At 43.5% G+C, this 72,089-nt stretch overlaps 2 protein-coding genes across 7 annotated transcripts in view; both read left to right on the forward strand.

The window, feature by feature from the left end:
- Positions 1-26,606: 26,606 nt before the first annotated feature.
- Positions 26,607-52,540, forward strand: zmynd19 (zinc finger, MYND-type containing 19). Its single transcript, XM_041194216.1, has 6 exons — positions 26,607-26,722; positions 29,890-29,949; positions 33,788-33,894; positions 45,566-45,706; positions 46,004-46,184; positions 49,197-52,540. Exons 1-6 carry the CDS (start codon positions 26,672-26,674, stop codon positions 49,338-49,340), a joined length of 684 nt encoding a protein of 227 aa, XP_041050150.1. The 5' UTR covers positions 26,607-26,671; the 3' UTR covers positions 49,341-52,540.
- Positions 52,541-57,126: 4,586 nt separating this feature from the next.
- dph7 (diphthamide biosynthesis 7) overlaps positions 57,127-72,089 on the forward strand; it is a 45,686-nt gene continuing 30,723 nt past the window's right edge. For 2 of the 6 annotated variants that reach the window (XM_041193038.1, XM_041193031.1), the window contains exon 1: positions 57,129-57,300. The gene's annotated coding sequence lies outside the window, so the exon portion shown is untranslated. Of the gene's footprint in view, positions 57,467-69,353; positions 69,371-72,089 lie in introns of those variants that run through there. The other 4 variants (XM_041193036.1, XM_041193033.1, XM_041193037.1 and 1 more) reach the window with 4 other exon arrangements.

Here is a 72,089-nt window from a genome sequence, read left to right on the forward strand (position 1 = left end):
CTCTCTCCTCACCATCCAAGGACCCAAACACTCCTTTCAAGTGAAGCAGCATTTCACTTGCATTTCCCCCAACTTAGTCTACTTATTCGTTGCTCCCAATGTGGTCTCCTCTACATTGGAGAGACCAAACATAAACTGGGCGACCGCTTTGCAGAACACCTGCGGTCTGTCCGCAAGAATGACCCAAACCTCCCTGTCGCTTGCCATTTTAACACTCCACCCTGCTCTCTTGCCCACATGTCTGTCCTTGGCTTGCTGCATTGTTCCAGTGAAGCCCAACGCAAACTGGAGGAACAACACCTCATCTTCCGACTAGGGACTTTACAGCCTTCCGGACTGAATATTGAATTCAACAACTTTAGGTCGTGAGCTCCCTCCCCCATCCCCACCCCCTTTCTGTTTCCCCCTTCCCTTTTTTTTTCCAATAAATTATAAAGATTTTCCTTTTCCCACCTATTTCCATTGTATAATAAAAAAAAACCCACTAGAGCTATACCTTGAGTGCCCTACCATCCATTCTTAATTAGCACATTCGTTTAGATAATATCACCAACTTTAACTCTAACACCTATGTGTTCTATTGTACTATTGTCATTGACATCTTTTGATGATCTGCTTCTATCACTGCTTGTTTGTCCTTACAACCACACACCCCACTCCACCTCTCTGTCTCTCTATCTCTCCGCCCCCCACACACACACCTTAAACCAGCTTATATTTCAACTCTTTCTTGGACTCGAACTCAAGTTCTGTCGAAGGGTCATGAGGACTCGAAACGTCAACTCTTTTCTTCTCCGCCGATGCTGCCAGACCTGCTGAGTTTTTCCAGGTAATTCTGTTTTTGTTTTGGATTTCCAGCATCCGCAGTTTTTTTGTTTTTATATCTTGTGGTTGTAGCTTGAGGTAAAAAAAAACTGCTGAAGAGGACTAGTCACCCATTCACACACATACCTATACTAATCTACATATCTTTCTCTCTCGCTCTCTCTCTCTCCTCTCTCTCTCTCTCTTTCTCTCTTCCTATCTGTTTATCTCTCTATCTACCGCTCTATCTATCTTTCTATCTACACATCCATGCAAAGCAGCAAGTCGGTGATAGCTAACAGGCAATCAGCTGTAAGTGGGCCCTCGACTCAGTATTAAATATTGTTGTTATAAGGGTGACCCTGAAAGTATATATTAGAGGGATAGTTGCAAAAACAAATGGTGAGATTTGGGTGAATCGGTTAAATGGAGTGGTTTGCTAAACAGAGTGACAAATAAGAAACATGTTGACATAAATGGCGTGAAAAGGGGCAGCAGCAGGGCAAAAAGATTAGGGTCTCTTGCCCAACTAAAAGTTTTATAAACTAACACAAAATACAAAAAATAAAAATGCCTGGAAAAACTCAGCAGGTCTGACAGCATCTGTGGAGAGGAACACAGTTAACATTTCGAGTCTGTATGACTCTTCAACAGAACTAAGGAAAAATAGAAAAGAGCTGGATAGAGGGCCAGTGATAGATGGAGATAACCAAAAGATGTCACAGACAAAAGGACAAAAAGGTGTTGAAGCTGGTGTCCTTTTGTCTATGACATCTTTTGGTTATCTCCACCTATCACTGGCCCTCTATCCAGCTCTACTTGTCCCACCCCCCCTTAAAGCAGCTTATATTTCACCTCTTTTCTATTTTTCCTTAGTTCTGTTGAAGAGTCATACAGACTCGAAACATTAACAGTGTTCCTCTCCGCAGCTGCTTTCAGACCTGCTGAGTTTTTCCAGGTATTTTTGTTTTTGTTTTGGATTTCCAGCATCCGCAGTTTTTGCTTTTATCTTAGAGTACAAAAAATAATTGAGTGAAATTGAGACTCCTGTACAGGTGAATGGATATGATATGGTGGCCATTACTGAGATATGACTGAAAGCTGATCGTGCTTGGGAATTAAACATTCCAGATTTTTAGAGAGGAGAGGGAAACTGGAAGAGGAGGAGTTGTTTTATTGATTAAAGATGCTATTGCAATATTATTGAGAGGAAATAGGTAAATGAAAGAAATCAACTCTTTTGTAATGAGGAAAACAGTAATGGAAATAGTCTACAGGCTTGTTGAGAGCAGCACTCAGATGACAGGATGAATGCATAGATTAGAAAGGCTTATTGAAAAAAAAAGTGTTGTTTCAATGGGAGACTTTAATTTTCAGATAAATTGAGAGGGGCAGAGTTGCTCAAATCAGAAAGGTAGTGAAGTTATTGAGCGTCATCAAGAAAGTTTCTGAAGCAATATGCTCAAGAGGACAGACCATACTAAATTCAGCGACAAGTAGAATTATAGAACCATAGAAAAGTTACAGCACAGATGGAGGCCATTTGGCCCATAGTAATGGGCAAGTAATCAGCCAGATTTAATTAAAAACCTTACAGTAAAGCAACATTTATCTAATAGCGATCTTAATATAATCAAATTCAATGTTAGGTTTGGAAAGGAGAAACATAACACAGTTACTAAGATTCTAGATTTTAACAGAATGATATAGAGACTAGCAACAGCAAACTGGTGAAAATCATTATTGAGTAAAACAATAGAGGAAGTGTTCAAAAAAGAGTTTAGCTTAATATAGGACCGTATATACCCCTATGGGTAAAGAGCTCCAATTATCAAATAAAACAGCAATGGTCGACAAAAGAAACAGAACAGAAGAAGAGTGTACAAAAAGGGACTGGGAGAGATATAAAGAAAAGCAAATGAAGACAAAAAAGGTACAAGAGTTGCAAAAGGGGAATATGAAAAGATCCTCATGAGGAGTATCAAGATTAACACAAAAAGCTTTTACCACTTGCCAAGGAGTAAAATATTAATCAATGGGCCCCTTAGAAACAGATGGGAGTAACATTGCAAATCAAACTATGGAAATGGCAGACACAAAAACACAAAACTCTGACAGCATCTGTGGAGAGAGAAACAGAGTTGACGTTTTGAGTCCATATGATTCTTTCAGAACGTCAATGTCAATTCTGTTTCTCTCTCCATAGATGCTGTCAGACCTGTGAGATTTTGCAGCATTTTTTTTGTTTCAAACTTCCAGCATCCGCAGTATTTTGCTTTTATGGAAATGGCAGACTTGTTGAATAATTACTTTGGATCTCCTGCCTCCATTCCTGACATCGGCAGTATTCACGAGGATGAGGTGAAGGCGGGCCAATGACCTTGCCCACATCAATCAACAGGCCAATTACAATGGTTAAGGAGTTTATTAGGAGCTTGTCTCCTGCGCTGTTGCAATTTTCATGGTGTTAGGCAGCCTCCAGCAACTGTCTGCTGCAGTACAGTTCAATGGAAGCATGGACAAGGTCAGCTTCGAGCTAATGTGAGTTCAAAGTGGCACTGAAGAGGCTGAACTTGGCTGAAAGGTCCTCCCCTATTATATAAAAATTCAATAATTTAAAAGAAGACGTAAACAGCCCTCCACTGCCCTCCGAAATGTGGGACATTTTAACTTTGCCAACTTTTGTCTAAGAACATTGTGCAAATGGCAACCATGGCAATGGCTGCCAACACAAGATACAATGTGGCCTGATTTTTTACTGATCCACTTAGACCATGTCTAACAACCTAATTAAATTATTGCAGAAGTAACTGAAGTTGTTGATAGTGGAATGTCTATGGATGTAGTTTATATGATAATCCAGAAGGCTTTTGATAAGATTCCACATAGGAAACTTCTAGCTAAATTTAAAGCTTATGGAATTGAAGGCAAATTAATGACCTAGATAATGGGTATATACATAATTGGAAGGATTTGAATAGTGATGTCCCACATGTATCTGTTCTGGGGCATCAACTATTCACTATATTTATTAATGATTTAGATAACACACTAGAAAGCCATATATCCAGCTTTGCTGATGGTGGCATTGTTTGTGTAAATGGGAGCATAAAATTACAAAGAGACATTGAGAGATTAAGTTAGTGAGCAAAATTGTGGCAGATGGATTTCAATACAGATAACCAGTAGGTCATCTATTTTAGACTCAAGAAGGGTAGATCCGTGCATTTTGTAAAGCTAGGAGCAGTGGAGGTCTAAAGAGATTTAGGAGTCTGTGTACACAGATCACTAAAATGAAATAGATGCAAAAAATAGACAAAAAGGCTCATGGAGTGTTAACCTTTAAACTAGAGGGCTGAATATAAAGGGAAGGAGTTTTGCTGCAGCTATACAAAGCCATAGTTAGATTAGATCATATCTGGAGTACTGTGCACGGTATGGGGCACAACAATTGCAGCACAGATTGACCAAAGTGTTACCAAAACTCAGAAGGTTAGATCATGAAGACAGATTGTATAAACCAACCTTATATTCCCTGGAATATAGAAGGTTTATGGTTGATTTTATTGGGTTTTTTGGGATTTTGAATGGAATTGCTAGTGTAGAGCAGCTTTTGTGCTGGTTGGAGTGTCTAGGACAAGGGGATGTAACCTTAAAATCAGAGCCAGGCCATTCAGGAGGAAACACTTCCCCATGCAAATGAGTGTGTGAAACTCTCTTTCTAAAAGTAGTAGATGCTAGCTCAATTAACAATTTTGAATCTGACACAGATAGATTTTTATTAAAGCAAAATACTGTGGATGTGGAAATCTGAAACAAAAACAAAAATTGCTGGAAAAACTCAGCAGGTCTGACAGCATCTGTGGAGAGGAAGACAGAGTTAATGTTTCAAGTCTGTATGACTCTTCATCAGAACTAAAGAGAAATAGAAATGTGGTGAAATATAAGCTGTTTAAGGGGGTTGGGATAGGTGAAGCTGGATAGAGGGCCAGTAATAGGTGGAGGCAAAGGAGAGATTGCCAAAGATGTCATAAACAAAAGGGTGTTGACAGTGGTAAAGGTAGCTAAAGGATGTGCTAATGGTCACATTAAGAGTAGAAAGCAGGATGAGCAAGTGACAGATGACCCTAGTGGGGTTGGGGTGGGGGGAAGGGATCGAAATAGGCTAAAAGATGGAGATAAAACAATGGGTGGGAATAAATTTTTAAAATAATAATAGAAATAGGCGGGAAAAGAAAAAAGTATATAAAATATATATAATAATTATTCGAAAAAAGGGGATCAAAAAGGAGAGAGTTCATGATCTGAAGTTGTTGAACTCAATGTTAAGTCCGGAAGGCTGTAAAGTGCCTAATTGGAAGATGAGGTGCTGTTCCTCTAGTTTGCGTTGAGCTTCACTGGAACTTTGCAGCAGGCCAAGGACGGACATGTGGGCATGAGAGCAGGGTGGTGTGTTGAAATGGCAAGCGACAGGGAGTTTTGCGGGCAGGTCGAAGATGTTCTGCAAAGCAGTCACCCAGTCTGCATTTGGTCTCTCCAATGTAGAGAAGACCGCATTGGGAGTAACGAATGCAGTAGTCCAAATTGAGGGAAGTGCAAGTGAAGTGCTGCTTCACCTAAAAGGAGTGTTTGGGCCCTTGGACGGTGAGGGGGGGGGGGGTGGAAATAAAGGGGCAGGTGTTGCACTTTCTGCGGTTGCAAAGGAAGGTGCCGAGGGAGGGGGTTGAGGTGTAGGGGGTGATGGAGGAGTGGACCAGGGTGTCCCAGAGGGAATGGTCCTTACGGAATGCCGACAGTAGTGGGTGAAAGGAAGATGTGTTTGGTGGTGGCATCATGCTGGAGTTGGCGGAAATGGCGGAGGATGATCCTTTGAATGCGGAGGCTGGTGGGGTGATAAGTGAGGACAAGGGGGCCCTATCGTGGTTCTGGGAGGAAGAGGAAGATGTGAGGGTGGATGCGCGGGAGATGGGCCAGGCATGGTTGAGGGCCCTGACAACCACTGTGGGTGGAAAACCTCGGTTAAGGAAGAAGGAAGATATGTCAGAAGAACTGTTTTGAAAAGTGGCATCATCAGAACAGATGCGACAGAGGCAAAGGAACTGAGAAAATGGAATGGAGTCCTTACAGGGAAGCAGGGTGTAAGGAGCTGTAGTCGAGGTAGCTGTGGGAGTCGGTGGGCTTGTAATGAATATTGGTGGATAGTCTATCACCAGAAATTGAGACAGAGAGGTCAAGGAAGAGAAGGGAAGTGTCAGTGAAAGACCATGTGAAACTGGTGGAGATGTGGAAATTGGAAGCAAAATTAATAAATTTTTCCAGGTCCAGATGAGAGCATGAAGCAGCACCAAAGCAGTCATCAATGTACTGGAGAAAGAGTTGTGGGAGGGGGCCTGAATAGAACTGGAACAAGGAATGTTCCACATACCCCAAGAAGAGACAGGCATAACTGGGGTCCATGCAGGTACCCATGGCAACACCTTTTATTTGGAGGAAGTGAGACGAGTTTAAGGAGAAATTGTTCAGTGAGAGAACAAGTTCAGCCAGACAGAGGAGAGTGGTGGTGGATGGGGATTGTTCAGGCCTTTGTTCAAGGAAGAAGTGGAGATCCCTCAGACCATCCCGGTGGAGGATGGAGGTGTATAGGGATTGGACATCCATGGTGAAGAGGAGGTGGTTGAGGCCAAGGAACTGGAAATTGTTGGTATGATATTGGACATCAAAGGAATTGTGGATGTAGGTGGGAAGAGACTGGACAAGGGGAAAGAGAATGGAGTCAAGATAGCAAGAAATGAGTTCCATGGGGCAGGAAAAGGCTGACACGATAGGTCTGCCGGGACCGTCCTGTTTGTGGATTTTGGGTAGGAGGTAGAAGCATTGTAACAGATAAATTTTTCCGAGCTAAGGATATTAAGAGCTATGTCTGGGTGGATATTGGATACAGAGCAGTTATGATTTAATCGAATGGCAAAACAAGCTCAAGAAGCTGAATAGCTTACTCTTGTTCTTATGCGGATATAAACACATACACATCAGACTTTCAGATAAACACAGGGTGACAGAAAGACTTACACAAATGGTTGCACAAAGGCAGACAGTCAGTCTTGCAAAGGTACAAACTTTCACACCTGTACATAGGTGTACACAGATAAATACAGGTCTGTCTGTGAGACAGCCCCATGTCACAAAAGGGTGGGGGAGGGGTGACAGTTTACTGACCATCGCCTTCATCACTAAATGTAAAGGACAATAATGATTCTGGAGTCCTGAAGCAAAAAAAACGTTTTATTCAAAAAATCAGAGTTAAGTATCTTCCTGATGCCATCAGCCTATCCCTCAGCACAGATATTATGGCAGCTCTGGAAGCTATAGTGCTAAGCTTTACTGAGCCACTTATATCTAGCTGCAGCCAATGTTGGGAAGGAATCATTAGTACAATCATGGGCACCATGTGACTCAAACATGACAAGCTGACAAGAGCTGTGTGTACAATAATTTCATGCTTCAATATGAGATACATGGGTGATCATTATGAACTGCAAACAGTGATCTGCTCTGGATGGGAATCACTGGATAATCTGAACAACATGCTTGCCTGGGGCCTGGCTTTGAATCCAAACTCAGACCGATGTGATGAAAGTAGCTTCTGTCTATCAGGGCCTGAGTTTGGGTCCATATTCCCCAGCTGGCTACAGTTCACTGCATTGATACTGAGGAGAAGATTTTCTGCCTTAGCTCCCCTGACCCACAGCAGGAGCTCAGGTTGGCAGTGTGCCAACAACATATATTCTTGGTGTGTAATGTGAATGTTGAAGTGAAAATTTCCCCCTTTGTAAAATACCTTTCACAACATTCCTAAGTGCCTTCCAACCAATTAAATACTTTTGAAATGTAATCATTGTTGTAACATAAGAAACATGGCAGCCAATTTATGCACAGCAAGATCCCACAAATAGCGATGTGATGATGGCCAGAATTGTGTTTATCTTTAGTGATGTTGAAGGATAAACATTGGCCTAGGCAATGGGGAGATGTCCCCTGTTTACCTTCAGATTGTGCTATGGGAGATTTTATATTCACCTGGGAGAGGGCAGAATGGGCCTAACTTTTATGTTTCATCTGAAAGACAGTTTGTTTCATTAACTGACTCTGGTGACTCTGTTCAGCAGCACCTCTCCACGTATCTAAACAAACAAATAAAAGTTAGGATCTATCAAGTTGGGTTCCATTCTGGGATCAGGCTTGTCCAGGGATAATCTCAGCAGGAGATCATAACCAGACCTGCTGAGTTTTTCCAGTACTTTCTGTTTTTTATTGTTTTCTATACATATAAAGGGAGTACATGATGGGCAGAGTAGAGGAAGCTTTATCCAACATTGTAATTTGTGCTGTACAAGTCCTGGAAATGTTTGACGGGACAAGAAAGAATAAATCATTTTCAATATTCTGGACTGATCCTACTGCTAATTCCAATTTTTAAAAGGACTAGTGTTACTAATCAGGTCAATTGTTTAACTAAACTTGGTGAGGATGTCACTGATATTGAAGACAAATGGCAAAAGTTTACTTATTAAATCACACGGAAATCAGATAAATTCAAGAGCAGGCTCATATAGCAAGATCATGTCAAATTGGCTGACCAGTCATGTACAAAAGGAAATTAGATTTAAACAAAAATGTTTTCATGATTAAAAGAGCATTATTTTCCAGAAAACAAAGATAATATTTAATGCAGAATTAAAGAAAATAAAAGATGCTTAACATCTATCTGCTTCCAGAAAGCCGATAGTGGGTTCCTCATAATTAGTCATTTTATAAAATTGAATCTTGTGGAATTGATGGGAAACTGCTACAGTGGATAAGGAATTGACAGGAGGTTGTTATCAATGTCTGTGGATCTACTTGGATAATTGTTACCAGCGATGTCCAGCAGAGGATTAGGACTCTTTACTCTCCATATTAATGAAGGAATTAGGGGAATGATATTCAAGTTTGTGACTGATATGAAGATTTGTGTGAGTGTTAGGATTGTGTAGGAGATGAGATGACTGCAAGCAAACCTTGATGAGTTGGAATTGTGGGCTGTGTTTTGCTCATGGTGCATAACTTAGAGAAGTACAGAGTTATGTAGTTTGGGCAAGACCAATGCTAGCATAAACTTAAAAGCTACACGAAAAGATTAAAGGTGGCACTGAAACATTTATAATGCTGTAATAGTTTACAACAAATGCAGTGAAGCTATAGCGGAAGCAAGAAGGCACTGGTCCACAGTCACAGAACTCTCCATGATAAAATGAAACATATCATTTTGTCCTTGTACAAGATCTTGGTTAGGCCTGTTAGAGTGTACAAGATGTTTGTCATTTATTAGCAAAGGTAACCTGGGACAGCAGTAGCATAGCATGACAGCAGTAGTAGTTTTAGCCATAAAAAGATATCAGCAAGAAGCCTGTAAAGCAAAGGCTGCTGGGGTGACAAGACATATGTTAGCCTAGACAAAGGACACAGCAAAAACTAGCCCAGACTAGCCTGAAGCATGTGTGAACCCAGCGATTATAGAAAGATAAAGGCAAAATACTGTGGATGCTGGAAATCTGAAACAAAAACAAAAATTGCTGGAAAAACTCAACAGGTCTGACAGCACCTGTGGAGAGGAAGACGGAGTTCACATTTCGAGTCTGTATGACTCTTCATCAGAACTAAAGAGAAATAGAAATATGGTGAAATGTAAGCTGTTTAAGGGGGGTGGGACAGGTGGAGCTGGATAGAGAGCCAGTGATAGGTGGAGGCAAAAGAGAGATTGCCAAAGATGTCATAAACAAAAGGTCAAAGGGGTGTTGACGGTGGAGATATTAGCTAAAGGATTATAGATAGATGTCAGTCACTAGAATGCTAAGCAAAACAAGACAGTTGGTCTACTTTGCACCTATTGTGATAGATTGTGAGCCTATGTGACCAAAAACACATCCTCAGTCACGAAAGGGCAGGGACTAAATGTATAAAAGACAATGTAACAACTTAGGGGGCAGAGTACTAACTTGGATTGGATTGACTAAAACAGGCTCTCCCTGCATCCACTTGAATAAACAATTGAAACCATACCTGAGTCTCTGAGGTGTTTGTCAATTTAGCCACAAAGTCTCATGTGCTCCATTTTCATCCTTTCACATGCTGGGTGATATTGAAGCTTTGGATAAGTTCAGAGAGGGCCATGAGGATTATTCCAAGTTTAAAAACCTTAGTTACCTGGATAGGCTTAGAGGACCAGATCTTTGTACTTTAGAGAATTGAAGACCCAGGGGCAATTTGATTGAGTTCTTTAAAATAATGAAAGGATGAAATAAAAGCAAAAATACTGTGGATGCTGGAAATCTGAAATAAGAACAGAAAATGCTGGGAAAAACTCAGCAGGTCTGGCAGTATCTATGGAGAGAGAAACAGAGTTAATGTTCCGAGTCTGTTTGACTCTTTAGACCTGAAGAGATGTCGAAATGTGATGGATTTTACACTTTTTAAGAGGAGATGGAGCAAAATAGAAGGTCAGGGATAGGTGAGAGCTCAGGAGAGATTTGACAAATATGTCATGGACACTAGACAAAGGGAGTGTCAATGGTAGTGTTAAAGACTAAAGAAGGTGATGATAGTGGCATAAAGGCAAGATAGCAGAATATGTTAATAGCAGAACAGGGTCAGTACTCTATGAAAGCAAACATAAGAACAAGTGACAGATGGCCTGTTGTGGGAGGGCTTGGTTTGGGGAACAAATATTGCATTTAAAAAGGGGTAAAGATGGAGGGGAGAGTTCATTGTCTGAAGTTGTTGAACTCAATATTAAGTCTGGAAGGCTGTAAAGTGCCTAATCTGAAGATGAGATGCTGTTCCTCCAGTTTGCATTGGCTTTCACTGGAATATTGCATCAAGCCAAGGACAGACATGTGGGCATGAGAGCATAATGATGTGTTAAAATGGCAAGCGGCAGGAAGGTCTGGGTCATGCTTGCGGATTGAGTGAAGCTGTTCCTCAAAGCGGCCACCTAGTCTGCGTTTAGTTCCTCTAATATGGAGGAGACTGGAGCAGTGAAAACAGTAGACCAAATTGAAGGAGGTACAGCTACTTCACTGAAAGGAGTGTTTGAGGCCTTGGACAGTGAGGAGGGAGGAGGTAAAGGGGCAGGTATTGCACCTTCTGCGATTGCATAGGAAGGTGCCATGGGAGGGGAATGAAGAGTTGGGGGTGATGGAGGAGTGGACCAAGGTGTCCTAGAGGGAATGGTCCCTACGGAATGCTGACAGTGCGGCAGGAAGATGTGTTTGGTGGTGGAATCATTTTGGAGTTAGCTGAAATGGTGGAGAATGATCCTTCGAATGCAGAGGCTGGTGGGGTGAAATGTGAGGACCGTACCATGGTTCTGAGATGGAGGGAAAGGGTGAGAGAAGAGGTGTGGAAGATGGTTTGGACATTGTTGCGGGCCCTGTCAACCACAGTCAGTGGGGGTGGAAGCCCTTGGTTCAGGAAAAAGGGAGACATGTCAAAAGCGCCATTTTGGAAGGTAACATCATCGGCTGTGACGGAGGTGGAGGAAAGGATTAGATTGTGTGCTTGCTGATAAATACTTGCAATTTGATGGTTTGGGGCAGGCCTGGAGTCATGTTTATTGATTATGCAAGGGCAGAAATAGCTTAGATATTAGGCAGTACTCCTTTACACAGAGAATAACAGACGTATAAAACAAATTTAATTTTGAATAATAATAATAAAAAATAAATTTGACTAACATGGGAGTGAAAGGGTCTCGGGGGTTGGCAGGAAAGTGGAGTTGAGACCAGAGTCAGATCAGCCATGATCTTATTGAATGGTGGGTTAGGCTTGAGGGGCCGAAGGGCCTAATCCTGCTCCTAACTTGTATGTTTGTAAGTGGCCAGTTTTTGCAATGAGTAGTGATTTGCTGCAAATCTTTCAAAGAGAGCTGGATCAGTTCCTATGTGGAGCAGTCATCTCATGCAAGAGGTAGGCATCAAACAACAAGTCATGCTCAATGTGCTCTCTTGAATTCATTTTGACTGGGAGGAATTTTCTAAATTTTTACATCCTATTTGCCCTTGCCTCTCCCACAGCACTACAGGGCAAGGAGTTTCCTGGCATGATGTATAGCTTCAAAGCAGTTTATTACTTTAATTTTAAAAATTCCCATAAACAGGTGAGTTTCCTTCCCTCCAATTCTATTACAGGGCACTCACTTGAATGTGACATTCTCCTGAATATTTTACAAGCCCATTCCAGTTCCTCAGTGTTATTTAACCATGCAAGGAATTTATATTCTTGCAACATGGTGGAAGACTTAAATAACCCCAACTGACAGCATTTCCATGATTACAAGAATCAAACCAATAAGCAATTATTATAAGCAGAAAATTCTGTAAAAACTCAGCAAGACAAGCGGTATTATATTGGCACTTGCTCACTGGGTGAGCCCTAGTTGAATACAGTGGCAGCAGGTCTCCCATCTCCCTTCCCCTCCCACCAAATGTAAATATGAGACACTAACAATAACCACTGTTAATTTATAAAAAGCAGACTGATTGCCATTTTGTAATGCCTTTCCTTCTCCACCTTGTGTTTGTCTCTGTTTCTCTCCAAGTGCTAGAAAGATTATTTCAAGGACCCCCAGAAAGGCTCTACGGTCCCTCAGTGCCCACAGACCCTAGTTTGAGAGCCACTGTATTATACTATTGGAGTCAGGCGCCAGAAATATCATCTGCATGGGAAAAAATCCATTCCCAACTGGTGAAATCGCCCCAGATTCGCACTAAGTGAGGTAGCGGGCGGGTAAAACTATGGTTTACCCACTGGCTGCAATGGCGGCTTTTCATGCCATTTCATCCCAAACTCACCGCATTAATTATGCATTCCTGGGAAACACACCGTTCCATGGCAGGCGGGTTCTCATTGCCCACCTTGGCATCACCTTACCGCTTCATCATGCCAGGCGCCATATTTAAATTGCAGCCGTGCACACATTTCTCACTGTTTCCAGTCCATGACTGCTGCAAAGAAGACATGGCCCTGAAAGGCAAGAAAACTGCAGCCCCCAGGTTCAATAAAGCATGCCTCAAGCAGCTTTTGCATGCAGTAAGGGGTCACCGTGATGTCTTCTACACCCACCTGGCTGTAGGATGGGCAGCGACTGCACTAACCCGCATTGGAAGGCAGTGACAGTGGTGGTCAGCGCCAGTGACCTGCAAAAGACAACAGCCACCCAGTGCCACAAGAGGATGAATGATCTCCTCCGTTCCGCCAGGGTAAATCACTCTTCTCACACTCTCAACTCACACACTCACAAACTCATCACACGTCCACAGGGATCTCACACACTGCCAGTTCAAGGGACATCACCATTCACTCTCTCAATCTCACCTTCATTGTCCTCATCCCGTCCATGGGACCACTCACCAACCACACATGTCAGGCATACTTATCATCTGGCCTGGCAGGCATCCTGCTTACACTCTCCATCTCTATTTATGCAGGACAAGATGGCACACAACAACAGGGGGAAGTCGCTTACCAGTGGAGGAATGCCTGAAATCAAGGTCCTTAAGGACTTTGCAAACAGAGCCATCCAGCTGGTTGGTGAGGATCTGGACTGTTCCTGTGCTGACGGTGAGGTCAGCAGTGCTCTATATAGTGGGGATCCAGCAGTGCAACATTCATCAGACAACCATGCTGTGAATGATGTGTCCTGTTTTACAGGCTACTGTCATGCACTAATTATCTCTCCTTGCTTTCACAGGCACATCTGGGAAACAGCCAGTGGAGTCCATGACCCAGGGTCTCCATTCAAGCCTCGAGGAAACCTCTGAAGAGGAACCTGAAGTCACCTTCCTTGAAGACCTATCGCAGCGCTCACCTATACCCTCTACCTACGCAGAGACACATGCCTCAGTGGGACCTAGCCCTAGAGTAGCCTCAGGATCACAATCTGGTGAGCATATAACACCGTCTGATCCACTGCAGGCAGCGGCAGGGACTTCCCAGGTTTCCGGCACTCGGAGGACTGCTGGAGGCCAGAAATTTGCTGAGTCCGCGTCAGATGGCGAGCCTTTGGACTCGATCATGTCACAGTTGCTGGAGCTGTAAAGGCAAGCTCAGGAACATCAGGCAGGGATGTCCGCTGCACTCCTCAGATTGCAAGGCACGACAGAGGAGTCCATCGGCCTTCAGGCTGAGGTGATAGCGCAGGCATGCCAATGCACCAAGGTCAACACTAGTAGGATGGTGGCCCTCATTGAGACCTTAGTCCGGGACATCGGTCCTGCACTGCTGTGTGGGCTGAACTCCATCGCTGATGCCATACTTGGCCTCCAACAATGTGTATGTGAGAGGGGTGGACGGCAGCTTGATCTCACTCCATCTACCCCTTCTCCCCGAGGAGTCAGCCAGGGGCCCTTGGACACCCATAGGGAGGAGGATCAGCAGATGTTCCCCCGGAGCCATCCATCCAGGTGACTCCAGGACTGTCCGGCCTATCCGAATCCACTCTTCCTGTTACCTCAGCAGCTCCAACTCCACAGGCTGAGGAGGGTGCCACAGCCACACAGCAGGATCCTGAAAGCAGGCCGGGGCGCTCCAGGTGTCGACCCTCCAGAGGACGCCCACCAAGGTCAGCACAGACAGGTTGTAGCAGTCAGCAGGCTGCCTCCCCCTCCGCTGTGGATGTCTGGGGAGTACCAAGACATAGTGGCAGGATTAGGAAAGTTAAGAAGATGTAGTTGCACAGCCTGGACACCGGTGTTAAACACTTGTACATAATGTTCACTATTGTAAATAAACTCCCAAGAATATCTCCCTGTCTATGGCTCCCTGTTTTGATGAACAGTGTTCGTGTCATTGAGATGTGAAACCTTTCTGCACAAGATAAAGCAGGTGTCTTAGTTCAGGGCCTCTTCCCTGTGTAGTGTGTAATCTTCAGGCCAAAGTGATGATCCGGTCTCACTCTCCCTGGACACATTGGTGATGCCTGCACCACGATGGTGCTTGTCATTGCTGCCAGAATGTTGTGGGCAGGTGTCACAGAGTTCCATCATTCTCTGTGGGACCTCAGCACCTTTAAGGTGGGGCTGGCCCCCATCTCTTCAGCATCTGTGACCAGTGACACTGTGCTCCTGAAGGGGTCAGGTACTGAAGGCAGACAAAGGATCAAATACATTTAGTTTCATGGCTGCATCTCTATGATATGACCCTGATCACAGAGCACAAGTGAGCTGCCCTCAGCCATCCAGGAGTCAGACATTCTCAGAGGCTATGTGAAGATCTATGGAGTGTCCGCACTCACTCATCTTCACAACTGAGCAACTATTAGGGCCTCCACTCCATCTCCATGACAGGAGCATTATCACAGACTGCAGCAGAAAGAAGGTATATCGAGGCTCATGCAGCAGCTTGCAACATGTTGGAGCAGACCATCGGGATGCTGAAAATGAGGTTCCAGTGCCTGGACCGGTCTGGTGGAACCCTGCAACATAGTCCACAGAGCCATAGTCCACATAAGCCAGACTGAAGTCAAATGTTTGCAGATGCAATGTGAGGATCTGTGGTGTCTCCTCACTGCATGTCGTCATCATCCTCCACAAATCTAGCATCTATGAAGGCCTCCTGAGTGTGTCTGCTGCATCTGGCCAATGCAAGAGCCTCATCATCATCATTGTCACCTTCAAGGACCTCCTCATCCTCATCACAAATGGAGGAGACCTTCAGCTGCTTCATATCCTCCTCAGCCAGCTCCTCTCTCTATTGCAGTGCCAGGTTGTAAAAGGTACAGCAGACGACAACAATGCGTGACACCCTCTGTGGACTATGTTGCAGGGTTCCACCAGACCGGTCCAGGCACTGGAACCTCATTTTCAGCATCCCGATGGTCTGCTCCAACATGTTGCAAGCTGCTGCATGAGCCTCGTTATACCTTCTCTCTGCTGCAGTCTGAGGCCACCACACGGGTGTGATCAGCCACGTCCTCTGCAGGTAGCCATTGTCCCCCAGGAGCCAACCCTGCAGCCTCTGTGGATCCTGGAATACATCAGGGACCTGTGACTGACTGAGAATGTAGGAGTCATGCACACTCCCTGGAAACCGTGGGCAGATCTGCAGGATGTGTTTGTGGTGGTCGCACACCAGCTGCACATTCAGTGAATGGAATCCCTTATGGTTGGCATAGTTGACCACATTGCGTGATGGAGATCTAAGCGCTTCGTAAGTGCAGTCAATGGAACCCTGCACCTGTCGGAAACCTGAGATCTGGGCATATCTAATCACTTTTGCATCCTGGCTGTCTGGTCCTGGGTGAAATGCTCAAAGTTGTGTGCCCTCGTGATGATGGCATCCATGACCTCATGGATGCATTTGTGGGCAGAGGCTTGTGATATCCCATCAAGGTCATGTGTGGAGCCCTGAAAGCAGACACAGGCGTAGAAATTGAGCGCTGTTATCACTTTCATGGCCACTGGCAGTGGATGCCCTCTATATCCCCATGTGCCAAACCCTGCAGCAGCTGGCAGATGTGACTGTCCAGTTTCCTCAACTTGTGCAGTCTTCAACGACACTGGTTCTCAGTCATCTGAAGGAATGACAGGTGGCATCTGTAAACGCTGGTCTAGCTCGGCACTGACCAGTGATGGCTCTTCAGCAGCATGTGCGGGTGCCCCAGCTGCCCCTTCTTTCAGAGAGTGTTGCTCCTCCTTCTGCACAGCCAGACGCCTCAGTCACTGTCTTCTCGTCATCTTCGCTCTCTGTAAGCCACAAGGCATACAGCTAGGTCATCAGGCTTCATGATCCTGATGTACTCCTCCTGCAGGATGAAAGAGAGACATGTGGGTTAGTATGGGTGTACTAAGAACCTGTCCTGGTTAAGTCTGAAGGCCTCTTAACACATCCCGAAGAATGCTGGCCACCACTTGGATGGCCAGAGATTAGTGCGCTGCATGGCTGCCCAAAACCCCACCCACCATCCACCCCACTCCACCCGACTGATTAATGGCAGCTTTGCCCACTGAACTGCATTTGGTGCTCTCAGCTCAGGCGCAGGCATTCTCCTCACCCGCACTGCAAGGCTGCACTGTTAGCTTGAACCATGGGGCAGAATGGTCCGAACTGGGATGATGACATTGCAAGAAGCTGTGAGCACCTCCACCAGTGACTTCTCCATAGCCAGCTTTAACATGGAGATTGCACAATATGCCCAGCTGTTCTGCAGACCACTAATATGTTCATTAGTTTGCAGTCTGTGCTCGAGGGGTGAAAGGCTCTGGATCACCTAGTGGCACTTTTATGCCTCTGCGTTACTTGAGTGGCTATGCCTGAACTGTGTCAGCTGCAGAGGAATAGTCACTTTATACAAGGTGCCCCTAAGGCATGGTCGCTTCCCTCACCCACTCCCCCCACCCAGCCCATGCTTGTGCACTACCTTCAACTGCAGGGCAGCTTTTTGCCCCTCACAATGCACCTCAACCTTGAAGTCCAACAGGCATCCCTCATGAGCGCTCCACAATGTTACTGTGCACTCACCTCCGAGTTCCCCTTTGTCATGAAGCTACTAATGTATATAATATTATTGGAAAATATTTTTCTTTTAAAATAGAGGTTTAATCTGTGGGTGTGTCTTAATTGGATTAAAGCCAGCTAGTCTGGGTGCTTTGATATGTACTATGCATTTTTTGAATAGAGCATTCAAGAAGACGAGTGAAATCTGGCACCTAGCTAGCAGAGACCAAGCAATATGTTTTTTTACTAATAAAATTGGTACGATGAAAGGGGTTTTATTGTTAGAAGAGGCTGGTAATACAATGAGAATTTACAATCAATGAGCTGTGCTAGGTATAAATTCAGCAGCTTTGTGTATACAGAGCAGAGGCAATGTAAGCCTACAACGGTTTCCACAGCAACCAAAGTGAAAAGAACCTCATTTTGAGTTTGTAAGATGAAAATGCTTTGCCTAGTGAATGGTTAAATATCTATGGGTTGCTGTTGCCTTAATGGAGATTAGTTTGGGAATTTGTTAAAAGTTATGATAATAGTAATTTGTAGCAATATGTATATATTTAACTTGTGTAAGTTAATACAATGTTTCATTTAGTTTAATATAAAACCTCTGGTGCTATGATTCCTGGATTTAGAGTTGCATCTGAAACATACCACTTAAAAATATAGGTTATGACAGTTGTTTAAAGTTTCCTGCTGGGATTTTTAAATAACTCAGCTTTACTGAAAGGCTGGGTCATATCACCCTCAAAGTGCAGCCTGCCAAGTGTACGCCTTTTATATTCTGTTGTGAAACGGATGGGCAGACAATCCAGTGTGGGGGTGAATGAGTCTAGTGGGCTCGCCTTATAATGATTGCTGATGAATTACACTGAGGTTCCCGACATCCAATGGCAGGCAGCGTGGCCCGCCATCAACAGGCTGAGCGGACAATTGAAAACTAGTTTCACAATGTTGTGAAACCGATTTTTGACCTTCTCGCCATATTGTCCATTCACGCCACCGAACATGCCCGACACCAGATGATTCCACCCACCGCTTCTGCAGCCAATCCAGGGAAATCAAAACATGTAAGCCACATTTATTTAACAAATAGTTGTTTGGTAGTACAGAACTTGAATATTGCTGCAGAAAGAGACATGTCTAAGCTTTTCATTTGCACCCATTTGGACACTCGCAAGAACACCGTTATAAAGGAGAAAACAACAATTTATACTATATATGAATTGCCATGGAGAATGCACCTCTGATGGTGACTGACAGTCAAGGCTTTCGAAGGCGAGATTCTAGTGTAAACATGTCCCCACAAAGGAAAAGGGCAGTACTTCCAAATCTAGAGCTCCCTGGTTATCCAAAAGTATACAGTCCAAGATAAATCAGAAAAAGGAAGCTTATGACAGTCACAAAGGACTTAATACCGGAGAAAGCCTAGAGGATATAAAAAGTGCAGGGGTGAGGCAAAAATGGAAATTAGGAAAGCAAAGAGAGGATACGAAAAAATATTGGCAGGTAAAATCAAAGAAAATCCTAAATTAAGAGCTAGAGAATAACTAAGGAGAAGGTAGGACCCATCAGAGATTTAAATGGTAACTTGTGGGTTGATGCAGAAGATGTGGCAGGGTTCTCAATGAGTACTTTGTCTCTGTCTTCATTAAGGAGAGGGATGATGCAGACATTCTAGTTAAAGAGGAAGTATGCAAAATATTAGATACAATAAGCACAGTGAGAAAGTACTGGAGGGACTGGCGTCCTTGAAGTGGATAAACACCCAGGGCCAGATGGATTGTATCCCAGGCTGTTGAAGAAAGCCAGGGATCTCATGGGATACAGGGGAAGGTGGCAGGTTGGATCCAAAATTGGCTCAGTGAGAGGAAACAAAGGCTTATGGTTGATGGATGTTTTTGTGAATGGGAAACGGTTTCCAGTGGTGTTCCACAGGGCTCAGTGTTGGGGTCCTTGCTATTTGTTGTATATATTAATGATTTAGACTTTAATGTGGGAGGCATGATTGGGAAATTTGCAGATGATACAAAAATTGGCTGTTTAGTTGATAGAGAAGAGGTCAGCTGTCGACTCCAGAATTATATCAATGCTTTAGCTGAGTGGGTGGAGAAGTAACAAATGGAATTTATTCCGGAAAAGTGTGAGGTTAAGCACTGGGGAGGGCAAAGGGAATACTCAATAAACGGGAAGTTATTGAGAGAGGTTGAGGAAGTGAGAGACCTTGGAGTGCATGTCTGCAGGTCTTTGAAGGTGGCAGGGCAAGTGGACAAGGTGGTCAGGAAAGCATATGGAATGTTTTCCTTTATTGGGTGAGGCATTATAATGATGGAACCGTATAAAACGCTGGTTAGGCCACAGCTGGAATTTTGTGTACATTTCTGGTCACCGCATTACAGGAAGGACATAATTGTTCTGGGGAGAGTACAGAGGAGATTTATAAGAATGTTGCCAGGATTTGAAAATTGCAGCTGTAAGGAGAGATTGGATAGGCTAGAGTCGTTTTTCTTAGAACGGAGGAGGCTAAGATGTACAATTGAGGTGTACAAATTATGAGAGGCCTAGGTAGGGTAGACAGGAAAGACTTGTTTCCCCTAGCTGAGGGGTCAATTACCAGGGGGCATAGATTTAAGGTGATTGGTAGAAGGATTAGAGAGGACATGAGGAAAATCTTTTTCACCCAGAGGGTGGTGCGTGTCTGGAATTCACTACCTAAATCAGTGGCTAAGGCTGAAACACTCGACTCATTTAAAGGTTCCTGGATCTGCATCTGAAGTGCTGTAACCTGTAAGGCAATGGAGCAGGTGCTGGAAAGTGAGATCAAAATGAGTGGCTATTTTCTTTTTTCTCTTTTTGGCTGGCACAGACACGATGGGCTGAATGGCCTCTTTCTGCACTGTAACGTTTCTATGGTTCTAACTACTAAGCATCAGTGGTGCATTTTCCATGGAAATGCCACTTGCCAAGTAATCAGCATCTCTTCACACACAGTATAAATTTTTGTTTCCCCTCTTATATTATTATTCTTGCAAGTGTCCTGATGAATGCAAGACGAAAAACTTAGACATGTCTCTTTTTTCAGCAATTTATTTAACAGCTGAATTCCTCCTTTCACCCCCTCCCCTGAGACTAGTACAGTGTCATTGTATTGGTTTGCACTCCAGTACTCCACTGACATTTGAGTATGAATTTCAGTAGTGAGTGACAGTAAGCTATTTGACAGTGTGGGGGCTTCACAGCTGAATCTGATTCTGTTGTCACCTGATGCTCAGATTCCTGCACTTGCTGCAGGAGTCATTGCAAAGTGATCAAGAGCAGGAACCCTGGCTGATATTCTTCTTCTTATACCTTGGCTGCATTGTGGCCCCAAGTGTTACTGCAGTTGTGATTCAGCAGACACAGGATAGAACTTGGATCCTTTCCTGACCTATATAAGATGTTGTCCTGATTACATGTTACTCTGACTTTAAAGAGTAATACCAAGCTACCCTCTTCTCTTGGTTTGCAAATGGACATCAAGAGGTTTTACCATACAGCTGCAGAATTGTCAATGTCTGATATGAACTGAATTTGCTGATCTAAAGATGGAGAAGCCAAAGCCAGGGCTCACTGGATAATAAGGGAGATAGAGAATGTGAAGAAAAAAAAGACAGTGTATGATACATGTTGGGTGAATTGTTCAAGCCAGAACAAGGTCAAATACAATAAGTTGAGAGGGGAAGTGAAGAGGAAAATAAAATTGGTAAAAAGAAATATGAGAAAAAAATGGCTGTTAACATAAGAAAGCATTTACTGGCACATAAATAGTAAGCCGGGAGTGTTACAGACTGTGATGGGAGGAGTGCACAGTTAACTTTAACCCCACTTCTCCATAGGTCATAACAATGGTTTAGATGTTTAATTTACTCACCAAAATGGCCAATTGTTTCCCCTTGATAATGCTATACCCAGCATAAAAAGACTTTAATCAGGCTTCTTTCAATAAACACAAAAGAATTGGTTTATTATAAAACAAAATTCTTTTTAAAAACAAGTTGCAAAACTGGCTAACATACAATTTTAATTTGGAAGGATAATGCTATTCCCCTTTTTTAAAACATATATCCCAACATCCATATACTCACGCACAAACACAAGACAGGGCAAAGCAAATATGGTCTCTGCAGAGGCTGGAGTACAGGAACATTTAAAAAAAAATAAAGTACATTTTTTAAACAAAGAACGGGTGAGCGTGGACTTCATTTAAAACAGAGAGTGGGTGAGTGTGTGGACTTTATTTAAAACAGTGCATGAGCATGTGGACTTCATTTAAAAAGAGCATGGAGAGCAGTTGATCGGTGAGTATTTCTAGTCTTTAGATTAAAATTAAGGTCTTTAGTTAGTGTTTAGATCTGTAGTCTTTATTTTCTCTTTCATAAAAATAGCTTGTTAAGTATAAATAAATATTTCAATAAAATGTAAAAAGCAGGGATACTAAAGTAATTAATTAATAAATTAAATAATATAGCAATAGCAGGACGGGTGATGTTTTGCTGCTGCAGCATGTGGGACTCCTGGACACCAAGGTTTTCCGGAGTAAACACATCTGTAGTAAGTGTTTGCAGCTCGAGGAACTTTGGGTCTGAGTTAAGGAGCTGGACTCTGAGCTGCAGACATTACGCCACATCCAGGAGGGGGAAGTTACCTGGACACTTTGCTCCAGGAGGCGGTCACACCCTACAGGTTATTCAGATATGGTCTGTGTTCAGGGACAGGAAGGTGTGACTGCAGGTGAGGCAGGATTGGTACTCAGGGGGTAGTGTTCAAGGAGCCTCAGCCCCTTCAATTATTCTACAGTCATTAGGTTCTTGCAAGCTGTGAAGATGAGAGTGGGGACAGTAGGGAGGATGAGCGAACTGACCACGGCATTATGGTAGAGAGAGCCATTCAAGTGGGGGGAGGAACTAGGATCATAGTGGTAGGGGAAAGTATAATTAGGGGGATAGATACTGTTCTCTGGAGCCGTATGAGTCCCGAAGATTGTATTATCTGCCCAGTGCCAGGGTTAAGGACATCTCCACAGGGCTGGAGGGGAACTTGGAGTGGGAGGGAAGGGATCCAGTTGTCATCGTCCACGTTGGTGCCAATGACATTGAAAAGATTAGAAAGGAGGTTCTGCTGAAAGAATTTGAACAGTTAGTATCTAACTTAAAAAGCAGAAGCTCCAAGGTAATAGTCTCGTGGTTACTACCTGAACCACGGGCAAACTGGCAAAGGGCAAATAAAGTTAAGGGGTTAAATGCGTGGCTCACAGATTGGTGTGGGAGGAATGGGTTTCAGTTCATGGGGCACTGGCATCAGTACAGAGGTAGAAGGGAGCTGTTCCGGTGGGATGGTCTTCACTTGAACTGTACTGGGACCAGTGTCCTGGCGAATCAAATAACTAGGGTTGTAGAGAGAGCTCTAAACTAAATAGAGGTGGGGAGGGTTCTGCAGAGGGGATACATAGGCTTACAAAGCAAAAGGGTATGGCAGCCTTGCAGGGAAGCTACTTAGGTAATGATACCTAGAGTGTGACAAGAAGGGACAGAGTGTACAAACATAAAAAAAGCAGCAAATAGGGACAAAGGGGGAAAATGGTAAAAAGGCAGAATAGCTCTTTACTTAAATGCATGTAGTATTCAGAACAAAAAGAAATGAATAGACGGCACAAATAGAGGTTAATGGGTATGATCTTATAGCCATTACGGAGACATAGTTACAAGGAGATCAAAGCTGGGAACTAAATATTCAGGGGTATATGACTTTTCAAAAGAGCAGGTAGGAAGGAAACGGCGGTGGAGTAGCTTTGTTAGTATGAGATGGAATAAGTACAATAGCAAGAAATGATCTTGGATAGGAAGATGTAGAATCCATGTGGGTGGAAGTAAGAAATAACAAGGGGAAGACGACACTGGTGGGAGTAGTCTATAGGCCCCCTAACAGTAGCTATACTGTAGGACAGAGAATAAATCAGGAGATAATGAGGGCATTTATAAAAGGCAGTATATTAATCATGGGTGACATTAATCTTCATGTAGATTGGGAAAATCAAATTGGCAGAGGTAGCCATGAGGAAGAATTCATAAAATGTATTCAGGACTGTTTCATAGAACAATGTGTTGTGGATCCAACCAGGGATCAGGCTATTTTGGATCTGGTAATGTGTAATGAGGCAGGTTTAATAAATGATCTGAGAGTAAAAGATTCCCTAGGAAACAATGACTATAACATGGTGGAATTTAGCATTCAGTTTGAGAGTGAGAAACTTAGTTTGGAAACAACTATGCTAAACTTAAATAAGGGTAATTACAAAGGAATGAGGGCAGGGTTGGCTGCAGTGGACTGGGAAAGGAGTTTAGCAGAAAAGACAGTTGATGAACAATGGCAGAAGTTTAAGAAAATAGTTCATGACTCACAACAAAGATATATCCCAGTGAGGAAGAAGGATTGTAGGAAAGGGATAAACTAACCATGGTTAACCAAGGAAGTTAATGGTTGTATCAAATTGAAAGATAAAAACATTCAATGTGGCAAAGATTAGTGGCAAGCCAGAGGATTGGGAAAGGTTTAAAAACCAACAAAAGATGACCAAAAAAATAATAAAGAGGGAGCAAATAAACTTTGAGGATAAACTAGCAAGTAATGTAAAATAAGAGCTTTGTTAAATATATTAAAAGGAAGAGAGAGGCCAAAGTCAATATGAGCCCCTTAGAGAATGAGGCTAGGGAAATAATAATGGGGAATCAGGAAATGGCAGAAGAGTTGAATAAATACTTTGCATCAGTCACATAAAAGGTTGGTTAACAAAATTGGGACTCAAAGAATAGGAGGGAATAGGACAGCTTGGATAAAAAAATTGGCTTAAGGACAGAAAACAGTGTATCATGGCAAATGGTTATTTTTCGGACTGGAGGATGATAGACCGTGGGTCCGTGCTAGGACCACTGCTTTTTTTTTGTTATAAACAATATGACTTGGATATTGAAATATAGAGAAAAAGTTCAAAATTTGCCAATGATACCAAACTTGGAGATATGGCAAATTGTGAGGATGCTACAAATTGACTGGAACAGGACATAGATAAGCTAGCAGAATGGGAAGTCAAGTGACAGATGAGATTTAATATGGAGAAGTGTGAGGTGATGCATTTTGGCAGAAAGGATAGGGAGAGGCAATATAGACTGAATAACACAGTCCTGAAGAGAGTGCAGGGACAATTGAGACCTGGTGTTGCATGTGCACAGATATTTGAAGGTGGCAGGACGTATTGAGAGAGTGATTAGCAAAGCATATGGGATCTTGGGCTTCATAAATAGAGGCATTGATTACAAAAGCAGGGAGGTTCTGCTGAACCTTTATAAAGTTCTGGTTAGGCCACAACTAGAGCATTGTGTCCAGTTCTGGTCATCACACATTAGGAAGGATGTGAGGGTCCTTGAGAGGTGGCAGAGAGGATCCACCAGAATAGTTCCAGACATTGGCGGTGGGGGTTGGGGGGGTGGTTTAGTGGCAAGATTAGGTTGGGGTTGTTCTCCTTGGTGCAAAAGAGATTGCTCCAAGACAAGGAAAACCTGTTCCCATTAACTGATGGTACAAGGACTAGTGGACAGTGATTTAAGTTTTTGGGAAAAGATGCAGCAGGGGAACGTGAGGAAGAACTTTTTAAACGCAGCAGGTAATGACTTGGAACTTGCTGCCAAAGTGGGTGTGGGAGCAGAGATGATCAATTATTTCAAAAGGGAATTGGATGGGAATCGGAGGAAATAAACTTGCATGGTTATGAGGATTAAGGGCAATGGGACTGATTGGATTGCTCTATGGAGAGCCAGCATGTACTCGATAGTCAATGCCTCCTTCTGTGCCAGAAATGACTATATGACCCACTTGGTGCAGCATTAGAATTCCTGTGATTGTGTTAGGTGCCACTTAGCTGGGGGAGGGAAAATCAACCAGAATTCTTGGTCCTATGATTCAGTAAGATATATATATGTGGCAGTTGGATGATGAAAGATTGGACTGCGATGCATTCCATGGTTCGTCAGACACTGGCTAACATTCGCTGTCTGAGCTCACACAGGCTAATCCACATTCCCATTTAACTGAACTTTACAGTTATCAGCCTTAAAGGCCTGGCTTAGTGGGTAGCAATCTTGTCTCTGAGTCAGAAGGTTGTAAGTTCCAAATTCCATTCTAGAGTCTTGAGCACATAATTTAGAATGACACTCCAGTGCAGTACTGAGGGAGTGCTGCACTGTCAAGTTCAGCCTTTCAGGCAAGGCTCCATCTGCCATCTCAAGTGGACATAAAAGATCTCACGACACTGTTTCAAATAAGAACAGGGAAATTCCCCCTGGCACTTGGGCCTATACCTATCCCTTAACATCATAGATCTGCACTATCTTGTCATTATCACAGTGCTGTTTGTGGGAGCTTGCTGTGGGAAAATTGGCTGCTATGTTTCCTACGTTATGATAGCAACTACACTTTCAAAGGTACTCATTGATTGTAAAGCACTTTTCCTGATGTTGGGAAAGGTGTTATGTAAATGTAAGTTCTTGTCTTTCAATCTTGATGGCAAAAGTTAGATGGCAAAAGATAAGGGATAGCTGTTGTGGCCTCTTACTCCAGAACAGGAGTTGTGAGTTCTGGATCCCTGTGCTCAGCAATATCTGTGCTCTGGATCTCAGTGCTCTGGGTCCTCTGTGCTCTGGTTCCCCTGTCCTCTGGTCTCTGCATCCCTCTACTCAGACTGCCCTGTACCCTGGATCTCTGTGCTCTGGGTCCCCTGTAGCCTGGCTGCCCTGTGCTCTGGCTACCATGACCTCTTGGCTCTGCGTCTTTCTAGTTAGACTGTCCTGTACCCTGGGTCACTGTGCTCTGGGGATCTGCCTGCTCTGGCCCCCCTGTACTCTGCGATCCAGTATTCTGGATCCCCTGCGCTCTGGCCCCCCACAATGCTCTGGATCACCGTGCTCTGGCTCTTCTGTGCTTTGGGTCACTGTGGCTCTCCTGTATTCTGGTCCTTCTGTGCACTGGCTCCCCTCTCCTCTGGGGCTCTGTGCTCTGGGGATCTGTCTGCTCTGATTGACGGAGAGCCTGTGGTGACATCAGGGGCCCCGCCCCCTTGGGCCGCTTCCCGCGAAACTGACGTCACCTTGGTAACCGTTGCCCCGCGTGACGGCGTGCGGCCGCCTCCCATTGGCTGCAGTGCCGCCGCTGACCCTCGCGCGCCCTCCGGAAGTGGTTGGCGGGGAGGCGCGGGGACCGGTGTCCGTACGCGTGTCGGGGGCTCGGGGCAGGCGGAGCGGGAGCGGGAGCGATGTCGGACTTCAAGCTGGGGATCGTGCGGCTCGGTCGGGCCGCCGGCAAGGTGAGAGCGGAGATGGGAGTCCCCGGGGCCGGCCCGCTAGCGGGACCGGGGAGCGTGGAGTCCACTCCCACCCGGGCTTTGGGCGGGACCGCGGCCTCGGCGCTCGCTGCTCCACGGGCCCACTCTGACCATGTGGCCCAGGCACGGGGCCGGGTCCGGCCCTCTTCCCCCCCCCACCACCCCCCGGGGAACCCGAGGCCGCCGGGCCCCTGGTGTGGGAGCTTGTCCCTCCGCCCTGCACTCAGAGCTGATCTCAGTGGGGGCGGAGGCTAGTGCTCTCCAGCTCGGTCAGTGCCCCTGCTCTCCTCTCCCCGCCATTGCCATGTGCAGCATACACTGTCTGTCCTTCCACTGCCTCAGCTTGGGACTGGGGCTCTGGGCACATGGTGACTGTCTTCAGCTCTTGCCTGGTGGGTGAGTGCCCAATTCCCTGCTCTGCACTGACATAAAGAGGTTTCCAGTGCCAGGCATTTCCCATTAAGTTGGCGTGAGGTCTTGCACTTCCCACAGGGCATACACCCCTGGTTTCCAAAGATTGAGCTAATCTTTCTTTTTAAAAAGAATGCACAGGAGCAGCCATTAGTGCTGGCTTTGCTCCTGCAGGGCATCTTGCTGATGGCATGGCATTGAGTGCTGCCAGCTGTAGGTAGCTCATTACATTGTTTATAACCCACTGTACAACTGAAAACTTTATTAGGGATGAACTGTCCACAGGGAAGCTCAGCTGAGGATTGCGGGTGAGCCCAACAACTTAACCCACTTCTGAATCTCATTTCTTCACGATGACAGGAGGTCTGAGTTCCTGGGCCTTATTGACTTGGTCTTTAAATAGGAACCTGTGTGCCTTGCACAGTATGGCCTGGGTTAATCTCTTCAAAACTTTCTGCAATCTCCCAGAAATAACGGGATGACAGTTCCCCTTCTCTCCATAATGGCACTTGTTCATTGCAATTTTAGTGTATTGAACTGCAGCTGGTTGCTAATTGTCATTCAAAGGCTGGATTAACAATGGCCAGTGCAAGAAATGGGAATGTTCTATATGTGTGGTAGACTCAGCATTGTCTGCTTTGGGGGCCAAGTATGTCACTGAGGCACAGGGGAGGGAGCTTCACATTGCAGCTGGCTGTGCCACACCTATTACACAAATACTTGTTTTTTTAATATTGCTTAAGGGATGTGGGCGTTGCTGGCAAAGCCGGCGTTTATTGCCCGTTCCTAATTGCCCTTGAACTGAGTGGTTTGCTAGGCCATTTCAGGGGGCAGTTAGGAGTCAACTGCTGTGGTCTAGAGTCACGTAGGCCAGACCAGGTAAGGATGGCAGATTTCCTTTCCTAAAGGGCATCAATGAACCAGATGGGTTTTTACAGCAACTGGTGGTAGTTTCAGGGTCACCATTACTGAGACTAGCTTTCAATTCCAGATTTATTAATGAATTTAAATTCCACCAGCTGCCTTTGGCTTACTAGCCTAGTGACATTACCGCTATGCCACCATCTCCCCTCTTGCCGCTGAATAGATGTTTTAAATTGGGGAAATGTCCTGGTCCTCATCTGAATGAGCACAGGAGAATGTAAAAAGTGAGTTGGCACTTTGGGAAGTTTGGGTGCTGAAGATGTCCATAGGTCACCCTCAGAGTTTAACTATCTAAAAAATCAAAGCTGCTGACTTGTGTACTACTAGTTCCTCCCTAATATGTTAAAAGCTTTGATTTTTATACACCGCAGCAAAATCAGGTGGCATTTAATCGGGCTGCAATTATACTGGTTTAGATCTACGAAGTGTGTTTTCCACCTTGCACAAGTGTAAGAGTTACAGTTTAACTCCTGAGTCAGGTCCCAGTCTCTCTGAAATGTGGTGGGGGTTGGGGGAGTGGTTGCAAAACAAGATTCTGGAGACACTTAACTCGGGTCAAATAAGTTATCAACCCTTGGCTGAGAGAAGATTAAACACTTACCAAAGTGTATATGTGGCAGTCCACATGGCTTGCTTCTGTTTAACCATTAATGATTCGAACAGAAGGGGCCTATAAATGGGATTCATTGGTAGCCCAGAATAGAAATGGATTGAGTGATGGTTGATGAGCTCCAAAGGTTTTGATGGAATAGATGGAGAGAAACCGCTCCCTCTGGTGGGGGAGTCCAGAACTAGGGGCTGAATGGTCTTTCCTGTTCCTAAGAGTTACTGTTTTTTTGGGTCCTGTTGTCACCTGCATTTCACGCCAAGAAGCCGGTGTGCTGGGTTTGTGGGTGGTGTGCACATATACAGTGGCTACGCCGCTGGCTGCTTTGTAATTCACCTGGTTGAGCTCAGAGTTGCTGGGAATGTCTCACTGGGGAATAGCAAATGGTCATTGTGTTTGTGTTTCTGGCAGTGTGCTTATGGGACACAGCTCATTTAGCGTACAGATATCCCACTCTGTCAGGGCCTGCTCCTGAAAGTCAAATTATGAAATGAGTTGGGATTTGATTGTTTTCCCTCAAGTCTTCTGTTGGGAATGGGGGGGAGGATAGTAACAAGATTTCCTTTGCAATCTTTCTGAAAACTATTACTGAATGACAGCGAGAGAGCGCTGGATTATTATCAGTATGGCTAGAGAGAGTAACATAGGGTGCTGGGGAAGAATTCCTGGGTGACAGTGTGAGGGGGCTGGATTAACAGCAGTGGAGGTGCTGTCTACAGCACAGGGTGCTGGGGAAGGTTTACTGACTGACCGTGTAGGGGAACTGGTTTAACATCTGTATAGATACAGTCAGTAACACTGGGGGCAGGGTGACTGAGTGACAGCACGAAGATGCTGGCTCACATCAATAGTGGTGCAGTCAACAACTGTTGTCTAATGTTAGCTGTTCAGTATGATTCAGTTCCCATCACGTTCGACCCATTTACGCTGAGGGTGGAATGGAGATCAATGGTGATGTCAGAACTACTTGTAAACTTGCAAGTATGCAGCCGTTACGTGGTTGCTTCAGTGACCCTCCCATTTTGGCACCTGGGAGTTTGACCTCACAAATGCTAGTGGCCATTATAGTGGAGATAGAGAATTAATAGCTGCTGTTGCTTACCTCCCCTGGTTGCGTTCACTGTCTTGTTCATGTTAGAGTGCTGTTTCTACAGTCTGCACTGTTTTTAAAAGGAGTTTAACAATAAATCTGTTTCTCGGTTTTCAGACTAAGTACACACTAATAGACGAGCAAGACATCCCATTGGTGGAGAATTATACCTTTGAGGTAAGAAGGCTGACAGACGGCTGGACTTGTCACTTCCTTGGCCTCCCCTCTCCCTATCTGTAACCGGCTCCAGCCACACAGCCCTCCGAGATCTGTGTGCTCCTCTAATTCCGGCCCCTTGAAAATCCCGATTTTTAATTGCTCCACTGTTGGTGGCCATACCTTCGGCAGCTTGGTCCCTAAGCTCTGGAATTCCCTCCCTCTCTACCACTCTTTCCTCCTTTAAGAACCTTTAAGCATCGACCCTAATATTGCCTTATGTGACTCAGTATTGAATTTTGTTTGATATCACTCTTGTGATGTGCCTTGGAGCATTTTACTCTGTTAAAGGTGCTATATAAATACAAGTTGTTGCTGTGATGGCAGTATGTGATTAAACATAGGCCTGGATAATCAGCTGGTGATTTTTCAAGTGATAAATACGTGCTATTATGATCAGCTTTCACCCAGAACATTAAAGCACTGATGAATGGTACATTCTGGCCACTGATTGACCACAGAATAAAACAGATCCAGAGTCGTCTCATGCAAGACTGAAATAGGGTATGATTTTAGGTTGTTTTCCCATCCCATAATTCAAATGTGGCTTGGTATCAAATTTTGCTTCATGGTGCTCCTGAGAAACACCCTGGGGTGTTTTATTATGTTCAAGTGCTATATAAATACAAATTGTTGTTGAAAGGACAACTCTTGTTTTTGCAAGCGATGGTAGGTTTTAGCGGGATGAGGTGGAGGACAACGCCAAGGGGCTTTTAAAAGTCCAAGCTACATAGAAGCTAGGTTTCAATTCCATTAACTATTGCCTTCTATTTGACAGAGTGAATGAGAGAATGAGTTGAAGTACAGCTGGCAACAGCTTACTTTGCATTGGACTTGAGATTGCACCTGTTTGTGAAGCGTATGCTATTGGCCAGATAGAGCCTTTATGAAACAGGTGTGAAGTCCCTTTGGCTGAGTGATCAGCTGTGTATTAAGAAGCCTGTTTGGTGGCTCTTTAATGGATGACTCAATGAATTCCCAGGATTTTGAGTCTGCACCTGGTTCTGGCTTATCGTGCTGTGTTGTTGCACTTGCCAGCTTGCTTCAATACTCCTGGAATTTCCTGAAGTAGAGTAACTGGCAAGTTGTACCGAAATTTGTGCTGATCTTCGAGGGCAAATTATGCTGGAATTTCCTGGCAATCTCAGCTTGTGCCAGAACATCCAAGTTGGGTATAATGGGTGGAAATCAGTGTTTTTTAGCTGCAAATTTACAACCAGTTCTGAGCTGGTGTGTTTCAGGAAATTTGCATACACTTTTCATACGTTGCCAGCAGATTTTGGTTGAGATTTCGTAGAATTGGTGTAAAAGATTGAGGAAATTCAGGAATGGCTGAATTTCCTGGATCTCTTAGACTGAAAGCGAGCATTATGCTATTATTTTCAGGTAAGTTTCAGGAGATTCCAAACTAATGTATCCATCTGATGCGTTTAATTTGCTACTCAGCCGCAGTCCCTGGTGCTTCACCCTGACATTATGCAGCTCATGCTGTTTCTGTAAACATGACCCAAACTTGGACTGAATCTGTCCTTGTATGATCGGTTGATCCCAGAACTTGAGTGGGCATAGTTGCTGAGATTTCACGGGTTTGGCATTGGGCTTTAATAATGTCGCACTGACAACACTTCAGGAAGCTATCTCGCTGAATTATAAATTGAACCATGTGCGGAAAATGAATCAGTTATTACGTGGCTGATGTTGTCTTCCCATACATGTCATCTCTGAGCTGGTCAGCTGCTAAAGCCCAGGCTCAACAGTCTGGATGACTGAAATCCCATAATGAACAGTTCCACACTTTCTACTGTCAGATATGGGTCACTGCCCAAACCCTGCAATTCTGTCTAAATTTGAGAAATTGAAAATTGAGGCTCCTGATCGGTGGCGAATCATTTGCCTTGACTGTCAGATGTGCTTGCTAATCTAAGGTGATTCTGTAAAGAAAAGCATGCTCCCTCTAATTCTGCGCCATCATCACTTCCCTTTTTGAAAACTCAGCTTTTGATGGGAATATATTGCTGGTACATAGTGCCAAAGGAATTTGAGTTTCCTTACATTCTGGGTGTTTTAATAACTAGAGGAAAGTACTGTTTTTAAATATAGCCAGTTTCACAGGGCTCCAGCAGGGCAGAGTTACTGAGCCCAAACAAATTATTACTGTCACTAGACCTGATCGTTACAGGTAGTAACGTTTCAGATTAGATCTTCCGTTTGTTTCTACTGCATCTTCTGTCTGGTTGTCCCATGATGCCAGGACATCATGCGTTGCCTGCAGATAATGACAGGCTTGCCGTATAAATGACTGTCTGCTCTTTGGTCTTGGAGAATGTTTGCAGGCTAGGACTTGCATTGTTGCTCTGTGTTGTGTATATAGTGTTTTTCCCTTGTTTTGCCCAACTCCACTTCTGCATCAGCTCACCTGCTGTTGGATTTCTTATCCATGCCTTTGCCACTTCTAGATTGACTATACCAATGCTCTCCTGGCCCACATCCCATCTTACATCTTCCATTAATTTGAACTCATCCAAAACTCTGCCCATGTCCTAACTCACACCTAGAGTCCCCTTCACCATTTACTCTTGTACTCACCACATTGGCTCCTGGTCTGCCAACACCTTGATTTTGCAATTCTTGCGCTTGTTTTCATATCCCTCCTTATCCATAACTCCCCCAGCCTTCAACCCTCAGATCTCTGCTCCTATTCAGGCATTTTCTGCATCCCCAATTTTCATCATTGCACCACCAATGGCTGTGTCTTCGGCAATCTAGGCCCTAAACCCTGGAATTCCCTCCTAAACCTCATCTCTCCATTTCTCTTTTCCCCCTTTAAGACACTGCTTAAAGCATACCTCCTTGACCAAGTTTTTAGTGATTTGTCCTGATATCTCCGCATGTGACTTGGTGTCAAATTTTGTTTGATAATGCCCCTGTGAAGCTTGAGACATTTTCCTACTTTCCAGATGCGGTATTAAATATAAGTTGCTGTTGTTTGACATAGGGGATGGTGGTGAGGGGGGCCTGAGCAGGTCCATGTGAGAAGGATATACTTAAAAGATTCTACAATGATGTAGGAGTAGCCATAGCCAATCCAAGACACAGTTGGTGTCTCTATAAGGCCTTGGCGCCCTGGTCATTGCTTAAGTTGGCACAAGAAAGAAAATACATTTTTACAAAGAAATGGTTGATCAGGGCACAGCTGGTGTTATTTATTGTAACATGCTAGGCGGTTAGGTTTATTGCTGGTTGTTAACTTCTTTGGACAGACATTTATATTGTTTTCATACAAGACTCCAATTTTTGTGGGTAGGCTAGAAAGAAAATCGGTGTTCTCGTAATTATAGAGAATAATTCAATCAATCTGGGTGTTACATAGACACCACAGAACATCTCATCCATCTCAATTTTGAACATTTCAATTGACCCAAACATGCACAGCCTTTTGGAAAAGATTTCCACCGCCCTTGTGTGAAGAAATGTTTCCAATTTCACTCTTAAATGGTCTAGCTCCAGTTCTGATAAAAGAATTCTAGTACTGAGATTAGTCTTAGATTTGTCTGTTTCAGTGCAACAACAATGGGTTGGGTTCTGTGGTGCCTGTGCCATTCCATTTCCATTCACATAGAGATGAATGAATTTTTAAGGGTATCAGGGGATAATGAGCATAGCTGGGTGAATAGAGTTGATTTGCAGATCAGCCATGGTCCAAATAAATGGCGCAGAAGCCTCGAAGGGCTGAAAGGCCTGCTCCTGTTCCTGTGAATCTGCTGTGCATTCTTTAATAAACTGCTTCATTCTTTTGTAGGCTCGTATGGAAATAGATGCTGATGGAAATGGTGCAAAAATATTTGCCTATGCGTTTGATATCAGCAAGCGGAGGGGTTCTGGGCGTCCTCTACATGAGCTGCTCTGGTGAGTACTGACTTTGGGAAACTAATTTGGGGATTCTAAATCCTAATTTTGTGAGATGGGGTTTACACCATTACACCATCAGCAATGCTTTGCAATCTGCTCCCAGCCCAAGGGTGGTTTGTTTAGGTAATTGGGGTAGCTGGTTGTTCTGATGTCAGGGGTTACAGCTAGGGCAGTATGCAGAGATTTTTATGCTGTTCCAACTGTGCCCAAATTATACAGCGTTGATGCTCCTCCCTGTATAAACACAAAACCCACCAAATTTCTGATAGAGCAAATATAGTTGCTGCCTAGTGGTTTGAAGTAATTCTCTCAACCTGCATCTGTATGAAGGTGTAAATGTCAGCAGATTCTGTGATTAAAGCCCATGTTATATTCAGTGAGTAAGAGCTGATGCATTTGTTGTTTGAGGACTTGCAAACGTATGGTATAGAGCCAAGTGATTAGCATGTGTTGAAGTTTATGCTCTGCTTAAGAATATAATGCATCAGTTTTACAATTTACAGAGATTACAGAATGGGCCTGTGAGAGTTAGGCATTATTTTCCTTTTGTACAATGGAACCCCACTGATGCAGAAACGAGTAATGCAGCCCAACAAACCTTCTCAGAGTGTCTTTCTCCGCACCGACCACCTTTCTGATCTCCGTATCCTTTAATAATATTTCCTTAGAATTTGTCTGATTCTTTTATGAAAGAAATAATGGATTCTGCTTGAACTGTGGCAGTGAATTCCATATTCTAACAACCCTCTATTTGAAGAGTTTTTTCTTCTAATCTTCTCTTTAATTCTCTCGCTTGTGGTTTTGAGCTCCAAAGCGGGGGTTAAGTGTTTAATCTAGGTTGGCACTGCACTGCAGTTAAATCAAAGACTTCGATTTATGGTCAGCCATTACTCAGTGGTAGCATCCTTGTCTTTGAGCCATAATCATATTCCAGGACTTGAGCATATAACCGACCGGTACTTTCTATGTGCGCCAGTACTGAGCGAGTGCTTCACTGTCAGAAGTGCGGCCCTTCAGATGAAACGTTAAATCAAGGCCTCATAAAAGATCCAGCAGCATGATTCATAAAAAGAACATAACCGTCTTCCCAGTGCTCTGGTTAACAGAAATCTTTCAACCAACGTCACTAAAAGCTTATTTGGTAATTTAATCTCAATACTGTTTGTGGGAGCTTCTTGTTTGCAAATTAGCTGCTGCATTTTCTACTTTACAATGGTGACCAAGTTCTTTCTTTCTCTTTGTGTAATACTTTATCACATCTGAAGGATGTTCCAAAATGCTTTGTCCCCTGTGAAGTACTTTTTCAAATGTAATTACTATTATGCATATAAATATGGCAACCAATTCATGTACAAAATGATCTACACAAACATGAAGTGGGCAGAAAATGGATTTTTTTTGTCATATTGGTTGAAAGAAGTATTTTGTTCACCAGAATAATTTCCTTCCCCTCTTCATATACTGCCATGGGATCTTTTAAATCAATCTTAGGGGGCAGATGGGGCCTCATTTAACAACCCCCTTTAGACACAGAGACGCTCCCAGGGATCCTCTGCTGCATCTTACCGGAGGCAGCAATCTATCTGCAGTTTTAGCTGCAAAAAAACTCATTCTTAGTTTGTGGCAATAGAGGTGATGGGCTTTAATTTGCTGTGGCAGGTCGTCTAACAGCGTCTGCCTTTGGACTTGACCTTGCACTTCCAGCGTTTTAATTTTTTTTGTGGCAAATTGCTGAAAGTAGCAGCTGATATTGTCACAGCAAGGGAGACAACCTCTGGGACGTGAGTGAACAGGGCAAGCAACTTTGTGTCTCTGTAAGCAACCCAATTGCTTGATTATAAAGTTAATAGTGCAAGGACTGAGAAAGAAGTATAAGTTAGAGGGTGTGAATCCACATCAAATTTGAAAGCAAAATAGAAAAATGACAGAAAAGAGTCAAAGGTAAAGTAAAAAGAAGTGTTATTTGCTAAGTTGACATTTAAAATCTCTCAACAAGTAAACTTAAAGGAATGCGACATCATGCTTGTGAAGGTTTAATTTTCAGTGCCAGAGAGGTTGTTTGGTTATAATTAGCACTTATCACATTGTAACAGGGGAGGGGAGGCTGTGGCACAGGGGCATTGTCGCTGGGCTAGTATTCCAGAGATCCAGGGTAATGTTCTGGGGACCCATGAAATTTGAATTCAAATAAAAATCTGGAATTAAGTCTAATGATGACCATGAAACCATTGTCGATTTTCGCAAAACCCACCTGGTTCACTAACATCCTTGAGAGAGGGAAATCTGCTCTCCTTACTTGGCCTGGCCTACATGCGACTCCAGACCCACAGCAATTTGGTTTCCCTCTGAAATGCCCTAGCAAGCTTCTGTTGTATCAATCCGATTTAAAAAGTCTAAAAAGAATGGAATTAGACAGACCGCCCAATGTCGACTGAGGCACCGGAAACGACAATGGCATACTTTACTCTGTCAGCCTGGCAAAGTCCTTCTTACTAACATCTGGGGACTTGTGCCAAAATTGGGAGAGCTGTCTCGCAGACTAGTCAAGCTGTCCTGACATAGTCATACTCACAGAAACATACCTTACAGGCAATGTCCCAGACAACACCACCCCCATCCCTGGGCATGTCCTGTCCCACCAGCAGGTCAGACCCACCAGAGTGGTTGAGCAGTAGTTTTCAGTCAGGAGGCAGTTGCCCTGGGCATCCACAACATCGACTCGAGGCCCCATGAAGTCTCATGGCATCAGGTCAAAAGTGGGCAAGGAAACCTCCTGCTGATTACCATGTGCTGCCCACCCCCCCCCCCCCCCCCCCCCCCCCCCCCCACCCCCACCCCGCCCCAAGCTGATGAATCAGCACTGCTCCATATTGCACACCACTTGGGGGAAGCACTGAGGGTGGCAAAGGCACAGAATGTACTCTGGCTGGGGGGGCTTCGATGTCCATTACCAAGAGTGGCTCTGTATCACCGCTACTGACCAAGCTGACAGAGTCCTAAAGGGCATAGCTGCTAAAGTGGGTCTGCGGCAGGTGGTGAGGGAGCCAAAAGAGGAAAAAAATACTTGACCTCATCCTCACCAGCCTGCCTGCCACGAGTGCATCTGTCCATGACAGTATCGGTAGGAGTAACCACAACACAGTTCCTGTGGAGACGAAGTCCCGCCTTCACTTTGAGAATACCTTCTATTGTGTTGTGTGGCACTATCACTGTGCTAAATGGGATAGATTTCAAACAGATCTAGCAACTTAACTTGGGATTCGCGGCCTTGTCTCCAGGGAGCAGACTCAGAGGGAGGAGCACCGGAGCGGTGACCTCAGGGCACAGAGTAAGTGAAGCCAAAACTGAAAAAGTGACATCACAGGAAAGCTGTGACCTGATTGGTTGGTAGGAAATCTGCACCAAATTTGAAAAAAAAACACTGCAAAGCTAATTAATAAATTAATTATCTAATTCGAGATGGCTGGGCAGGTGATGTGCTGTAGCCGTATGATGGTGGGAACTGGCAGATCCCATTGCGAGCTACAGTGACCACATCTGCAACGAGTGTTGGTTGCTGGAGGAACTCCGGCTCAGAATTGATGAGCTGGAGTCTGAGCTCCGGACGCTGTGGCACATCCGGGAGGGGGAGAGAAACCTGGACGTTTTGTTTCAGGAGGTGGTCACACCTGGTAGATTAAGTACCTCAAGTTCGGTCAGTGGTCAGGGTCAGCAGGGTGTGACTGCAAGTGAGGCAGGTAGAGGGATCCTGTGTTCAGGAACAGAGGAGCCTCAGCTCTTGACTTTGTCCAACAGGTACGAGGTACTTGCTCCCTATGTGGATGAGGAACAGGGCTGTAGGGAGGATGAGCCAGCTGACCGTGGCACAGGAGGCCATTCAAGAGGGGGGAGCAAAAAGACAAGTGGTAGTTGCAGGGGATTCTGTAATTAGGGGAATTGATAGCATCCTTTGTAAGTAGGATCGAGAGTCCCGCATGGAATGCTGTCTGCCCGGTGCCAGGGTGAGGGACATCACTGAACGGCTTGAAAGGATATTGGAGAGGGAGGGGGAGGATCCAGTTGTTGTGGTCCACGTCGGGACAAATACCATAGGTAAGACTAGGAAAGGGGACCTGTTTAGGGATTATTGGGAACTAGGAACTAAATTAAAGAACACGTCCTCAAGGGTTATAATCTCCAGATTACTACCCGAGCCACGTGCAAATTGGCATAGGGACCCGAGAATAAGGGAAGTAAACACATGGCTAAAGGAGTGGTGTGGGAAAGAGGGGTTCCATTTCGTGGGGCACTGGCATCAATATTGGAACAGGAGGGATCTGTACCGTTGGGACGGTCTCCACCTGAACCGATCTGGGACCAATGTTCTAGCGAAAAGGGTAAATAGGGTGGTCAACAGGACTTTAAACTAGAAAGTGGGGGGGGGTAAAACTCGAAGAAGTATGACTAATGGGAAACAAAGCAGCAGGTTAGCTTGTGGGGGGTGGTGGTGGATTCAACTTCATGGAAAATTATGAAAAAACTGAAAAGGAGAGCCCAGAAGAGGCTATTAAAGTCTCCAGAACACAAAATAGGACAGAGTGTCTGGAAAGGGCTAGGAAGCTAACTTCAAGCACATCAGGTAAAGGACAACAATGAGATAAGGGACGGGAAATACAGGACTGAAGGTGTTGTATCTGAATGCACGCAGTATACGAAATAAGGTAAATGAGCTTATGGTGCAAATTGAAATTGGCAGGTATGATGTGGTGGGCATCATGGAGACATGGCTGCAAGGGGATCAGGACTGGGAGCTAAATATCCAAAGATAAACATCCTATCAAAAAGATAGGCAGGTTGGCAGAGGGGGTGGGGTTGCTTTGTTAGTAAGAAATAAAATTAAATCGATAGCAAGAAATGACGTAGGGTCAGATGATGTAGAATGTGTGTGGGTAGAGTTGAGGAACCGCAAAGGTGAAAAAACCATAATGGGAGTTATGTCCAGGCCTCCAAACAGTAGTCAGGATGTGGGGCACAAGATACACCAGGAGATAGAAAAGGCGTGTAAGAAAGGCAAGGTTATAGTGATCTTGGGGGGTTTCAATATGCAGGTAGACTGGGAAAATCAGGTTGGTAGTGGATCCCAAGAAAAGGAATTTGTGGAATGTCTACGAGATGGCTTTTTGGAGCAGCTTGTGGTGGAGCCCACTACGGAACAGGCAATTCTAGATTTAGTGATGTGTAAGGCAGATTTGGTAAGGGAACTTAAGATAAAGGAACCCTTAGGAGGAAGTGACCATAATATGATAGAATTTACCTTGCAATTTGAGAGGAAAAAGCTGGACAGTTGAATAAAGGCAACTACAGAGGCATGAGGGAGGAGCTGGCCAGAATTGACTGGGAGATGAGCCTAGCAGGAAAGACAGTGGAACAGCAATGGCAGGAGTTTCTGGGAGTAATATGGGAAACACAGCAAAAATTCATCCCTAGGAAGAAGCATACTAAAGGGAGGACGAGGCAACCATGGCTGACAAGGGAAGTCAGGGACAACATAAAAGTGAAAGAGAAAGCATACAATGCGGCGAAGAGCAGTGGGAAACCAGGGGATTGGGAAGCCTACAAAGAGCAACAGAGGACAACTAAAAAAAGAAATAAGGAGGGAGAAGATTAAATATGAGGGTAAACTAGCCAGTAATATAAAAGATGATTGCAAGAGTTTTTTTTAGATATATAAAGGGAAAGAGAGAGGCAAAAGTGGACATTAGGCTGCTGGAAAATGACGCTGGAGAAGTAATAGTGGGGAACAAAGAAATGGCGGAGGAACTGAATAGGTACTTTGCGTCAGTCTTCAGGGTGGAAGACACAAGTAACATCACCAAAGTTCAAGAGAGTCGGCGGGGGTGGGGGGTGGCAGAGATGAGTACGGTGGCGATTACCAAGGAGAAGGTGGTAGGAAAATTGCAAGGTCTGAAGGTGGATAAATCACCTGGACCAGATGGATTACACCCCAGAGTTCTGAAGGAGATAGCTGAAGAGATAGTGGAGGCATTAGTGGTGATCTTTTAGGGATCACTGGAGTCAGGGAAGTCCCAGAGGACTGGAAAATCGCTAATGTAACCCTCCCTGTTTAAGAAGGGAGTGAGGCAAAAGACGGGAAATTACAGGCCGATTAGCCTGACCTCAGTCGTTGGTAAGATTTTAGAGTCCATTATTAAGGATGAGATTTCAGAATACTTGGAAGTGCATGGTAAAATAGAGCAAAGTCAGCATGGTTTCATCAAGGGGAGGTCATGCCTGACAAATCTGTTAGAATTCTTTGAGGAGGTAACGAGTAGGTTAGACAAAGGAGAGCCAATGGATGTTATCTACTTGGACTTTCAGAAGGCCTTTGACAAGGTGCCGCACAGGAGGCTGCTCAGTAAGATAAAAGACTATGGTGTTAGAGGCAAGGTACTAGCATGGATAGAAGATTGGCTGTCTGGCAGGAGGCAGAGAGTGGGGATAAGGGGGTCCTTCTCAGGATGGCGGCCGGTGACTAGTGGAGTTCCGCAGGGGTCAGTGTTGGGACCACAACTTTTCACTTTATACATAAATGATCTAGATGAAGGAACTGAGAGCATCCTGACTAAGTTTGCAGATCATACAAAGATAGGTGGAGGGACAGGTAGTATTGAGGAGGTGGGAGGCTGCAGAAGGATTTGGACAGGTTAGGAGAATGGGCAAAGAAGTGGCAGATGGAATACAACGTGGGTAAGTGTGAGGTCATGCATTTTGGTAGGAAGAATAGAGGCATAGACTATTTTCTAAATGGGGAGAGAATTCAGAAATTTGGAGTGCAAAGGGACTTGGGAGTCCTAGTCCAGGATTCTCTTAAGGTTAACTTGCAGGTTGAGTTGGTAGTTAGGAAGGCAAATGCAATGTTGGCATTTATTTCGAGAGGACTAGAATATAAAAGCAGGGATGTGCTGCTGAGGCTTTATAAGGCTCTGGTCAGACCACATTTAGAATATTGTGATCAATTTTGGGCCCCGTACCTCAGGAAGGATGTTCTGGCCCTGGAGAGGGTCCAGAGGAGGTTCACGAGAACGATCCCAGGAATGAAAGGCTTAACATATGAGGAACGTTTGAGGACTCTGGGTCTATACTCGATGGGGTTTAGGGGGGATCTGATTGAAACTTACAGAATACTGAAAGGCCTGGATAGAGTGGACGTGGGGAAGATGTTTCCATTAGTAGGAGAGACTAGGACCCGAGGGCACAGCCTCAGAGTAAAGGGAAGACTTTTTAGAACAGAGTTGAGGAGAAACTTCTTCAGCCAGAGAGTGGTGAATCTATGGAACTCATTGCCACAGAAGGCTGTGGAGACCAGGTCATTGAGTGTATTTAAGACCGAGACAGATAAGTTCTTGATTGGTAAGGGGATCAAAGGTTACGGGGAGAAGGTGGGAGAATGGGATTGAGAAACTTATCAGCCATGATTGAATGTTGGAGCAGACTCGATGGGCCGAATGGCCTAATTTCTGCTCCTATGTCTTATGGTCAACTCAAGACTGGGCAACCATGAGGTGCTGTGGGCTATCACCAACAACAGATTTGTAGTCGAACACAATCTGTAACCTCATGGCCTAGCACACCCCCACTCTACCATACTATCAAGCTAGGGGATCAACCCTGGATCAATGAAGAGTGCAGGAGGGCATGCCAGGCATACCTAAAATTTGATTCACTCCACGTGATATCAAGAAACGGCCGAAGGCACTGATACTGCAAAGTCTATGGGGCCTGACAATATTCCAGCAATAATACTCAAGACTTGTGTTCCAGAACTTGCCCCGAGCCAAGTTGTTCCAGCATAGCTACAGCACTGGCATCTACCTGGCAATGTGGAAAATTGTCTAGGTATGCCCTGTGCACAAAAATCAGGACAAATTCAACCCAGCCAATTACTGCCCCATCAGTCTACTCTTAATCAGTAAATTGATGGAAGGTTTAGAAGCTACAGCTACTTGCTTAGCAATAGCCTGCTCAGTTTGAGTTCTGCCAGGGCCACTCAGCCCCTGACTTCATTACAGCCTTGGTTCTAACATAGACAAAAGGGCTGAACTCCAGAGGTGAGGTGAGAATGACTGCCCTTGACGTCAAGGCAGCATTTTACTGAGTATGACATCAAGGAGCCCTAGCAAAACTGGAGTCAATGGGAATCAGGGTGAACTCTCCGCTGGTTGGAGTCATACCTAGCATGAAGGTTGGTCAGCCATCTCAGTGCCAGGACATCACCTCAGGATAGTGTTCTTGGCCCAACCATCTTCAGTTGCTTCATCAATGACCTTTCCATCATAAGGTCACGGCCGACACACAGCAGCAGTGTGTACCATCTACGAGATGCACTGCAGGAACTCACCGTCATTAGACGGCACGTTCCAAGCCTATGACCACTACCAGCTGGAAGGACAAGCGCAGCAGATAGATGGGAACACCACAGCCTGCAAGTTCCCCTCCGAGCCACTCACCATCCTGACTTGGAAATATATCGCCGTTCCTTCACTGGGTCAAAATTCTGGAACTCCCTCCTTTACTGCACAGTTGGGTGTACCTACAACACATGGACTGCACTGCTTCAAGGAGAGAGCTCACCACTGCTTTCTCAAGGGCAATTAGGGATGGGCATTAAATGCTGGCCTAGCCAGTGATGTGCACACCCCATGAATGAATGGGGGAAAAAAAACAGGGCTCTTGGACCAGAATGAGCAAGATTTCAATTTCTGTGGTGAATTTAGTTCACGTCAATCACTCAGATGCAGCAACTTCACGCCATACAATGCATAACGAAAGAATTGCATTTAGATAGTGGCTGGATCTCGAAGTTCAAAAGTGAATGATGGTTAATGAAGTACCTTTTGAACTGTGGCCATTGTTGTAGAAAACGTAACAGCTAATTGTGCACAACAAACTCCCACAAATAGCAAGATAATGTCCTGGTGATCTGTTGTGATATCGATTGAGGAGAAAGTATTGGCCAGGGGTAACTCACTTGCTCCTCTTCAAAATATTGCCGTGGGATTGTTTACATTCCCCTGAGAAGGTAGACGGGGCCTTGGTTTGACATGTCATCTAAAAGGCAACACAGTGCAGGAGTCCCTCAGTACTGCACTGAAATGTCAGCCTAGATTTTTGTGCTCTCACCCTGGACTAGGATTTGAACCCACAACCTCCTGACATAGAGATGTGAGTGCTACCAGCTGAGTCACAGTTAACACATGTCCTTGGTGAGACAGGCAGCGCGATGTGGTTTTGCAAAGCACATGAGGGAGAAGCGCATCTCTCATAGCAACTTCTATTAAGCCTAACTGTGCATCTGCCCCTCAACTGAAGTTGCTGGATTATTTGTGGGAGGGGATGGCATAGTGGTATTGTCACTGGACGAGTAATCCAGAGACCCAGTCAAAGACTCTGGGGACACAGGTTCAAATCCCGTGGAACTTGAATTCACTTAAAAGCTAGTCTCAGTGATGGTGACCATGAAACCATTGTCAATTTTTGTAAAAAGAAACCCATCTGGTTCACTAGTGACCTTTAGGGAGGGAAATCTGCTGTCCTTACCTGGTCTGGCCTACATTTGAGTCCAGGCTCACAGCAATGTGGTTGACTCTCAAATGCCCTCTGAAATTGGGTATCAAACCACTATGAAGTGTAAAAGGAGTGAAACTGGACGACCACCTGGCATTGACTTAGGCACTGGAAATAACCAAACCCTGCAGAGTCCTCCCCATTAACACCTGGGGGATGTTAAATTGGGAGAGCTGTCCCACAGACTAGTCAAGCAACAGCTTGACATGGTCATACTCACCAAATCATACCTTACAGATAATGTCCCAGACAACAACACTACCATCCCACCAGCAGGAGAGACCCACAGTGGTATACGTTCGGGAGGGAGTTGTCCTGGGAGTCCTCAACATTGACTGGATCCCATGAAGTTTCAATGACATCAGGCCAAACATGGGCGAAGAAATCTCCCTGCTGATTGCCACCTACAGCCCACTACTGGCTCCCACCCCCCACGCTGCCAGTTCTGCCAGGGCCACTCAGCTCCTGACCTCATTACAGCCTTGGTCCAAACGTGGACAATAAAGCTGAACCTAAGAAGGTAGGTGAGAGTGATTGCCCTTGATACCCCACGGCAGCATTTGGGGTGTGTATGGCATCAGGGAGTCCTAGCAAAACTGGAGTCAGTTTGAATCGGGGTGAAAACTATCTGCTGCTTGGAGTTGTACCTAACACAAAGAAAGATTATCGTTGTTGGAGGTCAATCACCTCAACCCTGGGACATTACTACTGGAGTTCCTCAGGTAAGTCTCCTAGGTCCAACCATCTTCAACTGCTTCAACAATGACTTTCCTTCCATCGTAAAGTCAGAAGTGCGGAGGTTCAGTACTATTCACGACGACTCAGATATTGAAGCAATCTGTGTCCATATGCAGCAAGAACTGAACAATATTTAGGCTTGGGCTGGTAAGTGGCAAGTAACATTTGCCCCACACGAGTGCCAGACAATGACCATCTCCAACAACAGAGAATCTAACCATCTCCCTTGACATTGGCGTTACCATCACTGAATCCCCCACTATCAACATCCTGGGGGTTTACCATTGACCAAAAACTAAACAATCTGTATACTGTTGCAATGAGAGTCGGTCAGAGGCTGGGAATTCTGCAGAGAGTAACTCACATCCTGACCAACCAAAGCTTGTCCACCATTTACAATGCTCAAGTCAGGAGTGCAATGGAATACTCTCCACTTCCATGGATGAATGCAGCTCCAACTACATTCAAGAAACTTGACACTGTTCAGTACAAAGCAGCTTACTTGAAAGGCACCTCATCCACCACCTTAAATTCATTCCCTCCACCACCGATGCACAGTGGCAGCAGTGTGTATCATTTACAAGAAGCACAGCAGCAACTCATCAATGCTTCTTCAACAGCACCTTCCAAATCTGTGACCTATGCCACCTGGGTCAAAATCCTGGAACTCTCTTCCTAACAGCACTGCAGCTACACCACATGGACTGCAGCGGTTCAAGAAGGTGACACATCACTCGAGGGCAATTAGGGGTGAGCAATAAATTCTGGCCTAGCTGGTGATGCCCACGCCCTGTGAAAGTTTTTTAAAAAGTGACCATTTATCCTTCAACCAACATTTAAAGCACATGACCTGGTCATTTATTTCTTTGCTGTTTGTGGGGGCTTGCTGTGTACAAATTGACTGCTGCATTTCCTATATCACAAACAGATTTAATTGGCTGTAAAACCCTTTGGGGCACCTTGAGGCCAGGAAAGGTGCTATATAAATGCAAACTCTTTCATTTGAAATAAAGAAAATACAGCCGGAGGTAAATACGCATTGCCAGGCCCATTTACTAACCAGGATTGTGCCACCCAGCCTTGTGAATTATTGTTGGTTATCTTGGCTCCATCTCTGGCTAGTGTGTGATACTGAATGGAACGATAAACCTGGGGAGTGGAGGGAAGCGAGGGTGGCAGGAAGGTGGTTCCCCAGTGTAAGAGTGGCTCTAGCAATGATCCCACCAGTGTGGGTGTCATTTTTTGTGGTTTTACTAGCTGGTGGTTGTGCTTTCTGGCCAAATTATTGGAAGCTTTGATAACCATTGTCTGTTTTCTACTTGCCCAGGGAGCGGCACAGAGGAGGGATTGCTCCAGGTTTTCAGGTGGTTCACATCAACGGCGTGACAGTGGATAACAGACTGGACAACCTCAAGCTTGTTCCTATAGGCTGGAGGCCAAAGGCAGAGGAAATCTCCAGTAAACAGAGGCAAGTCATTGTTGAGCAGGCGCTATGGGAGGGTGGCAATAAGGGATGGTGTCTGTCGTCTTGGGCTAAGTGGTGTTCATGGGTTTAGTGTTGCAGTGCATTCCAGTTCACTTAATCAGAAGGCACAGCTTGCCTGGGCAAACTACAGCTGTCCAAACCAATTAGGTAAACAGAAATGCATTTAAGTTGCAATTTAGTTTGAGATTTTGCCTCCAGTGTAGTGAACCACTGAAACCATGCCAGTTTGTGCAGTGTGTGGCAGGCTGTTGTGCTAATGGCTTCTTCTTTTGTGTATAGGGAGCAGAGTCTTTATTGGCTGGCGATCCAGCAGGTGCCTGCAGATCCCATTGAGGAGCAGTTCCCTGAGCTGAACCTCACACGTTACTACAATGCCAACGGTGACATTGTGGAGGATGAGGAGGACTCCTGCACATATTATGAATGTCATTACCCGCCATGCACTATGATGGAGAAGCAGGTAAGTGCTCAAGTTATTATAGAGGCAAGTGTCACTGTGCTTACAAATTGCTGGATGTATAGTATTTATATGGTACCTTTTTTAATGTGGTTAAAAATTAACTAAGGTGCTTCATAGGCTGTAAGCAGACCAAATTTAACTCTGAGCCATACAGAACAGATGAGCATAAGCTTGGATGGGGAGAGAGGTTTTAAGGAGTGACTTAAAGATGGTGAGGGGGGCAATATCTGACAGTAGGACATCGATGCAGCTGCCAATGGTTGGACCCAGGTGCGTGTTGTATTGTGTCTCAGAACTTTGTATCTGCTGTATCTATTGCCATCTAGTGACAGGATCGTTATAATACATCCAAGGCTTGACCGTGGCTTCTAAAATAAAACCTGTCTTGATATGGAGCCTTATTACATTCTCAAGCTGTCTTAATGTGCATCTCATCCAATGAATACATTTTGAACTGCAGTGACCATGCCGACAAGCATATCAATCAGGTTGCTGGTTGCAAGATTCCACAAAGATCAAATCATATGAATGATCAAATAATCTTTTTAGGGAGGAATTTTGGCTGGAAGACCAGGACAAGCCTTGTTCCTCTTTGAATTTACCATGGGATGTGCATTCACCAGGGCAGGTAGCTGGTACTTCTAACCATGCAGCACACTTTCTCTACTGCAGTAAAATGGCAGCCATCGATGTTCTGCTGAGGTCCTGCTTACTGAGGATACCACAAAGAAAAAGTCGGTTGACCCAAGTAATCAATTCCCCTCGATAGTGGATTTTCTTTTTGTTCACCGTTCTACCATTTTGTCCGCTGTCTCATTCCCAACACTGGGGATGTGGATAACCTTTGGGTTTTTGGGTTTCTCAATGGGAGCTGTTCTGCGTTGATGTGGGATGAATTGGCAGGTGGTGTGTGACTCCGGAACTACGTAAGTAACTGCTGCAGGCGAGGTCATTATTTAACCCCCATCCTAGCTGGGGCTGTTTTCTTGAACATCTGCAGCCAATATTCTTTTTAAAGGATTTGATTCAACTGAGTGGCTTGCTGGGAGACTTCAGAGGGCAGTTAAGAGTCAACCGCTTTGGATGTGTCTAACTGAAGCTAGCGGATTAACACAGTTGGTATGCTTGACCATTTAAAGCACTACCTGTTTGTTGAAGGCCGTCCACTTGATCTTTCATCCCTTGCCCGATTATTCTGAGTTATAGCTTGGGAAATGGATAGAGGTGGTACCTAACTTGTTAAATGTGACCACACTAGGGGCCTGTTCCATGCAGTGCAACCATGACTATCTGCACTACAGTTGTCCACAGGGTTATTTATTGGAACTAGACTAAGTTTCAAAATACTCAATTACATATTATGGAACTAATTTTTCATGGACTCTGGTTTTTGACTTGGTCCGAGAGTTAGATACACTGTACTTTGTAGAATATGTTGTCCAAACAGCTGTTGTATTTGGCTTTAGAATCCAATGGAAATTGAGGCAGATCCAGGAGAGGAGCAGGATTCAGTTTGCCAGCTCCCCCCACTTCCCCAAACAAATATTACATTTGGGGAAGAATTGTGGGTTTTTTCTGCTTGAGCTGGAAACACCAAATAGTCCAGTTAAAATATTAACACTGTTGGATTATGAGTATGAATAGTAATGCTTTAGTTTTAAAATGCGCGAATGTTTTTTTCCAGTGGTAGGTGATTAAATCGCCATCCTTTCACTCCTTGAACCTAAGTTTGAAACTAACCCACACTGTCATGTTGAAAGTTGCCTGCCTTTGCCACCCAGTCTACTGGCTGTAGGGCACTTGCATGGTTCGGCTTGGGCAAGTTCAACAAATACATAATTCAGTCATTGCGTGACAATGACTGAGTTGCAAGCACATAAGTGACTCTTGTGGGAAAACAAAATCTCATTGAGGTGATAGTTTTTTTTGCAGTTGCGGCAGTGTAGAGGGAGCATTATTCTATCTATATTACACTTTTAAATTTTTTTTTATTTAAAGATTTGATTCAACTCAATAGCTTTCTAGGAGACTTCAGAGGGCAGTTAAGAGTCAACCAATTTGGAGACCTATAAAGCCCAAACTGGGTCAGGAGAGCAGCTTTCTTTCCCTAAGGATCATTAGTGAACCTGAGAGTTTTTACAAGACAGCTTCATGGTCACTTTTCATGATAACAGCTTTTATTTCCAGATTTTTAAAAAAAAACTAATTTCAGCTTCTCAAACTGTCATGGAGAAATTTGACCTTGCTCTCTGGATTATTGGTCCAGGCCCCTGGATTGCCAGCTCATTGACATTCTAAATTGTGTAGTGCTTGTGGTTAATACTGATGTTGGTTTGTAAGAGTTGGTCTGATCCACCGGTAATGTGACTGTGTTGGATTGTTGCATATTTTTTATTAATTCATTCATGGGATGTGGGCATCACTAACTAGGCCAGCCTTTATTGCCCATCCCTAATTGCCCTTCAGAAGGTGGTGGTGAGCTGCCACCTTGAACTGCTGCAGACCATGTAGTTTAGGTACATCCATCATGCTGGTAGGGAGGAGGCCCAGGATTTTGGCCCAACGGATCCATGTAGGAATGGCAATATGGTTGCACGTTTGTCACAACAGTGAGTTACACCAGGCTTCATTCTTCCTGGTTGGGGAAGGAGTGTGGGGGTTGGTGGCAGCCAGCAGGCAAATAGTCCATAAACAGCATGCTTATAAGCAGAGAAGAACTTCATTTATGTACCAGAGGGGTTATTGGAACATGTGGGCTATTGACCCAGCTAGGGTCGCCACCTTTGGGAGAGTAGGGGTTTAAAAAGAAAATGGTAGGTCTGATGTGTTGATGGTCATCCTGTTAACCACAAATAGGGATTTTTACGTTGGAATCACAGGTTGGTTCCCTACGTATTTCAGTAACATTGATTTAAATGAAATCACGTCAGCAATTCTACTGCTAAGTGATCAGACTGCATCATTTCTCACCACCTGTTTCTCTTCTACTGACATTTTTTGTAAATGTTTCAGCTGCGTGAATTCAACATCTGTGGGCGGTGCCAGGTGGCACGATACTGCGGCTCCCAGTGCCAGCAGAAAGACTGGCCTGCCCATAAGAAGCATTGCCACGAGAAGAGGCGCCCGCTGCAGCAGGAACTCGAGCCAGAGCGATGACCCCCTCCCTCCCCCACCCCTCCTCACCCTCGCCCCGCATGCTTTCGCCATGGATCAACAGTGGCGTCAGTTTTGTTTTGCACAATTCAGACTGGACATAAAGTTTCCTAAGCACTGAGGAAGAACAAAAAAAACCAGAATGGACTTGAGGAGGTCTCTGTGAGAAGAGGGGGCTGGGGCTTCCCTTCCTACAATCGATCGCTACGAAGACTATGGAGGTTCCCAACCGGAAGCTTCTGTCTATATTTATATGTTGATATGTATTTGAACAAAATCTTATGTACAGTTTTTTATGTTGTAAAATCTGATCTGTTTGAAGTTCGGTGATAACGTGTAGCTGAACAGAGTTACCTAAAAACAGAGGTTTGCTCCGGTAGCATTATGTGACTCTGGGACAGCTTGCTGCTAATGTGATTATAGAGAAGGAAAAAAAAGACCCAGCTTACTGTGTGTTCCAGGGATTATACTAACGCCAGGTCTCTGGATCTTGTCCACTTGACAAGGAAAGAAAAAATGAAACAATAACGTTTTAGTCTTGCATAGGGGAAAGATAACTGATTGTTAGGTTACAGTGATGGCTGCTGGAGTGAGCAGGTTTCACAATAAGCATCTTTGTAGTTTCAATCTCGTAACCCAGTTCGAGCGCACTAAACAGTGTGCCACTTCTTGACTTTGTGTTGAAGGTTAAATTCAATGTAGCACAGGTCACAGCGAGGGTTTAGTGGTGCTTTAAATCAATAATTTTTCAAGTCGTATCAGAACTATTGGGGTAAACGATTGTTAGCTAAGTTATTCCCACAATTTTAATTCAAGACCTACGTGAAGAAAGGATTTTTATGGGCATGGGGTATTGAATTTATGACATGGTTCATCCACTTGGTAATATGAGTTTTTAAAATGTGTGGTTATGCAGGGAAGCTATCCAGTAATGGTGCAGAATGTTCTATGTTGGGTCTGGGTGGTAGGGTCAAATTGATAACCGGCATGGGCTTCTTCACCAAGGGCATTTCTCAAAACCGGGAGCTGCCTTTTGAATTGAAATCCAGATCCTGGGGATGGGATTCGGTTCTGTCACTCTGTTGCATTTACAAATGTTGTGTCCTTAATTGCCTCCGCTCTCCTGTCCAGCATGGTAGCGCATGTATGTTGCCAAAGTTTCTGATTTTTGCTCTGGACTCCTTCCCCACCCCTCTCAAAGAATGTCATTTCTGACCAGTGTGCTCTCATCAGGTGGCCACAAGGCACTGTTGCAATTTAGCCTCTGAATCTGATGTAATTCCCTTTAGGAAGTGGACCAAAAAAGCCAGATGACTTGTGGGAAATACATGAGATATTTCTTGCAAGCTCCCTATGCTGCTGGATGTTCACTTCTGCCTGCTCCTCTCTAGATAACAAGTCAACCTGAAGCCAGCCGGGGTTTGAGGGTGTCATTTCAATGCAACACAAGAAATCATATTTAACTTTCAACATATTTACAAGTGCTAAGTATATTTTTTTATATTAAGTTATTTTCATTGGAGTCAGCAGATGGCTGGTATCCAGCTTGAAACCCCTGCTGGGCAAAAATATTCACTGTGCTTGAGAGCGCGAGAGTTTTGTGTATGCCTCAGCTGGGTAGATTCCGCACATTAAGTGGTGGAAGGGTACACCTTGGAGATCTTACTCCCTTGTAGCCATAATTGTACACCTGTGAGCAATTTTAAACGAAGACTGGTGCAGTCAGTCCTAAAATGTTTTCCCTGCAATCGATAGGAGGCGAAACTCCAATCATGACCCGGAACTTAGTAAATACTTGCACAAGTTAACAGTCTCCTTGCCTTTCCACTGTGACTTTTTCTGAGTGGTGAGGGCGGGCTATTGAAGTATTTTGGACAAGCAGAGACCTATGAACTAATTTGAAAGCTGCTGTACCCGTGTGCATGTTTTAAATGGGTTGCTGTTACTGTGTTGTGCTGTCGCTGTGCCAAGCTTTGCTTTTCTTGACAGAAGCCCAGGCTCGCTCTCTAAGGATACCTATTCTCTGTGTAATGGAATTCCGTGGACCTGAGTTGCTGCATTCTCTTTTCCTCCCACCCAACCTGCCAACAAGGCATTGCAGTGGAGTTTACGGTAGTTTAGAAAGCTTCAGATGTTTTGTGCGGCAGTCTCAGGTTAACCAGTGTAGTATTTTCAATCTTGATTTACTGCAGCTTCCTTCTTGTTACAGGTGGGTTTAACATGGTGCTGTCTTCACTAAACGTCACCACCTTTTGTGGTTAAGTGTCCTGGAGGATGCGCTGCTTCAGCTTTTTTTTTGAGGTTGGGCTTAGTGATGTCTTTTACAGTTTGTGTTTTTAACCAAAGCGGCAGACCATATGGTTTAGGATGTAGTTTCTCCTCCCCTCCCTCCCCTCCAGTTACTCAAAGTTTATGTTCTGAATCTCTATAACTATGATTTCTTCCCCTCAAAAAGAAATTGCATTACCAATGTGCAACTATCCAAACCAGTTCGTGACCGGATCCTATGGATAATCTGAACTATACAGCATTGTAACTAAGATGTCTATGGTGGCCGTTGAACAGAAATCACCACAGTTTTCAAGTGTGGCATCCATTTCATGGCAGCTGTTTGTAATAGTTGTGCAAAGTAGTTTTTCTTTTGCATTTCCTACAAACTGATCTGTGATTGAACTTCTGTGCTCTTGCTGGTTTGGGGTATTTTACACCATGTGCAAATGCTGTGGAGTGACATTGATCAAAATAGTTTAGTCACCAGTCCAGGGGCTTCCATTTTAATTGTAAATTTGAGAATAATGCCCATTCAGATTTAACCCCTGCACAGAAACAGTTGTGAAACTTATTTGGACTGTTCAGTTTTGTGTGTAATTTAAGACAAATTGGTCTAAATTAGATCTGGTCTGCTCCTTCCACCGATTTCCACCAATCACGATGATTGTTTTGGTGACACGACCAGCTGTACACTATTGAGCTGTTTCCAGCACAATCGGACATAATGGTGTTGAAAACCACGGCCAGATGTGCATAGAGCCCTGAAAATGCATTGAGGCTGTTACAAATCTTAATTACTAACTATGTTGTGTGGTCAGTTGCAAAAATGCAGAACACTAGCCACTGCGGTGTTGCTGTGCCCCCAATTTGTTTCATGCACTGAATACAGTATCTTGCCTGTATTTAAAATTGTTAAATAAAGCTGAAACAAATTTATGTGTAAACTAGTGTGTTAATGTATGGTTGATGAATGTGGTTTTTCCACCCTTGGGGCCGTTGTTCAAATGGCTGAAAACCTGTTGTTCAACTCTTAAGATTCTTCTTGTTAAATTTTGATTTCCAGGTGTAAAGGGAAGTGGGAAGTTACAAAAGCGCATAAATCAAATGTGTCTGAAATAAGGTGTATGGAATTCAATGTGAGGTTATCTACTTTGGATCTGTGGAAACTAACAAATATCTTAATGGGGAAAGATGGAGCCATAGAAGAGCAAAGTGAATCAAATTGGCTAATGGAATGTTGACCTTTACATAAGAACATAGGTAAGGTAATTAGCCATAGCCCCAAAATATCATAGGCATTTCCTCATTGGAGAGAGATAATTGGTTATATGTAGCTTAAGTAGCACCACTTTCAAGCATGGGGTGAGGAGGCAAGTTTCCATGAACTGTGTCACTTGAGCCATCTAGCTAACTGACTCCACATCAAAACATAAGAAATAGGAGTAGCCCCTTTGAGCCTGCTCTGCCATTCAATATTATCATGTTTGACAACGCCTCGATTCTACCCACAGTAACCCTTAGCTCTTGATTATACTCAGCATACAAAAATCCATCTTATCCCTGAGTTTAGTACGCTCAACCACAGCCACCCGCTGCCCTGGGTTAAAATTTCCAAGAATCCACAACCTTTTGTAAAAATTTCTCTCCATTTCAGTCCTAAATGGCCAATCCCTTATTCTGAGACTGACCCCTAGTTGTAGACTCTCCAGCCAAGGGAAATCATCCAGAACTCCCTTCACAGCACTATGGATGTACCTGCACTACATAGACTCCAGTGGTTCAAAAAGGCAGCTCACCACTACCTTGAGGGCAATTCAGGATGGGCAGTAAATGCTGGTCTAGCCACTGATACCCACATCCCATGAAAGAATACATTTTTAAAAATCCATCCAAACCTTTAAGGATTCTTGTGTGTCAATGAGATCATTTTAAATTCCAGGGAAAAGAGACCTAGTGTGCTCAATCCCTTATGGGATAATCTCCTTATCCCAGGGATCAGCTGAGTGAACCTCTGCAATCCCTCCAAGAATAGTAAAATCCTGTTGGGTAAGGAGAACAATACTGTACAATTGCAGTAAGACTTATTCAGTACTGTATACTTTAATCCTTCATAATAAAGGCTAATATACTGTTTGTTTTCCTAATTGCTTGCTGTACCTGCATGTTAACTTTCTGTAATCCAAGCACTGTGACTCAGGTCCCTCTGAATACCAACATTTCCCAGACTCGAAGAGCTCATCAAGACCTTTAAAATGTAAAGTGATTTTATAGGATAGATAGAAATTATTTCCCCTGGGGTGAGAACTCAAAACGAGAAGGCATAATCTTGGAAGTAGAGTGGGGCCATTTAGGAGTAACTCAGGAAGTGCCTTTTTGTCAAAGAATATTGGAAATTTGGAACAAGTTTCTCCCCAAAAAGCTGTGGATGCTGTCAACTGAAATCTTTAAGACTGAGTGTATATTTTGTTAGATAAGGGTATCAAGGGAGCAAAGGTGGGTAAAGGGAGTTGAGGTACAGATAGCTGTGATCTAATTGATGATAGAACAGACTTGATGCACTGCATGACTTTTCCTGTTCCTGAATAAGACTATCTTGATTCTGAATAGTGGGTAGGGTATAATGCAAAAGAGTAGAAGGGGAGGATGATTAAAAATGGTATGTATATGCTCCTTTGGGCGCTCTCACTTTTAGCACACTATATAAAAACTTAACCAACATGCATTTTTGATTTACCCACTGAATGCTAATAACATTGGGTAATAACTTAGGTTACTGAGGCTTGGCACTTTTGGGAAAGAGAACAAGCATAGCTGATGCTTTGGTAATTTTAGGTTAAGGGCTGGCCTAATGATTTAGCTCCCCAATGCTACAGGTCCTACTCACCAACTGAAGTTAAAAATCCAGCTGATCCTATGTGTGTATACATATACTATAAATATATAAAATGGTCAGGTGAAATGTAGCCCATGCACTGTTAAGTACCAGATAATGCTGAGTCCAAAGATCAAGCCAAGACTCCAGCATGCAATCTTAGCTGGCACTTCAGTTTTGGGGAATACTGAGCTGCTGATGGTGCTGTTTTTTTTAACATAAAATAGAAAACAGGCCTCAACTGCTTATTCAAATAGATGTAAGAAATCCCCAAGGCACAATCTGAAGTACAGGGAGTTATGCTGCTCTTGTTGATATTTATCTGAACTAACACTGTTACGATCCCTAAAGAGACCGATAACAAAAAAAAAACTTTTGAATTACCAGTGACCAACTTAAAGGACACAATAACAGAAAATGCTGGAAAAACTCAGCAGGTCTAACAGCATCTCTGGAGAGAAAAAAAAAGTTAACGTTTCGATTCCTTATGACTTAGAAGTCATTACATTACAATGACTACATTACAAAAGTAATTCTTTGTACATGTTTTGGAACGTCTTGAGGATATGAAAGGTGCTATATAAATGGAAGTGGTTTGTCATCAACCAATCTGAGCGGACACCGCCTGTGGACAAATGAAGAGTAGAGCACAGGTTTGTGGCTGGGATTCTCTGGGGATTATTTCCTAATTGTGGTGATTAAAGGAATGCTCGTGCTGTGCATCTGTACCATGGTTTATTGACCACCTCAAATTCATGTCATGTATGGATAGCAAGCTGGCTACAAAACAGAAAACAGGTTGTAGGGTTAAAGACCCGGTGGGAAATTGTATTTCACAAAGATTGGTGCTGGGACCATTATCATTCACCATTTACAAAAATGATTTGGAATCAGGAATTGGAATAACAATTTCTCAAACCGTGGACCATGCCAAATTGGGATGTGTTTAACACAGAGGAGGACGGTGACAAAATTTGGGTATTTATAAATTTGCAAAATGGGGCACGTAATTGGAAAATGAACTTCAATATAGATGTGTGAGGCGCTGCATTTTCATAGGCAGACTGCATACACCTTGGAAAATGAGTGTCTAAGTGAGGTGGGGGAACAGAGGGATCTGGGGGATACAGATACACAAATCACTAGCAATAGCAATACAGCATTACTAAGTCCCTAATAATAATATTTTAAAGAAACACATTCTCAGCCCAACATCAAAAATTCATATATAGACTATATAATCAAGCAAAAACATGGAAACACAGAACAATCATGTAGTGACAGAAATAGGTAAACAAATTCAAAAGGTAAGGGAAGTGCTAGATGGGATATTAAAAGGAATTTTGTATTGAAATTATATTAAAATTACAAACCAATACACTACTCCATTACAGACATTGAATAACATATAGATTTCATTATTTAAGTAGTTCACGGAGGACGTGAATCATGCAGGGAATAGGGCTACATCAGTACCTTTCCAACCTATGTCTTGTGGGGTTGAACTTAGCTGACCCTTCGTTGCTTTGGGCGTGGTGGTAGTTCTGAAACTGGGTAGATTGCTTAAGGGATTTTCTGATATTAGTACAAATATTAACTCTTGTTTGTAGAGTCTCAAGCAAACAGAGGATGAAAGGTTCATTTTTAGAAGGATAGAATTGAAAAGCAGAGAAGTTACATAGTTTTATAGAACTTTGATAAGATCACACTTAGTGCGCAGTTCCGGTCTGCATATAAAAATATCATGGCACTTGAGAAACTGCAAAAAAGATTTACTAGAGCAATACCAGAATTGAGAGTTTACACCATTTAGGGAGGATTGACTAGGCTGGGGCCTTTAAATAGGATAGAGGCCTTTAAAATGATTTAAATATTTAATAGGGAAGACACAAATTTGTGTTTGCTTGTGGTGGCATAGTGGTATTGTTACTTAGCTAGTAATCCTGATATGCAGGGTAATGCTCTGGGCACCTGGATTCAAATCCCACTGTGACAGATGGTGGAATCTGAATTTAGCAAAAAATCTGTGCTCACTTGATAGTATTAGGCGTTGTAAATATTGAATAGTCAATCATAAATCCAATAGTGAATTCAGGAGAAACTTCTTGAACCAAGGTTTGTGGCTGTGATTCTCTGGGGATTGTTTCCTTATTGTGGTGAGTGAAGAGATGCTCATGCTGTGTACCTCAAATTTCTGCCATGTATGGATAGCAAGCTGGCTACAACACGGAAAACAGATTGTAGGGTTAAAGACCTGGTGAGAAATCGTATTCCTCAAAGATTGTCGTTCACTATTTACATAAATGATTTACAATCAGGGTTAACGATTTCAAAATTTGTGGACCACGCCAAATTGGGGTGAGGTTAACACAGCGGAGCACTGACGAAATTCATACAGATATTTATAAACTTGCAAATGGTCAGAATCACAACTTTTTACCACAAGGAGTAGTTGAGGTAACTAGCATGAATGCATTTAATGGGCAGTTAGATCAAGGAGAAATGAATAGAGTGCTGATGAAATTAGACCAAGTAGTTTGGGAGGACGAACCTGTGAAAACTCTCTGAACTCAACAGCCCCAGCCCAGTGGCAGTTGAAGGGTACAGTCACATGCTGCGGTTCAAACGCGCCATGCGCCACCTCTGTCATCATCGAAACGGACGGACGGGCGGGCGTGGCTGTGAGCGAGCACGTAGCGCCGTGGTGTTTGGGCCAGAAGAGCTGTCAATAACCGAGAAGGCGCTGTGCGGGCGGGAGGCCATTGTTTTTTAAAACCGGAACTGAGCACGGTTGCCCGCGAGACTTGTGTGAAGGAAGCGGTCAGTCTGTGAGGGTCTGATTGGGGTGGGGAATTCCACGCGCAGCGGCCGTTGGTGTGTGGGGCGCGCGCGGGAAGCCTCAGTCCCATTGCTTGGGGGAGGGGAGCAGGGTTGCTAAGCTTCCCGGACTGTCTCGCGATTAAAGATTTATCGCCAAGGTGCTGCTGTAAGTAACTCGACAGAGAAATCATCGAGGCAATAAAATAGTTTTATTTTTAAAAATATTTGAACACCTCATTAATTAAAAACAGTATTGAACGTTGGGAAGGAGTAGGCTGTTTTGAGTGGAGGAGGCAGAAGGATAACATGATCAAATCTCCAGGAATATGTCCCACCAAAGTTGGCAACCCTTACTTTGATATTTTTGGGGGGGAGTAGATGGGTTTGGTCATCATACCTGCGCAGTCCAGCTCTTTCTCCCTTGGTCACTTTTTTTCTGTTGTGGGATTAATGCAGTTTTTAGTAACTAAATGGGTTTAGTTTGCATTAGAGAAATAAAACTCTTCAAGCGAGCAGTTTAATCTGTTTTTAGAGTTATCAAATGATTAGATGGTCCTGTATAGGCTCCCAGCTGACATGTTTTCCGAGGGTTGTGAGACCACTCTCATTCATATAATGTCTCATGTAGTAAAATGTCCCAGGGCTCTTCACAGGAGAGTAATCTAGACAAAAGTCTACACTGAGCTAAAGAAGGAGACATTAGGAAGCTTGGTCAGAGGTAGGTTTTACAGATGAAGGAAGAGACCAGTAAGAATTCCAGTGCTAGATCTTAAAAGACTTAATGCAGGGCTTCCAATGGAAATTGGGTATGCACAGGGCCAGAGTTGGAGAAATGCAAAGTTCTATACAACCGGCTGCCTATTCTATTCTAATCCAAGTCTAGCGGTGAGTTCCTGCTCTCTTTTCCCCCCGCCCCTCCTTTACATAGCTCTCAGTGCTACAGGCCTGGATTTCTACCTCTATATTGTCAGTGGGAATGAGTTCCTGGTGATACAGAGGCAAGGGAGAGCAGGCAGAATAAATGCTAAAGGGGAAATTAAGGGGTTTGCTTGGGGGATGGACATCAAGAGAAGGACAGTGGAAAAGGGAGGGGAGAAATTGATGAAGAGGAGTTGGTAAAAGAGAGAAGGTGCAAATGGATGGTAATAAAGTTGGTAGGAAAAAGGTACAAAGCTGGGAGCAGTGGATTTGGGAGAAGCTGGAAAGGAGGAAGGGCAGTGCTAGTATTAGCTTGGGAGGGGGTGGGGAGCTGAAAAGGGAAATCTTCAGGGCAAGTTAAGAATACTTGCTCAAAGGGTAGAATGGAAGAAGAGTGCCAGCTTGATATGTTGGAGGGAAAGAGAAAGAGAGATGATATCCAATATAGACAAGGGACGGTTCAAGAAGAGGTTCTCTGTGAAAAGGTATGGGTTGCTTGGGGTGGATTGCCTTTGGTCTGGTTTTGCTAAGGTAGTGTGTATTTGTTATCTTTTTGAAGATGTTGGTTCGCATTTGTATAGGAAGTTGGCATGTATGTATGATGTTGAGTACATGCCACATCTGTCCCTCATGGCAAGTACCCCAGTACCTCACCCAGGTGACCATTTTCAATTTTGAGATAAGACAGTGTCAATAGCGTATTTATGCGCTCCCTTGATGTCTACACTATCAGGCCGATGGCACTGAGTAGTGATTGTGAGCAGGTGCTTGTGTTGATCTCCATTTCCCCCAGCCCCGTCTCTCTCTCTCTCTCTCCCTCCCCTCCTTCCCCAGACTAGGAATGAAACCTGGGACTCTTATCTTTGCAAATCATCTCCTTACTAAATAAACTTGATGGAACCATTGAGGAGAATTGCTTTTTAAAACAATCAGGTTTGTTGACATGAATTCGAGGATTACATTAGGGATCTAGGAATTATTTTGAGGAAGGTGAGTTCAGTGGTAAAACATGTTTTTGTTTTAGGAGTTAAGTGTAAATATGAGAATCCCTGTTTTTTTTTAAAGATTATTAAATTCTTCTCTTCTGCCTTGCACATCCTTGAGTAGGCGTCCTGTTTTCAGGTTTTGGTGAATATTGCTTTGAAACTGACTGCTCAGAAATGTCCTCGGGCACTGTGGCAGGACTATCACCACCTTTCGAGTGAGATTTCTAATCAAAAAGCATGAAGTGAATTACAAATAGAATTGTTTATTTTTAGGAGCAAAAGTCACCAAATACAGATGAAAATGATTATCATTCCAACTGAATGAGCTGCTAGTACAGAGAGAAAGGATTGTAATTATCTCTGATTTTTCATGCACTGTTTATGGAAAAGATAGGAACTGAGTAGTCATGCAGCTTCTAGAGTATGTTTTGTCATTCAGTTAGATCATGGCTGATATGTATTCGCTCTATTTAACTGCCTTGGTTCTGTAATCCTTTTGCTCACCAAACATTTATCAATCTCAATTTTGAAATTTTTAAATTGACCTATCCTTAGCAACTTTTCGGGAATGAGAGTTCCAGATTTTCATTACTTTTTGTATGCAGAAGCACTTCCGGACTTCCCCTCGGTGGTCTAGCTCCAATTATACTGTTATGCCCTGTTGTTCTGTACTTCACCACCAGAGGGAGTAGTTTCTCCCTATCCTTTTTTCCCCTTTATTCATGGGTGTTGCTAACAGGTAATAAATTATTGCTCATCCTGAATTGTCCTTGAGAAGGTGGTGGTAGTGATCTGCTGCTTTGAACACTGCAGTCAATGAGGTTATTATATAGTGAGTTCTAGGATTTTGACTCGGTGGTGTTGAAGGAAGGATGATATATTTCCAAGTCAGGTTTGTGACTTGGAGGTGAACTTGCAGGTGGTGGCATTCTCATATGCCCATTACCCTTGCCCTTCTAAGTGGTAGAGATCTTTGGTTTGGAAGCTGCTGTCAAAAGTTGGCGAGTTACTGCAGTACATTTTATAGATGGTACACACTACAGCTGTGGTGCACAGGTGGGTGGAGGGAGTACTGTTTAAGGTGGTGAATGGGGTGCTGACCAAGCAAGCTGCTTTGTTTTAAATGGTGTTGAGCTTCTTGAGTGTTATTGAACTGTACTCATCTAGGCATGTGGGCAGTATTCCATCAGACTCTCAGCTTGTCTTCTAGATGGTGGAATTTATGTGGCTAGTGCAGTTAGGTTTTGTGGTCAGTGGTGACCTCCCAGGACATTGACCCGTGGGGGGATTCAACAATGGTAATGCTGTCGTGTTAAGGGGAGATGGTTAGATTCTCTCTTGTTAGAGATGGTCGTTACCTGGCACTTGTTTGGTGTGATGTTATTTGCCCCTGATCAGTCCAAATCCAAATTCTGATGTCCAGGTCTTGCTGCATGTGGGCATAGACTGTTTCAGTATCTCAGGAGAGTCACAAATGGTGCTGAACATTGTGCAATCATCAGTGAACATCCCACTTCTGGCCTCTTGATGGAGGAAGGTCATTGATGAAGCAGCTGAAAATGTTTGGGCTCAGATCACTGTCCAGAGGAATTCCTGCAGCAATGCTTTCCTGACTGAGATGATTGGTTTCCAACAAGCATAACCATCTTTCTTTGCGCTAAGTATGACTCCATTCAATGGAGTCTCTTTCCCCCTGATTCCCATTGATTTCAATTTAACTGGAACTGGTCATTTGGTAGTATAGAACATGAGTATTGCTGAAAAAAGAGACATGTCTGAGCTTTTTGTCTTGCACTCATCAGGACACTTACAAGAATACCAATATAAGGGGAAAACAATTTATACAGTATGTGAAGAGAGTGCTGATTGGTTGGCAAGCAGTGTTGCCATGGAGAATGCACCACTGATGGTGACTAACAGTTAACTGCCAAGCACTATTTGAAATTTAAACCAGGCAGCTTGACCCTGATTGGTTAAGGCATTGCCTTGATGAATGTTAGCAAATGGCTACCATTTATTTTGTTTAGCTGAAACAGGTGCAATATATGTAAATGTTCTTTCTGCCTGCAAAGAACAAGGCCCTGTGTTTAATATATGTAGCTTACAGTGCATGCAAATATGCCACACTGCAAGCCTGACTGACTATCTTAAATTGGTTGTCAGTGTAATTCTTAGCATACGAGGATTATTTAGCAAATGTTGTCCAATCGCGGAATCACAACTAATGTTGGACACTGTGTTTTGAGTTTTGAAAGCATGGACTGGCTGGGTATGGTCTGCGAACAGCAGAATGGACATGCTGCTTGATACGATCCCCTGGTCTTTGGTACGTATGTCCTACATACCTAGCATCACACTGGCGCTGAAATCCACATACCACATTACTCATTTGTGTGATAGGCAGAACGTCTTTTTGGCTTGATGGCAGCTTCCAGTTAGTGATGAATACCATTCATGTTGCTACTGCATAGTAGCCAGTGTGAAACAGCTAGCTTCACCTGTTGATCAAAACCTTTTAGATACGTTGCCCTTCTGAGGTCCACTGGACACTTTTTAAGGCCGAAAGTAATGACCTTAGGTTCGTTTGTGAGTTTGTGCAATATACGGTGTGAAATGATCTGATCAGGGTAACCATTATCCCACAGGATGCCTTTGATGCAACCCTATTTCAGCATCAAGCTTGCATATTTATGAGGTTGTCAATAAGACCAATCTTATAGCACGTGGAACTGTAAGAATCCCAATGCGTATGTTGACCAGTGAAGGTCAGCTTGCAGTAGATTGTGGTAGAGAATCCCCGGCTGATTTCTCAATTAGTATGGCAACGAAGGGGAAATGAATTTAACTGTTCCATTTCAAAGGTGAATTTGAATGCAAGATGGAGCCCGTTAAGACATGCAAGGAAATTGTTACATGCAGCTGTGGATTTAAATATAGCAAACGTAGCATCCACATATCGGAGATATGCAAGGGGTAGGAGGTTGGGTGTCATTCCTTCGAAGACATATTTCTCATGGAACCCAACAAAGATGTCTGCTAGACCTGGGCTTAGAGGGGATCCCGTGGCAACACCATCTGTTTGGGCATACATGCTGTCATTAAAACTGAACTCAACTGCGTGAATGCCGAGTTCATAAGTTCAATGAATACTGATTCATGCAATGGTGGCGTCTAGATCGCCATGATATAATGCTGCTGTGCAAATATCTATGGCTTCCTTAAGTGAAACATTGGTGAATCGGCTAGCAATGTCAAATGACCGCATGGACACAGCATTGCTATCAATATGCACATCCTGTGGGGCCTTCGTAAATGTGAAGGAATCCTTCACCATGTACATGGAAAACTTGCTCAAAACTGGTTGTAACAATTCGCCCAATCACTTAGCTAAATCATGCTGTGCAGAACCGGTCATAGGTAAGATGGGGCGTAGACATAACTTTTGTGTGTCTTGGGCAGCCCATACATACATGGATGTAGTGAACCGTGAGGACGAATCTGGTCATATGTATAAGTGGTGGTTCATCACTCTGGCACAAGTCCAGCAGCCTTTTTTTTAAGCTTACTTTTGAGCAAGGCTGTCTGGTCGTGTTGAGCGGCAGGTGCAATGGGTATGAATTTGGACCTGTTATTAAGAATGACATGCATTTTGTTGATATAGTTATGCTTGGCAAGGATGACTATTCCCATCCCTTTGTCAGGTTTACTGACATGTATATCCGGGTTGGTCTTAAGGCCTTGCAATGCTGCATGTTGCATGTGAAATGAGAACTCCTTGATCCCACAGTCAGATACTGCCTTGATGTCAAGGGCAGCCACTTTCATCTCACAAGTAAAAGTGGAAAATGCTGGAAATATTCAGCTGGTCTGGCAGTATTTTTGGAGTCAGAAACAGGGTTACTGTTTCAGGTCAGTGACCCTTTCAGTTCTTGTAACTCTTTCGAGTACAAACACGTTTCCATCTGTTTCAGATGAAGTTATATTGTTTCATAGTTTGCCATTGTGAGATTTGAACTCTTGATACTCTTTTTGAGTAAACCTGTTTCCATCTGTTTCAGATGAAGTTACATTGTTTCATAGTTTGCCATTGTGAGATTTGAACTCTTGATCTTGGGGTTACAAACCCAGTACCATAACCACTTGGCCATTTAGGCCAAAAATGCCCAAAGACTGCATCGTCCAATTGACTGGCTTGAAGGTGAAAGATTGTGATGGTTGGGGATTGAACCCAGGTCAACCGCTTGGGAAGCACCCATGCTTACCATTACACCACCATCGCTGACTATACACGTTTCCATCTGTTTTTCAGATGAAGTTACATTGTTTCATAGTTTGCCATTGTGAGATTTGAACTCTTGATCTTGGGGTTACAAGCCCAGTACCATAGCCACTTGGCTATTTAGGCCAAGCTTTTTCAGTTCTTGTAGCTGTACTAGATTAGCTTGGTTAGGAGTGTGATTAGTTCTGGATGGCAAATCTTCAGTGTTACAGCTGGATGTTGTCAGGGGCCATAACCTTTGCCATATCCATTGCACTCAGCTGTTTCTTAGTATCACATGGAGCAATCTAATTAGCTGAAGAGTGGCACCTGTGATGCTGAGGATTTCAGGAGAAGATGGAGAAGGCACTTCTGGCTAAAGATGGTTGCAAACACTTCAGCCTTGTCTTCTGCACTGGAGTGCTGGGCTCCCTCATTTTTGGGGATGTCATGGAGCTACCTCCTCTGGTTAGTTGTTTAATTGTCCACCACCATTCACAACAGGATGTGTCAGGACTGCAAAGCTTTGATTTGACCTGTTGCTTGTGATACAGTTTAGCTTTGTCTTTAGCCTGCTGCTTCTGTTTAGCATGCATGTAGTTCAGTGTTGTAACTTCACCAGGTTGGCACCTCATTTTTTTAGGAATGTCTAATGTTGCTTCTGGCATGCTCTCCTACACTCTCATTGAACCAGAGTTGGTCCTCTGGTTGCTGATGGCTCAGTGTTTTATGGAAGCCCAGTTTTCAGCTGCTAGACCTGAATCTATTAATCTTTAATCATCTTAGATACCTCAATTAGATTACTCCTTAATCTTCTTGATGAAGGGAATATAAACCTATGGTTCCTGCTCAGGCACCTAAATATGATACAGCACAGAAGGGAGTCATATTCTCTATCCTCAATCTTCCTACAAAAATATATAATTTTACACTTTGCAGGGTCAAATTTATTTTGCCACATTTCTGTGCAATTTAACAGTCGTTGCCCACCCAGTGGTCTGCTGCCCTCCCAGTTGCCTGCACTACATTTCAAAGTTTTGTATCATCTGCAATCTTTGAAATTATGCTCTGTATTCCCAGATTCTTGCTCCCAGTGTGGACGAGAGCGGGGACTGTAGGGAGAATGAGCATAGCACCATGGTACAGGGAGCCATTCAAGTTGGGGGGAGAAAAGAGAGATGTAGTTGTAATCGGGGATAGTTTGGTTGGGGGAATACTGTTCTCTGTAACCAGGATTGAGAGTCCCGAAGGCTGTGTTGCCTGCCTGGTGACAGGGTTAAGGATATTTCATCTGGGCTGCAGAGGTACTTGGAGTGGGAGGGGAAAGATCCAATTGTCGTGGTCCACGTAGGTACCAACGATATAGGTAGAATGAGGAAAGAGGTTCTGCTGAGGGAATACAAGCAGCTAGGGGCTAAATTAAAAAGCAGAACCAAAAAGCTAATAATCTCCTGATTACTACCTGAGCCATGAGCTAATTGGCACAGGGTCAATAAGATTAAAGAGATAAATATGTGGCTCAAAGATTGGTGTGGGAGAAATGGGCTTGAATTCATGGGATATTGGCACCAGTATTGGGGAAAGAGGGAGCTATTCCATTCAGACGGGCTCCACTTGAATCATGCTGGGACTAGTGTCCTGGCGAATCGTATAACTAGGGTCGTAGATAGGGCTTTACACTAAATAGTTGGGCGGGGGGGTGATTTCAGTTGCATAGAAATATAAAAAATCAAAGTTTAAGGGGAGGGTAAGAGTGCAGGTTAGTGAAGGGGCTGATTGTTACCAAAAAGTGAAAGGGAAGGACAGTGTGTGTGAATGCCATATTGCACCAAAGAATCATACAAGAGTAGGGAAAATTGACAATAGGCCAAACTTAAAAGCTTTGTATCTGAATGCGTGTAGCATTCAGAATAAAACTAATGAGTTAACAGCGCAAATAGAGATAAATAGGTATGATTTGGTGGCGATTACTGAGACATGGTTACAGGAAGAACAGGTTTGGGAGTTGAATATCCTCAGTGTTTCAGAAAGATAGGCAGCAAGGAAAAGGAGCTGGTGTGGCTTTGTTAGTAAAGGAAGAGATCAGTGCTATAGTGAGGAATGATACAGGCACTGGAGAGCAAGACGTAGAGTCAGCCTGGGTAGAAGTAAGAAATAGCAAGGGAAAGAAATCCCTGGCGGGAGTAATCTATAGGTCCCCAAACAGTAGTTCAGTAGTAGGGCACAGTATAAACCAGGAAATACTGGGAGCATGTAAGAAAGGCACAGCAATAATCATGGGTGATTTTAATATGCATATAGACTGGACTAATCAAATTGGCGAGGGTAGCCTCAGGGGAGAGTTCATAGTGTGTATTAGAGATCGTTTCTTGGAGCAATATGTTGTGGAACCAATCAGGGAGCAGGCTATTCTGGATTTGGTTTTGTGTAATGAGATGGGATTAATTAATGATCTCATAGTAAAGGATCCTCTAGGAAAGAGTGATCATAGCATGCTTGAATTTCAAGTTCAGTTTGAGAGCGAGAAACTTGAGTCCCACACTAGTGTTCTGGAGTTAATCATAGGCATGAGGGCAAATTTGGCCCTAGTGGACAAGGTAGGACAGTTGATGAACAGTGGCAGATATTTAAGGAGATATTCAATTCCTCCCAAGTAAAATATATTCCAAAGAGGAGAAAGATGGTAAGAGGGGAAAAAAGCATCCATGGCTAAGCAAGGAAGTTAAAGATAACATAAAGGCAAAAAATAAGGCATACCAAATTGCATAGGTCAGTGGCAGGCTGGAAGATTGGGAAACTTTTAAAGATCAACAAAGGGTTACTTAAAAAAAATAAAAAGAGCAAAGGTAAATGATGAAAGAAAACTAGTGCAAAATGTAAAAACTAATAGCAAAAATTTCTACAAGTATATAAAAGGAAAGAGAGCTAAAGTGAATGTTGGTCCCTTGGAGGATGAGACTGGGGAGTTAATAGTGGGGAATGCTGAAATGGCAGAGATGCTCAATCAATATTTTGCCTCAGTTTTCATGGTGGTGGACACTAGTACCACCCAAATAGTGACAGGTAGTGCAGAGGGTATAGAGAAGGAGGAACTTAGAACAATCACCATCACTAGAGAGAAAGTACTGAGCAAACTATTGGGATTAAAGGGTGACCTGATGGCCTACATCCCAGGGTCTTAAAGGAAGTGGCAGCGGAGATAGTGGATGCTTTGGCCATAATATTCCAAAATTCCCTGGATTCTGGAAAGGTTCCAGTGGATTGGAAAAATACTAATATAACGCCCTTATTCAAAAAGGCTGGGGAGGCAGAAAGTAGGAAACTATAGACCAGTTAGTTTAACATCTGTCGTTGGGAAATTGTTGGAATCCATTATTAAATAAGTCATAATGGGGCATTTGGAAAGTCAAAATGCAATCTATCAGAGTTAGCATGGTTTTATGAAGAGTAAATCGTGTTTGACTAATTTGCTACAGTTCTTTGAAGATGTGACAAGCAAAGTGGATAATAGGGATCCTATAGATGTAGTATATCTGGACTTCCAGAAGGCCTTCGATAAGGTGCCACACAAAAGATTAATACACAAGATAAGATCGCACTGAGTGAGGAGTAATATATTAGCTTGGATAGAGGATTGGCTAACCAACAGAAAGCAGAGATTTGGAATTCATGGTCTTTTTCTGGATGGCAAGCTGTAACTAGTGGGGTGCCACAGGGTGCAGTCCTTGGGTCCCAACTATTTACAATCTATATTAATGCCTTGGATTCAGGAATAGAAGGTTCTATAGCTAAATTTGCAGATAGGTGAGAAAGTAAGTTGCAATGAAGAATTAAGAAATTTACAAATGGATATGGTGAATGGGCCAAAATTTGACAGGTGGAGTTTAACATGGATAAGTGTGAGGTTATCCATTTTGGTCGGAAGAATAAAAAGGCAACTTATCATTTAAATGGAGAGAAACTTCAGAATGCTTCAGTGCATGAATCGCTGAAGGATAGTATGCAGGTACAGCAGGTAATAAGGAAGGCAAATGGAATTTTGGCATTTATTGCTAAAGGAATAGAGTATAAAAATAGGGAAGTGTTGCAACTGTACAAGGCATTGGTGAGACCGCGCCAGGAGTACTGTGCACAGTTTTGGTTCCCTTACTTGAGGAAGGATGTAGTTGCATTGGAGGCGGTTCAGAGGAGGTTCACTAGATTGATTCCAGAGATGCGGGGCTTGTCTTTTGAGGAGAGATTGAGTAGTTTAGGCCTATACTCACTGGAGTTTAGAAGGATGAGAGGAGATCTAATTGAGGTATATAAGATGCTAAAGGGGATAGACAAAGTAGATGTGGAGTGGATGTTTCCTTTTGTGGGGCATTCTAGAATCAGAGGCCATAGTTTTAGGCTAAGGGGTGGTAGATTTAAATCAGAGATGAGGAGGAATTACTTTTCTCAAAGGGTCGTGAATCTGTGGAATTCACTACTTCAGAATACAGTGGATGTGGGACGCTGAATAAGTTTAAGGAGGAGATACAGATTTTTCATTAGTAACGGGTTGAAACGTTATGGAGAGAGGGCGGGAAATTGGAGTTGAGGCCGAAATGAGATCAGCCATGATCGTATTGAATGGTGGGGCAGGCTCGAGGGGCTGAATTGCCTACTCCTAGTTCTTGTTATGTTCTTATGTCTAAAATGCATTTTGAAAAGAGTAGTCCTAATACTGACCTCTGGTTAACGCCATTGTATACTTCCCTCCAGTCTGAAAAATGATTATTGACTACTCCGCTTTCTGCCCCTTAGCCAATTTTGTTTCCATGTTGTCGCTGTCCCTTTAATCTTATGGGTTTCAATGTTGCTAACAAGTCTATTATATGATAGTTATTCAAATATCTTTTTAAAGTCCATATACATAATATCATCCGCACTAACCTCATCAACCCTCTGTGACGATCAAATTAGCCAACCATGATATGTTTTAACAAATTTGCGCTGTCTTACATTTATTAGCCTGTTATTTTCCAAGCGCCAATTCATTTTATCCTAGATGATTGACAGTTTCCCCACCACAGACCTTAGATTGATAGATCTGTAGTTGCTGAGTTGTCCCCCCCCTCCCTTCATTTGAACAGGGTGTAACATTTACAGTTCTACAATATTCTGGTACCACTCCTATATCTAAGGAGGATTAGAAAATTGTGATCAGAGCTTCCACAAATTCCACCCTTGCTTCTCTTGGCAATCTAGATTGTATCCCATCTGGATTGAGTAACTGTTGTGGCACAGCCGATGGTAAATGCTGAGTTGTTCAAATTCCAAAGGGAAACTTGAAACAACTGCCACAACTTGTTTTGCAACTTGTATAAATTTCATTATGTGTGTCTTGAATTCGGTAGTAATAAGACCATCAAGTCTTCTAGGTTTTTACAAAACTGGATTAAACATTTATTAGCAAGAAAAATTATTTTTAAGCACATACATATGTCTACAAATTAATACTATAATAACTTCTAAATCCCCTACTTAATCTCACTCCCAGTTACATTTTCGTTAAGGCAACAGTAAGATGCACAGATTTTAAAAGACCCAGGCGAGGTGACACACAATACCCTGAACCAGTTGAATTCAGTGTGAGTTTTCTTAACTTCAGTTCAACGAAGACAGCTTGTTTTGTTGCATTGATGCTGAAGGCCTTTCACACTTGTTAGATTTAAAAATGCCTATCCTTATGTTAATATGGCAATCATCTTGTTAAAACCAAAATCTTGGTGATGGGCATTAATTATCCCAACTAAATAGGATAAAAAGGTACAGCTGGAATAGTTTTTGTGGAAGCTACTGGAAGTTAGTGGCACTGAGGAGTTGTCCTGGAAATAAACCAAGAGACTTGCCTGGATTAATTCTGCCACCACAACCTCTTATTGTGAGTAACACCTTATAGCCTTTGGCCCTTTATACATATTTTCCCCGTTGAATGTAAATTCCCATTGTTTCACTATGTCTTTGGATTTTGCCTTCCTGATCATAAAAATCCCTCCTAGTACTAAGTTTTACTTGTAATCTTTGGGAAAAATAAACATATTGTTTCTAAACTTCTCTTGGCTAGGTGACACATTTCACCTCTCCTTTGAAAACAATGTAGTCAAACTTCCCCCATTCCTCTGGGCACCCATGTTGCAACAGTGTGAAAGGTAGATACAAACTCTACAGCATTCGTCTATGCATGGCTATCTCCTTGTACTTATATTTTTGTTAATTTCACAAGAGAAATGGGTGTTGGGCTTAGCAGGTAATTCTTTATTTGATAGTACCTTAGTACCACATCCCCATTGTTATGATCTCCAGCTGAGGTTAACACTGGACTAGCCTGATCCCAGGGTGGAACCCAGCTTGATAGATTTTAACTTTTATTTGTTTGCTTAGATACGTGGAGAGTAGCTACTGGAAAGAGTCACAGGAGTCAGCTAATTAACTTTTAACAAAATAATAAAACATGTATTCAACAAGAAAAGATGAACTATATTACAATACTGCTTCACCTACAACTATACCTCTACAGATATATACAGATTTGTAAGGATAGCACAATTTACAAAAGCCATCTTATACTCTAATGTTCACAGTAAGTATGCAGTCCATGTAAACCAATTGGCTACCTGTGGTCAGATGGACCACACTCTGAAACTAAGTGACAGATGCCACCTCAACGAGATGCTATGGATCTCTCATCAACCACCCCGCCCCCCCCCCCAGATACTTGTCACACTGTGAGCCAACCAGTCTCGTTCAAGTCCATCTTTCACACAAGGGTTTCCAATCTCCACACTGGATGGACTCTTTGGAATCTTTTACCAAACTGATGCTTCCCCCAGATACCTTCCGCAAGGGTTCATCTCCAGGTTTTCGAACTCTCCCTCCGATGTTCCCCTCCCCTGGGTCACGACATGCATTTAAGCTTTCTTCCACCCACTCTTTCTCACCGACTCAACTGTCAACAGTACACCACTGTTTCACATGTCCACAGTAAAGAGTTACAGACCTTCAGCTGTCTCTTTGGGCCACCTTGCCTCTTGCAAGCTGTTCTAGCTTTAAATCTGCTTTCTCTAGCTTTTGTCTCTTTAAATCTGAAGGTTGGAGTCTTTCTTTCTGCCCTCATCCTTAACTTCACTTAACAGGACCTTTTCCAGGTCCCTGTCCTTCCTTTGATTAGAAGGTCTGCTTGGGAATTTCCCCTGTTTCTGTCTCACTCTTTTGGTCTTGGGACGTTTTGGTTCTTTTTGGAAACCTGTCACTGCAGTTCTCTCTCCCAGTGTCAAGTCTCTCTGGATCCCTGGCTTTAAACTGAACTCAAAACTGCTGTTTCTTTAATTTTTTTTGTGTGTCTGTGGGAGGAACTTGCCTCTCTAGGCTGTTGCCTGGCAACAGGGGTCCAATTTTTTTTACCATTGTATGTTTAACTTAGCTGCCACAGTCATAAAACTCTTATTAGAAATGCAAGCGCCTTTTAAAGTGAAACTAAAACTCAATTTGACCTTTCTTATCTCACACACACAAATACAAACCAAACCTAAAGATTAAAGCTAAAACTCATTCCTAACACTCTTAAATTCCTATCTCTATTTCCTAATGCCTTCAGAACTCATCTATGTGTTGAACATGGTTATGCTGTTTATCACACATGGCCACTGTGCTCATTGTGAAAGATTCCATTCCGTCTTGTGACTAGCTGTTATACCAATCTTCATTGCTATTTAAGAGTTCTTTATGTCCTTAGGAATTTTTTTGTTGAGTGCTTGATTTTATGTAGAACCTCTACTTCATTAATGTCAGTAACCCAGAGGACAAGTTACACATAATGTTGGTTGATATGTAGGGCCCTAGGGGTGGGGGGTGGAAGGGTGCGATTAGCTTCAACAGTTTGTGTCTCCACAGCAAGTTTCTTCATTAGTTATCTTTCACCCTATCACACATCCTCTACAGTTTGGAGTGCTTAGGTTGCATTTTTGTAAAAACAGCTACATAAAAAGCTAAGCAATTCAAATACTGAGCTGGTTAAATGGAGATACGTATGACAGTTTGATGTTATGGTTGATACACTGTGATCAAGCATTTAAGAAATATTCCTCTAATTTAACATAGCACGTAATATCCTATTTTTCATGCTCAGTTAATCATTATGATGGTATGTCTGAGATTCAAAATTGGAAAAAATAAATATGGGATTTGACTTGAATCATTTCCCATGTACCATGAAAGTTTAGTACTGTCATTCACAACTCTACATAGACTGTTCCCATTATAATTGCCTATGTTGCTTTTATTTTCCACACATACACAAATCTTAACCCCAACAACCTGCTTTATTCCCATATCCCTTTTTAGCTCCCTGTTCTATCAAAACTATCTTAAATGTTGATATGAGCACTGCTTCAATCATTATTAAACAGGGTTGTGAGTATTGCATAGCCCTGTAGATGTCTGTGTAAAAATGTTTCTCTCACTGTCCTAAATCTCTTACACTAATCTTATATCTATGTCCCCTGATTTTGGGTGGCTCATTTGTCACCCAAATGAGCCTAGTCCACTATTATCAATAGCTGCATACTCATACAACTCCTTTTGGCCCTTTGATTTATTTACAA

The sequence above is a fragment of the Carcharodon carcharias genome, chromosome 8 (assembly GCF_017639515.1).
Source record: "Carcharodon carcharias isolate sCarCar2 chromosome 8, sCarCar2.pri, whole genome shotgun sequence".
Classification (NCBI taxonomy): Eukaryota; Metazoa; Chordata; class Chondrichthyes; order Lamniformes; family Lamnidae; genus Carcharodon; species Carcharodon carcharias.

What these genes read in the sequence shown, in the direction of transcription:
- zmynd19 (XM_041194216.1), top strand. Translation starts at nt 26,672, where the DNA reads ATGTCGGACTTCAAGCTGGGGATCGTGCGGCTCGGTCGGGCCGCCGGC. An exon ending in TGGAGAATTATACCTTTGAG is followed by an intron (nt 29,950 to 33,787) that starts GTAAGAAGGCTG and finishes ATTCTTTTGTAG; the next exon opens with GCTCGTATGGAAATAGATGC. An exon ending in CCTCTACATGAGCTGCTCTG is followed by an intron (nt 33,895 to 45,565) that starts GTGAGTACTGAC and finishes CTACTTGCCCAG; the next exon opens with GGAGCGGCACAGAGGAGGGA.